General features: G+C 47.0%; 1 protein-coding gene across 3 annotated transcripts; it reads right to left on the bottom strand.

Moving 5' to 3' along the window:
- Positions 1-32,217: 32,217 nt before the first annotated feature.
- On the bottom strand, positions 32,218-38,705 carry mycn (MYCN proto-oncogene, bHLH transcription factor). 3 transcript variants are annotated; one of them, XM_072498810.1, is made up of 3 exons: positions 38,293-38,705; positions 36,651-37,464; positions 32,218-33,540 (listed from the first exon to the last, which is right to left on the bottom strand). In XM_072498810.1, the coding sequence occupies exons 2-3, from the start codon at positions 37,420-37,422 to the stop codon at positions 32,906-32,908; spliced, it is 1,407 nt and encodes a 468-aa protein (XP_072354911.1). In that variant the 5' UTR covers positions 37,423-37,464; positions 38,293-38,705; the 3' UTR covers positions 32,218-32,905. The 3 variants fall into 3 exon arrangements, with proteins under 3 accessions (XP_072354911.1, XP_072354910.1, XP_072354909.1); XM_072498809.1 differs by having other exon boundaries at positions 36,651-37,426; positions 38,293-38,703; XM_072498808.1 differs by lacking the exon at positions 38,293-38,705 and adding an exon at positions 37,688-38,263 and having other exon boundaries at positions 36,651-37,426.
- Positions 38,706-71,182: the final 32,477 nt, after the last annotated feature.

Raw genomic sequence — 71,182 nt, 5'->3', positions numbered from 1 at the left:
TACCTCATAGAGGTACTGGAACAGTTTGGGCTAGGGACGGGGTTCACCTCGTGTGTAAAACTCCTGTATAACGCACCCAAAGGCGAGCGTTCGGACCAACACCACCAGCTCTGTATTCCTCCAGTTCACAAAGGCACCTGGCAAGATTCCCGCTGTCCCCGCTCCTGTTCGCCCTGACAATTGGACCTCTGGCGATCGCTCTGCAAGACTAAAGAGGCAGAGACCACAGAGTCTCGCTCTATGGGGTTAACATAGACATAGAACATTACAGCGCAGTACAGGCCCTTCGGCCCTCGATGTTGCACCGACCTGTGAAACCACTCTAAAGCCCATCTACACTATTCCCTTATCGTCCATATGTCTATCCAATGATCATTTGAATGCCCTTAGTGTTGGCGAGTCCACTACTCTTGCAGGCAGGGCATTCCACGCCCTTACTACTCTCTGAGTAAAGAACCTACCTCTGAGATCTGTCTTATATCTATCTCTCCTCAATTTAAAGCTATGTCCCCTCGTGCTAGACATCACCATCCGAGGAAAAAGGCTCTCACTGTCCACCCTATCCAATCCTCTGATCATCTTGTATGCCTCAATTAAGTCACCTCTTAATCTTCTTCTCTCTAACGAAAACAGCCTCAAGTCCCTCAGCCTTTCCTCATAAGATCTTCCCTCCATACCAGGCAACATTCTGGTAAATCTCCTCTGCACCCTTTCCAATGCTTCCACATCCTTCCTATAATGTGGCGACCAGAATTGCACGCAATACTCCAAATGCGGCCGCACCAGAGTTTTGTACAGCTGCAACATGACCTCATGGCTCCGAAACTCAATCCCTCTACCAATAAAAGCTAACACACCGTAAGCCTTCTTAACAACCTTCTCATCCTGGGTGGCAACTTTCAGGGATCTATGTACATGGGCACCGAGATCTTTCTGCTCATCCACACTGCCAAGAATCTTACCATTAGCCCAGTACTCTGTCTTCCTGTTATTCCTTCCAAAATGAATCACCTCACACTTTTCTGCATTAAACTCCATTTGCCACCTCTCTGCCCAGCGCTGCAGCTTATCTATGTCCCTCTGTAACTTGTAACATCCTTCCGCACTGTCCACAACTCCACCGACTTTATGTCATCTGCAAATTTACTCACCCATCCTTCTACGCCCTCCTCCAGGTCATTTATAAAAATGACAAACAGCAGTGGCCCCAAAACAGATCCTTGTGGTACACCACTAGTAACTGGACTCCAGTCTGAACATTTCCCATCAACCACCATCCTTTGTCTTCTTCCAGCTAGCCAATTTCTGATCCAAACTGCTAAATCACCCTGAATCCCATGCCTCCGTATTTTCTGCAGTAGCCTATCGTGGGGAACCTTATCAAATACTTTGCTGAAATCCATATACACCACATCAACTGCTTTACCCTCATCCTGTTTGGTCACCTTCTCAAAGAACTCAATAAGGTTTGTGAGGCACGACCTACCCTTCACAAAACCGTGTTGACTATCTCTAATCAAATTATTCCTTTCCAGATGATTATACATCCTATCTCTTATAAACCTTTCCAAGATTTTTCCCACAACAGAAGTAAGGCTCACTGGTCTATAGTTACCGGGGTTGTTTCTACTCCTCTTCTTGAACAAGGGGACAACATTTGCTATCCTCCAGTCTTCTGGCACTATTCCTGTAGACAAAGATGACTTAAAGATCAAAGCCAATGGCTCAGCAATCTCCTCCATAGCTTCCCAGAGAATCCTAGGATCAATCCCATCCGGCCCAGGGGACTTATCTATTTTCACACTTTCCAGAATTGCTAACATAGAACATAGAACATACAGTGCAGAAGGAGGCCATTCGGCCCATCGAGCCTGCACCAGCCCTTGGAAAAAGCACCCTACCTAAGCCCACAACACCGCCCCATACCCGTAACCCAGGAACCCCACCCAACCCCTGTGGGCACGAAGGGTAATTTAGCATGGCCAATCCACCTAACCTGCACGTCTTTGGACTGTGGGAGGAAACCGGAGCACCCAGAGGAAACCCACGCACGCACGGGGAGAACGTGCAGACTCCACACAGGCAGTGACCCAAGCCGGGAATCGAACCTGGGACCCTGGAGCTGTGAAGCGATAATGCTAACCACTGTGCTACCGTGCCGCTAACACCTCCTCCTTATGAACCTCAAGCCCTTCTAGTCTAGTCGCCTGAATCTCAGTATTCTCCTCGACACCATAGTCTTTTTCCTGTGTGAATACTGACAAAAAATATTCATTTAGCACCTCGCCTATCTCCTCGGACTTCAAGCACAACTTCCCACTACTGTCCTTGACTGGCCCGACTCTTACCCTAGTCATTCTTTCATTCCTGACATATCTATAGAAAGCTTTAGGGTTATCCTTGATTCTACCTGCCAAAGACTTCTCATGTCCCCTCCTGGCTCTTCTTAGCTCTCTCTTTAGGTCCTGCCTAGCTAACTTGTAACTCTCGAGCGTCCTAAATGAACCTTCATGTCTCATCTTTACATAAGCCTCCTTCTTCCTCTTGACAAGTTTTTCGACAGCTTTAGAAACCACAGTTCCCTTGCTCGACCACTTCCTCCCTGCCTGACAGGTACATACATATCAAGGACATGCAGTAGCTGTTCCTTGAACAAGCTCCACATTTCCATTGTGCCCATCCCCTGCAGTTTTCCTCTCCACCCGAATAAATAAAAACATTTTCAAAAAATAAATTATTGAGTTTCCAGAAATGCTTCAAATGTCCACGTTTCTCACACTGGAATATTCCCCGCCCCCTGCTGGGCAGTCTTGGCGTCTCTGCTGGGTTTTCATGCCACAACACAAGCATCTCAAAATGGCTGCCGCCGTGAGTTTCCTGGCCTGTCACCTCGTTTGGCAGATTTTCCTGGGTGGGGCCACTGCCTCATGGGCCTGCCCAATCTACGGAGTCATGTGAAGCTTCGGAGTCACCCCAAGGCATAGCCCGATTAAACGCTCGGCCTGCCTCTCTGGACCACTTGATCCAAAGTAAGATCATCATTGATCTGCGGAAAGTCAAGAGTTTCTCATCCCAGACACCCACAACTAAGTCATCACAGTTGGCTCATTTTTCCCTATCTGCAAGAACTAGCAAGGCAATATTGGTTGATTAGAAATAATTCAATTGATTTCCCAAGTCATTATGACCATTGGTTAAAATATGCTTGCATAGGGCAGCACGGTGGCGCAGTGGTTAGCATTGCTGCCTCACGGCGCCGAGGTCCCAGGTTCGATCACTGCTCTGGGTCACTGTCCGTGTGGAGTTTGCACATTCTCCCCGCATTTGCGTGGGTGTCGCCCCCACAACCCAAAGATGTGCAGGGTAGGTGGATTGGCCACGGTAAATTGCCCCTTAATTGGAAAAAATGAATTGGGTACTCTAAATTTATATTTTTAAAAAATTACTTTTTAATTGCTATGTTTTGATTCAGGCTAAGATAGGTCTCTAAGGCTTTAAGACCAGACTCAAAATCCGCAGTGGAATGCTGCATATCCTGCTTTAAGAGAATGTCATCTGCTACTGGACCTACTGCATTAAGAAACCTTCCCGTACCAGCTTCCTCGAACAGGCGCCGGAATGTGGCGACTAGGGGCTTTTCACAGTAGCTTCATTTGAAGCCTACTTGTGACAATAAGCGATTTTCATTTTCATTTCATTTCAAGAAAAGAACTAACTTAAAACTTTGACTCCTTTTTCCCGTTGCTGGTCTCTCCGTGCGACCTCGAGGCAGTCAAATGGATAGGGACTGCTCACCAGGTATGGTCATTGTTACCTCTCTCCAGTGTGCCTTCACCTTCCACCAGCTGCTTTCAAAGGTTCCTTCGCTTTGTTGTTCTTTAGATAACATTGTTTTCTTTTCAGCTCAATGCCTCACCACTGCCACTATGTTCTGAGATGTGTCCTTCTACCTTGGACTCCAGGCATGAGACTTAGTTGTGGACAGACTGTAGACATATTCTGGTATCTGCTTAACACTTACTTATTCGTGCTACATGTAGTGTAGTGCTACAGTTCCATGGTAGGCACATTGTTCCCAGGCACGATTCAAACCCATCTCGACAGAGAGGCACAGATAGTCTATACGCGACTGACTGGTATCAGCAGTGCATCATCAGCTTCATTATGTATCAGCATGTTCCATCTATTAACCCTTCATACTACAACAATCTCTTGTCCTTGGAAGTTCTACTTAACCAAAAGAGTGTGAATACCTCCTGGAACACAGCATCCAGGTAGCTCTCCATCACTGATTCCCCCACAATGTCTGCAGCTCAATCCCCAGCTCAAAAACTCTGAGCTGAAGTTGCTCCGGCTGCAGACAATTGCCGCAGATTTGGTTGTCAAGCACAGCAGTATGCACGACAAAATCCCACACGCTGTACTTACACCACCTGCCCTGCAATGTCTGTCTCATCTTGTTTAGTTATTTGATTAATTAACTAAATTGGTAACTAGCATGCTAAAGTAATAGCAAGTTACAGTCTCCCAGCTTGATGACAAAAGAAAAACACCCTTCGGCAAATGGAGTTGAAATAAAAGAATAAAAAACAACAGCAGCAGCACCTCCTTTCCTCTCGACACCAAATTCCCCACTTAGCACTCTGTTCACACAACTCTCTGGGTAGCAGCAAACACTGCCTACTTGTATAAAAGTAAAATAAAATCATCATAGTCCCAGATGACCATAGGCTACTTTCCCCTTTGAGGGGGAGAGCTGATAGGTGGTGATTCAACCTGAGGATCACCACCCCTCAGACCCGCGCGGGGCAAGGTTCATGAAAAACTCCAGAGTTTATAGCTCATACTAAAGTTACATTTGTAAAGTAATTAAACACATAGTCAGTCAATCCCTTCCAGTTGATTGACAGTTAACTGCCACTAGCTTCCAGGCAGTGTTTGTGAACTCAGGATCTCAACTAGCTTGCAGTTTCTTTTGCAGTTTTAAAATTTTCAATCAGGTTCGAACTGTTAATCTAAATTACAGTTTGAGAAATACTCACCAGACAGATCCCATTTCCACCAAATTCCCGACTTGAGACTCAGTTCATGGGACATTCTGTTCACAAAGCACTCTCTTGGAACAAAGGTTAATTAGATTAGGATGCGATTTGATTTTAACTGTTACTCTGCACATTCACTTTCTCTCTGCAAATTAAAGCAGCTCAAATATGTTGATCGAATCATGTCTCACTGAAGTGTCAGTGATCCATTTCCTGAAGTATTAGAGAGGTGTCCGTATGTCAGAAACAATCCATTTCAGGATGCAAGTGGATAGTAAATAATGAGTTCCTACTCCCCAGGTTAAACTCACCAGTGATTTGATACTGGACAGTACAAGTGCATTCCTCAATGTAAGGCACCAAGCCACCAAAATCAAAAGCATATCTAAAGCAAATGGAGTTTTTGATGTTAATAACCAGAGAGGAGCCAGCAGGAATTCATTCTTCCAAGAAACATATAGGATTAGGTTATGACTTATTGTGGGACTGCAGGTTGTAAGCCTGAAGAGAATAGCACCTACATTATTTTCATCCATTTTCAGAGGACCTTGTGCCTCATGAGGAACTCATGTTGAAGTTGGAAGCAATGTGAGTACCTGGCCAAGTCTTGGGTTCACCTGGGGTGTGTACTTTTGTCTGAGATCTGTTAGGGTGGATAGGGCTCCTAATCATACCTCTGAAGATTGAGGTAACGCCGCTTACCAGCTGCTTTTATTGTAACCGATGTAGTGTATCATGCAGGATGGCCTTTTGCTTCAGGCATTTCTCAAAAATTACACCTCTACTTTTGCAGATAATGTATTACTGGAAGAATCACCAAGGAATTAAGTGTATCAAGAATCATAGAATTTACAGTGCAGGAGGCCATTCGACCCATCAAGTCTGCACCAGCCCTTGGAAAGAGCACCCTACTTAAGCCCAAGCCTCCACCCCATCCTCGTAATCCACCTAACCTTTGGACTAAGGGGCAATTTAGCATAGCCAATCCACCTAACCTGCACCTCTTTGGACTGTGGGAGAAAACTCCGGAGCACCCGGAAGAAACCCACGCAGACACGGGGAGAACATACAGACTCCACACAGTCACCTGAGGCCGGAATTGAACCTGGGACCCTGGAGCTGTAAGGCAGCCGTGCTAACCACAGTGCTACTGTGCCGCCCCATGTACATGTCGCACCATTTTGAACGAAGCAGTGGGATATAAAGTTTTGGACCCCGCCAAGCGCTGCAAAGCCATGAATGGATGAACATGATGTGGAGATGCCGGCGTTGGACTGGGGTGGGCACAGTACGAAGTCTTACAACACCAGGTTAAAGCCCAACAGGTTTGTTTCGATGTCACTAGCTTTCGGAGCGCTGTTCCTTCCTCAGGTGAATGAAGAGGTCTGTTCCAGAAACACATATATAGACAAATTCAAAGATGCCAAACAATACTAGGAATGCGACCATTAGCAGGTGATTAAATCCTTACAGATCCAGAGATGGGGTAACCCCAGGTTAAAGAGGTGTGAATTGTATCAAGCCAGGACAGTTGGTAGGATTTCGCAGGCCAGATGGTGGGGGATGATGAATGTAATGCGACATGAATCCCAGGTCCCGGTTGAGGCCGCACTCATGTGTGCGGAACTTGGCTATAAGTTTCTGCTCGGCGATTCTGCGTTGTCGCGGGTCCTGAAGGCCGCCTTGGAGAACGCTTACCCGGAGATCAGAGGCTGAATGCCCTTGACTGCTGAAGTGTTCCCCGACTGGAAGGGAACATTCCTGCCTGGTGATTGTTGCGCGATGTCCGTTCATTCGTTGTCGCAGCGTCTGCATGGTCTCGCCAATGTACCACACTTTGGGACATCCTTTCCTGCAGCGTATGAGGTAGACAACGTTGGCCGAGTCGCACGAGTATGTACCGCGTACCTGGTGGGTGGTGTTCTCACGTGTAATAGTGGTATCCATGTCGATGATCTGGCACGTCTTGCAGAGATTGCCATGACAGGGTTGTGTGGTGTCGTGGTCACTGTTCTGAAGATGGGTAGTTTGCTGCAAACAATGGTTCATTTGAGGTTGCGCGGTTGTTTGAAGGCAAGTAGTGGGGGTGTGGGGATGACCTTGGCAAGATGTTCATCATCATCAATGACGTGTTGAAGGCTGTGAAGAAGATGACGTAGTTTCTCCGCTCCGGGGAAGTACTGGACGACGAAGGGTATTCTGTCGGTTGTGTCCCATGTTTGTCTTCTGAGGAGGTCGGTGCGGTTTTTCGCTGTGGCGCGTTGGAACTGTCGCTCGATGAGTCGAGTGCCATATCCTGTTCGTACGAGGGCATCTTTCAACGTCCGTAGATGTCTGTTACGCTCCTCCTCGTCTGAGCAGATCGATGACATTTTTTTTCCTTTGGACCCACGGCGAAGAATCACTGAAACAACTACACGATGACATTAATAAGTTCCATCCAACCATCAGACCCACCATGGACTACTCTCCCAAATCGGTCGCATTCTTGGACACACTCGTCTCCATCAAGGACGGTCACCTCAGCACTTCGCTTTACCGCAAACCCACAGATAACCTCATGATGCTCCACTTCTCCAGCTTCCACCCTAAACACATTAAAGAAGCCATCCCCTATGGACAAGCGCTCCGTATACACAGGATCTGCTCAGACGAGGAGGAGCGTAACAGACATCTACAGACGTTGAAAGATGCCCTCGTACGAACAGGATATGGCACTCGACTCATCGAGCGACAGTTCCAACGCGCCACAGCGAAAAACCGCACCGACCTCCTCAGAAGACAAACATGGGACACAACCGACAGAATACCCTTCGTCGTCCAGCACTTCCCCGGAACGGAGAAACTACGTCATCTTATTCACAGCCTTCAACACGTCATTGATGATGATGAACATCTTGCCAAGGTCATCCCCACACCCCCACTACTTGCTTTCAAACAACCGCGCAACCTCAAACGAACCATTGTTTGCAGCAAACTACCCAGTCTTCAGAACAATGACCACGACACCACACAACCCTGTCATGGCAATCTCTGCAAGACGTGCCAGATCATCGACATGGATACCACTATTACACGTGAGAACACCACCCACCAGGTACGCGGTACATACTCGTGCGACTCGGCCAACGTTGTCTACCTCATACGCTGCAGGAAAGGATGTCCCGAAGCGTGGTACATTGGCGAGACCATGCAGACGCTGCGACAACGAATGAACGGACATCGCGCAACAATCACCAGGCAGGAATGTTCCCTTCCAGTCGGGGAACACTTCAGCAGTCAAGGGCATTCAGCCTCTGATCTCCGGGTAAGCATTCTCCAAGGCGGCCTTCAGGACCCGCGACAACGCAGAATCGCCGAGCAGAAACTTATAGCCAAGTTCCGCACACATGAGTGCGGCCTCAACCGGGACCTGGGATTCATGTCGCATTACATTCATCATCCCCCACCATCTGGCCTGCGAAATCCTACCAACTGTCCTGGCTTGATACAATTCACACCTCTTTAACCTGGGGTTACCCCATCTCTGGATCTGTAAGGATTTAATCACCTGCTAATGGTCGCATTCCTAGCATTGTTTGGCATCTTTAAATTTGTCTATATATGTGTTTCTGGAACAGACCTCTTCATTCACCTGAGGAAGGAGCAGCGCTCTGAAAGCTAGTGACATCGAAACAAACCTGTTGGACTTTAACCTGGTGTTGTAAGACTTCGTACAATGAATGGATAAAGATAACACCTTGAGGGGTTGAGTAGAAAATGCAAATGATATATTCCCTCTTCTTGGTCAATCTCAGTGTCTGAACATAGTCCTTCCAAATTTACTCAACACCCTGATGGGGAAACAACCGCACAATAGACACACTTCTCTACTAAAGCCTTTCACATGAAGATCTGGGTTGGTAGTTGCTCTTGAATAAGTTGAACCGGTGGTAGTGGACACAAAGCCTGGGATGTTAAGGTGACTGGCATATTGCAAGTTGTAGATCTTACCAAATCAGATGCCTTTCATAAGGTCAGTGACAAATGGGATGGCAGCTGCTGTATGGTATTGGGTGCATAAGCAAGTTTTCATAAATCTAGAGCTCAGTGCATATCATGGTTGGGTCACAGAAAGACAAGCACTCACTGCAGAAACTCCACCTCTGGTAGAACCCGATCAAAAAAGAAAGAGAATGGATCAATGCCACTATCAGGAGAATGGTGCAATGTACTCCGATATTTTATGCCGACTACACACAATTCAGGATTCCAAAGCTTAGGCTTACAATATGAGCCTAAGTGCTCTGGACCTGGGTAATTGGGATGTGTCAGTTCTGGTGAGAAAATGTAGAATCTACATTAAAAACCTGTAGCCCAATGAATTGGTATTTCTCAGCAAGTTGATTTGAAGATAACATATACACTACACTTTCTCAAATACCATCCATGCATATTTTTAACCTGTTACTACCATCATCCACACATTCGGAAAAAAATTCTCCAGATAAAAGTCAAGTTAAGAGGAGCAAATATATTTCCACTACTCTTTGTCACATGTACGTCAATTTAGTGTTTTTTTCCCCTTGATATTTCCCTTTCGTTTGTGATCCTTTCCACTGTTAACATGACTTGCTCCAAGTGACTGCTCTATGGAAGAAATAAATGTGGTGGCTGCATCATGGGTCCCAGTGCAAAATCCCTGGGACTGAAGTATCCCTGTACATCCTCGAGCTGTAGGCCCTGAAATGGCGCCACAACTTCTTCTATAGTGGTTGTGCTGACTAAATGACATTGTCTTGTATCTGTTCAGCAGCAGAAGCAGTTTGGGGGGGGGGGGTGAAATTCAAATTTGGGAAATAAAATCAAGTGGGGTGTGAAACAGGCTGCCAATTTACTCTCATCAACAACTTGCATTTATATATTGTTTCTAATTTAGGAAAACATCCCAAGGTGCTTCACGTGGGTGTGATAGACGAAAAACTGATGCTAAATGAACAAATGTAGGTGACTAGCTTTGTCTATGAACAAGGTTTTACGAAGTGTCTTGAAGAAGAAGGAAAGAAACAGCGAAGTGGAGAGATTTAGATGGGGATTTCAGAGCTTAGGGCCTTGGTGGCTGAAAGCGCAATTACCAATGACTGGGCAAGAAGGTGCGGGGTGCTCAGAGACCAATGTAACACAGGCTGAAATTTTCCGGCCCTTCCTGCCGACGGGATCATCCGGTCCAGCCAATGGCAATCCTCCGCAGTACATTCCCCGGCAGCGGAGGGTGGGGGCACGCAAATTCCCGTGGATGTCGGTGGACTGGAACTTTCCATAGCTGGACAATTGCCGACCGCTGGAAAATACTACAACGGGGGATTGTGGGGGCTGGAAAATCCCGCCCACGGTTTTAGGAATGCTTTGGTGCTGTCGAAGATTAGGGATAGGGAAGGACAAGGCTATGGAGGGATCTGACCTAAGGAAAGTAAGGAAAGTAAGGAGATAAGTGGCCAGATAATCTGGATTTTGAGTTGGATTGAGGGATGAGTGTTAGCACGGACTCTAGGAGAACTGGTGTTGCCATGGGATCTTTTACTCCAACTATCACAGTAAAACAAGGGCACAGATTCAAACTTAGAATGGGTGCTAAGAAGCTCTTCGAACAAAGAGCCATCAAAGGATGGAATTGACTTCTTGGAAGCATGGTGAAGGCAGAATCCCAACAATTATTTTTGCAACTACCGAATGCTGTAGCTGAATTTCTTTTTGCACGGAGCAAAGGTGGGATGACTGACCTTCTTAATCTGTTTCTATTTTATGATGTTGGGATTTAAATAACTGTTTAAGCCTCTCAATAGATTTAAAACAGATTGATTTCCAGCTTTTATTCTCCTTCATTTGTGGAGAACTTGCTATTTGCTGAATAAAAATGGAAAAGGATCCCAGTTCCTCTCCACTTCATTTATTGAAGACATTTTGTTCAGTTGTCTTTCTCTACTACGGATTTCTTTTAAGCTGTCCTAAGAATCATTTGCCACCTCATTAACAATTTAAAGCATCATTTAAACCAAAAAGATATGTTTTTCTCCAATTTTTAACCCTCTTGGAAGTGTACAAAGGCCATAACTAAGGTGGTGCTTAAATCTATAAGACATCTACCTTCCTGGGAGCAATTAGGAAAAGGAAATAAATGCTGGCTTTGCCAATAGTGTCCATATCCCATGAATAACAAAAAGAGCTATAAAGTTGCTTCTGTGAATGTTTATAAAATACAGCATTATGAAATTACTTAATAATGTAATTCCAGATAATTAGTAGCCTACATAGTAATGTGTGCATGTGGTGAATGTATTCACCAGAATATAAGTTGTCTGTATAGTACTGTGGCCTATGGCCAGGGAATGGTAATATGATCTCCTTCCATGTATTGTACTGGAACCCTGGTGGGCTCCACCTCTGGCTCTGCCCCCCAGGGCGGTATATATGTTAAATCCTCAGTTTCTTTACCCGTCAGTCTGGCCTCAATAAAAGTCGAGATGGATTTGCAGGTACAACATTAGTTATTTTATTCAGCTTGCAAGCTTTCTCAGTTTACAGCAGTACAGAATGCGTCTCGCTCTCTGTACTTCCAGAATCAAGTGCCTTTATCAAACAAAGAGCTCTGTACTGATACATTCAAATGGCATCAAGTTTCACATACTCGACGCCCATCCTATGTCCCTCCTGACCTGTTTGAGCTATTCTGATTGGCTCACTTTCAATCCCTTCCTCTGGCCCTTATTATTCAGCATCACTCTCGTAGACACATCTCTTCCTGCTTTTCCATGCGGTCTGAAATCCTTTGTCTGTGAACTAACCAGAATCAAAGATGCCTATTTCTACATTACATTAACTAATATCTCTAAAGTAACTATTTTATATCACATTCGTCATTCCCTCCTTTTATCATTCCATGATAACCGGACTATCCAATCCATAGCTACAGTTCCTCATCCAAAAGGATCCGTCGCTGCATTTCCAATTCCTGGCTTAGCCCCCCCTCATCTGCTTCACCCTCATGGATTTTAACAGTTAAGTTTTTAGGGACGTTGATCTGATCCAGTGCACCCCGCATTCTACCCATCACACATTTAAGGATGGCCAGGCCCACAAAGATGCAGCCGATAGCTACCACTAAATACATGGCCATATTTATCAACCAGTCCTTCCAACCTCCGAATCCCCAGTTACCCCAAGAGCCAGGATCCTGCATCCCGTCCAGGTGATCCCGTATGCGGTCCATAAATTTAGTGATGTTAGCGGTCAAGTCTTGAACTCCCATGATACACTTGCCCTGCACTATGGCGCATACCCCACCCTCACGGGCCAGAAGATAGTCAAGAGCATACCGGTTCTGCATTGCAAACAACCGTAGCTGAGACAATTCCTTGGTTATTGCCCCGAGGGCTCCCAAGGTTTCATTTCCCAAGATGGTAAGGCCACAAATAAAATAATTCCTATCACTGACAGCCAAGGAACCCCCCACACCTCCCAGTGTCAATACGCTCAGAATCCCCCACCCGGCTGAGTGACCCCGGTTGGGTGCAAGAACCTGAGGTTTTTTTCCAGTTCTCGCAAAATTCAGCAGAGACTGCCCGGCGTGCTAACTGATTATGCAGCTTCCACGCCGAAGGGCAGGGGACTGTGGTAGGGACTAGAGTCCCTATAGCAATTCGGCGGGGAAATGGGGGTGACAAAACGTTGGTCGCTGTACCATTAAATAAAAAGTAGTATCCTTGCTCCGTGTGCAGGCTAGCATCACAATCAGCATATCGGTTGCGTAAGGACCCCCCAGTAGCCCAGTTTATCCAACTTTGAAACGCCCATTCGGGCCGCCTAGCAATGCGGAAAGCCCTAGTCCCAACAGTGATATGAGAGACATTCGCCCAACCACAAAGGAGCTGGAGGCCGGCGTTCAATGGAACGCAAGTGGTGTTGTAACAAACGCATTGGCCAGACGCCTGGGTGATATGGCACCTCCTGTCCGTACAGGTGGGGAACAGACATGTTATATTCGTGTCCACCTCTACCAGCAAACAGCCGTATCCTTCGCTGCTGAAACAATTCTCGTACGACCGGGAATCTCTATTGGGAGTGAAGTGGCTAGGTATGTACGCCCTCCACCGTTGCAGCCTATCGTACTGTGAATGGGAATTATCCCGAGGAAGGGGAAGACAAATAGCCGGTGGTGCTGAACCCGGATCGTAAGGAAGAATGACTTGCTCGGGCAGTGGCTCGGAATGCTGACAATGAACCACCGTTTGGGGAGTGCCCCAAAGCGGTGAAACAGAAAATAACCTAGACACCGCTGCGGGGTTCGGGTAGCAGACAACCCGTCCCTGGCCATACAAACGGTGGTAAATCTGGTAGAAGAGATTCATACTACCCGGGTTTCCCTCAGTTTGGCCTTTAACTAACTTAAGTGTATCTCCCGGTAACCTACGTTCTAGCTGTACTTCCCTTCTCATACGCCCCGTCCTCTCTCTAGTCCCTTTCACTTTCTCATAGCCTCTTCCTACGCTCTTCTGACGGCCTGATGTTACCTTTATTGCACCACTCTTAACACATCCAAAATCGAATTTACATGTATTCCAAAAACAAGGCAATGTCCATATAATGTTCCCTTCCCATCGCCGGGACCGGTGCAATTGCTTCAGGAGTCCTGCATTCTCCTTAACTTTGACGACCTTCCATGAGTCGATACCATGTCCTCGTATATGGGGGCAGCGAAGAACATCACCTTTGCATAGGTGATGTATCCTTGTAGATTGGTTGGGGTTACAAAAATATATAATATTCCCCTTTTCCATGTCCATCGCCAATAACACTCCAAGCGAAGTGAGGCCAAATATCACACAGACGGTGCGTAGCCACCCCATCATGCTCCACACCTGTAAAATAGCACTGGAGAAGGGAGGCAGGTTAGTATCCGACCTTTTACAGTAGTGGAGATGGACTCAATTTACAGTGATGTAGGTGGACCCAAGCACTTCGCCCCTCCACTTTAACTGCTGTGGGGGTGGTAAGGAGAACTTGGAAGGGCCCGTCCCATCGCGGCTCCGACCCCTTCCTAGTCCAATTTTTGACCATGACATAACTGCCGGGCTGGACTGAAAGTGAGCTAGGTACTGGGGGCGATGGCTGGTGAGCCGCGCGGACTTGGCCATGGAGTTCCTTGAGCACTTGCGTGAGGGCTAGAACATAGGTGGTCATCTCTTCAGTCATCTGGTGAAACTGAACCAGTCTGGGAACCTGCAGGCTCCAGGGAGTAATAAGAGGCCTGCCATAAAGAATCTCGGCAGGAGAGAGCCGGGCCGGTCCCGCAGGTGTAACCCGCAGCTGGAAGAGGGCAACGGGGAGCAACTTAAGCCATGTCAGTCCCGTGTCTGCTCTTAATTTAGCCAATTTAGTTTTGAGGGTCTGATTGTGTCTCTCAACCAACCTGGCCACCTGCGGTCTATAAGCACAGTGTAACTGCTGGCGTATGCCCAACTGGGAGCAAAACTCCTTGTTAATTTGTCCAATAAAATGAGGCCCATTATCAGAACTTAACTGAGCTGGTATACCGTACCGGGGAATGATTTCTCGCATCAAGACTTTAACCACAGTAGCAGCTTTATTATCGATAGTCGGATATGCCTCGACCCATCTGCTGAACACATCCACAATGACCAAAACATATTTATAACATTGACACCTTTCCAACTCAATGTAATCCATTTGGAGCGTCTCAAAGGGACCACTGGGCAACGGGGTTTGCCCCATCCCACAAGGGATACCTTTTCCGGTGTTATATTGCTGACAAATCAAACACCGATTACTGATACTTTGGGCCAACCCCTGCATTTTAGGGTGCCACCAAGTGTCCAGCAACAAATCACTTAGTCCCTCGAGCCCCACAATGAGTTGCAAAGTGTACACATTCAATGACCCATGAAGCCAGTACATCAGACATACAAGTCTGGTGTGCTGGTGTGGTCCATAAAGAGGAAACAGAATCATATGTACAACCTAACCGTTTCCACATTTGTTTATCACTCTCAGGAGCGTCCTCCTGTAACCTTATGACGTCTTGGATGGTTGGCATTGACTTGTCAGAAGCAGACATATTTATAGTAGATCGTTTAGTCTGACTTAACATCTTAGGCACCATCACTTGCTGAATTTGCGCGGCTGTTCGCGCTGCACAATCTGCTCGTTCATTACCAACGTCAACTGGGGTCCTACCATTCGTGTGGGCAGCGCATTTAATAACGGAAATCTGCGCGGGCATAAGGAGGGCCTGCAGTAAGTCATTAACTAAACCCCGGTTGGATATTTCTGAGCCTGCCGAGGTAAGGAATCCCCTATTCTTCCAGAGTTGTCCGAAGTCATGAACTACCCCGAAAGCATATCGGGAGTCAGTGTAGATATTTACCCGACGATCTCCCCCAAGTATGCATGCATGGGTGAGGGCAAAAAGTTTGGCTTGTTGCGCTGAGTAAGGGGTCTGGAAAGCTGCCGCTTCTAGAATCAGACCATCCTGATCTATGATTGCATAACCGGACAGTCTCCGGCCAGTGGGGCTTACTAATGCACTGCCATCAACATACATAATCATGTCAGGTTGTTCTAACGGAATATCACTCAGATCGTCCCTTATTGTTGTAGTTTCCTGAATCAAGGCTAAACAGTCGTGACCAGGCGCGTCCTCATGGACAGGGGGACCGCTAAGAAAACAGGCTGGATTGATAGTGGTACAGTATTTAAATGTCAGACGTGGATTGTTCAAAAGGTATATCTCATACCTATTCTGACGAGCTGCGGTAAGATGCTGAGTCTGCAGATGCCCCAATAGTGCGATTACCGAGTGGGAGCTATACACCGTAATATCCTGTTGGAGAGTGATATTGGCAGCAGCCTGCAAACTATTGTATATCGCTGCCAAGATCTGGGTGCAAACAGGGTGGCCCAACGCCACTGGGTCGAGTTTGGAAGAGTAATATGCTACGGGCCGTTGCTTGTCCCCATGTTGCTGGGTGAGTACCGCTGTTGAACATCCTTCATGATGTAACCGTTACTCCCTCATCTCCGCACTCTAGCTGTAGCTGGAAGATACACAGTAAATCTCGGGCCAACAAGTTACAGTCCAATCCAGTAGTCACTACAAACTGATGATCTGCAGACTTATTCTCGTAAGTGACTGTCACAGGTTCAGAAATAGGATACTCACACACCTGTCCTTGGAACCCCGACAATTGCTGCGTGTGGTTGGATAATGGTAGTCGAAGTGCTGATTGCACAGAAGACATGGCTGCTCCAGTGTCGATTACAAATGGGTGATGTTGATCTCCTATCTGCAGAGAGATAATAGGTTCCCTGTCCGATTGGAGAGTCCTTATGGCTAAATTAGCTAGTCAATCCTGTGTTGGGAAAGGGTTTTCCTGGGAGAAGTCAGTGTATCTCGTCTGTCCTCCCCTCGGTGGGTACCCTCTCCTTTGGGTCGGATAATCTCCTTCTACTGCCTGTTTTTTAAAGGGGCATTCCTGTTGCCAGTGATCTGCACGGCCGCAATTAAAACATGCATTGCTCCCTCTATATCTGCCTCGTCCTCTTCTCCCAGTAGACCAATGGCCCCTCAGAGGGGGCTGCGGTTGTAAAGCTGTTGATGCATTCGGTGGGCCATAAAAAGGAGCTGAGGGTCCCTTTGGGTGGGTTTGGTATCCTCCTAATCGGCAACTGTCTCCAAATCTCACCAGGGGGCACTCTAGCTATTTCCCCTTTGTTCCAAGACTTCAACGTCTCTCCCTGTCACTAGGGGGAGTTCTTTCTCTTCAAAATCATCTATTGCAGGTTCCTTTGTTCCCGAACCTTGTGGTTTCTCCTTAGTTTGGAGAGACTTAGGTGGTATACTTAATTGTTTCTGGTGAGGGTCAAGCCCCTCTCTCGCTGACCGAGATCTTGTCCTAGAGCTAACTGGACTTGTGGAATAGAGCTCCTCTTCCTCTACTGATCGTGAAGATGGTAAATCAGGACCCACACTATCACCCAAAAGGGCTTGAGTTACTAGCATAATTGGAATCTGGGTGCAGTGACTGGATATCAATTATTATACTCTGGTGGTTCTGGAATTAGTGCAGACAATGCTACAGGTGCAGTCGGAACTTTTAGTGAACATTTTCTAAATTATTGAATTTATAATTTTCTGTCAATTCAAGGCCAGGCATTGAACTACGTAGCTCATCTTTTGTTTCACCCGTGCCTTTCCTGTCTCTACTTGGTTGAAAGGGTTCTAACAGTGTTTTTTTTTTTAAACTTAAAAATGTTTGAAAATTCAAATTGAATTACTGCAACTTACAAGCTTAGCTCTGATCTCAACTCAGAACTAAATTTACGATTTGCTTAACACAAACTTGTATAACATTTACAACTTAATTATTTCTTTATCGTAACAATTTTTCTTTTAACAAGTTTTCTTTTCTTTTACATTCACATAAATGTTGGCAAAATCAACTATCATCTCCAGATTTACACTTTTTAAAATGGTGTCCGTGACCTCCTTTAAGTTTCTATTAATCTCCTGATAAAATGAGATAAACATTATTTCAAGTAAGTAAAACTTAAGATTCTGGCAATTTCAATCAATTGCTTTCGAAAATAATAACTTTTATCAAGGAGGTGGAGAAACCCACTGGTTTCCTTTAATTAATTCAAAACGTAACTTTGCTGGTGTTCACTGACTCAAAGGAAAGGTATCCGATTACACTACAGGCTGCTACTGTTATCTCAAAGCCTGAGTGAGAAGCACTGTCTGTCTTTTAATTTTGCCTGCTGCTGTTAACCCTTTAAGAGACTTCTGCTTCAACCAATATACAGCATTCCCACAATCTCAACTAGTCCTCAGAACTGCGCCCTTCGCTACCACAGTCCAAGGGTACAATTTTAGCTTAATCAACTATATATTTAACACACTCACACATGGAGGTGAACCATTTTCAATTTCAAATGTCTCATCGACCTCCCATAACCTAACCCAAGCCGAATTAACTCACACATGAAGTTGAACCATTTATAATTTCAAATGTTGCATCAACCACATAACCTACCCCAAGCCGAATTAACTCACACATGAAGTTGAACCATTTACAATTTCAAATGTTGCATCAACCACATAACCTAACCCAAGCCGAATTAACTCACACATGAAGTTGAACCATTTACAATTTCAAACGTTGCATCAACCACATAACCTAACCCAAGCCGAATTAACTCACACATGAAGTTGAACCATTTACAATTTCAAATGTTGCATCAACCACATAACCTAACCCAAGCCGAATTAACTCACACATGAAGTTGAACCATTTACAATTTCAAATGTTGCATCAACCACATAACCTAACCCAAGCCGAATTAACTCACACATGAAGTTGAACCATTTACAATTTCAAATGTTGCATCAACCACATAACCTAACCCAAGCCGAATTAACTCACACATGAAGTTGAACCATTTACAATTTCAAATGTTGCATCAACCACATAACCTAACCCAAGCCGAATTAACTCACACATGAAGTTGAACCATTTACAATTTCAAATGTTGCATCAACCACATAACCTAACCCAAGCCGAATTAACAATATGAGATCCCATCAATTAAAATACTAATCCCCAGACTAACCTTTGATTTCGTCGAGACGATCTTTCTGGGCCAACCGCGAGTGACCAGACTAATCAGACGATAAGAAGAGGGGAAAAATCAATGCGTGGTCATTTTCCAGCTGTACATTGAGGGCCCTTTTTTCCCCATCCTCCTGTTCATAATCAGTCTAATTCTGATTTCGCAGTTGGCTCAGGATCGTCTTGAGAAATCCCGGGTTTACGGCACCAAATGTTAAATCCTCAGTTTCTTTACCCGTCAGTCTGGCCTCAATAAAAGTCGAGATGGATTTGCAGGTACATCATTAGTTATTTTATTCAGCTTGCAAGCTTTCTCAGTTCACAGCAGTACAGAATGCGTCTCACTCTCTGTACTTCCAGAATCAAGTGCCTTTATCAAACAAAGAGCTCTGTACTGATACATTTAAATGGCATCAAGTTTCACATACTCGACGCCCATAGGTCATCCTATGTCCCTCCTGACCTGTTTGATCTATTCTGATTGGCTCACTTCCAATCCCTTCCTCTGGCCCTTATTATTCAGCATCACTCTCGTAGACACACCTCTTCCTGCTTTTCCATGCGGTCTGAAATCCTTTGTCTGTGAACTAACCAGAATCAAAGATGCCTATTTCTACATTACATTAACTAATATCTCTAAAGTAACTATTTTATATCACATTCGTCATATAGACCTGCTGCCTGTGGGCGGCACTCATTGTTACAGCAGTCACAGGCAGGCAAGTTCTTGGAGAATAAAGCCTATGTTCACTCGTTCTCATCGTCTTGTAGTGAATTGATGGTACATCAATTTATTATCCAACGACATCACTATGGAAGCCGCTCTGAAGCCTGACAAACTGGAACTCGATGCACGAGCAGCAGAAGCCAAGGAAATCTTCTCCCACTGGCTCCGCTGTTTTGAGGCCTACCTCGACTCCTCTGAAACGCCACCCTCTGACACCCTCAAGCTGCGCCTCCTCCACGCCCGGGTGAGCCACCGAATTTCGGGTATGATTGAGAACGCAGTTACTTACGACGCGGAGGTCGCGATTATAAAGAGACAGTTTGTGAAGCCTGTGAACGAAGTATTCGCGCAGCACCTCCTCACTACCCACAGTCAACACGCCGGGGAATCGCTGGACGAGTATCTAGAGAACCTGACACTACTCGCCCGTAACTGCAACTACAGGGATGTGAAGGCCGATGAGCACATTAAGTTGATGGTCCGGGACACCTACGTGGCTGGGGTCCGGTCTGTTGCTCGTTTTAGCCTTAGTTTATTTGCTCTAATTCTGTCACCTTTGCTCTTGAGTCGCCAGGTATCTTTCTGATACCGCCACATGGTTCAAGTCCGAGTAATGATTAATAATCCAACACACCGCTTAGTAAGAGTTAAATCAATGCTCATTTATTATATACAGCAATTAATACTTCTATTAATAATACAATAATTCTACTTCTAAACTACTTCCTACCACTAACAGGCCAATACTTAACTTTGGAAATGGCCCACCAGGTCAGGGAAACGAATGGCCTTTCGAATGGGTTCTGAGCCTGCGTGATTCAAAAGCTGGTCCAGGTCGATAGTCAGGAGTGTCTATCTGGTAGCGATCGCTGGAGTAAAGCTTACGTTCTCTTGTAGAAGGGTCTCGAAGGGTGCGGAGAGGAGAAGAAGGGTCGATTTGAACTTGGCCCCTATTCTTATAGTCCCCAGAGGCTTCTCGCCTCTCGGGGCGGACCTTGTACCTGGTTCCAAGTGATTGGACTTGGTCCCAATCACTTGGTTCGATATTCTCCAATACTGGAGCGATTCCTTGATCGAGGGGTGGTCGTTTACCTTTCTGTGTCAGCTCCTGCTGGCGCCGAAAGGTCTGGGTCGGCTTTGTGTTACTAATTTGTAGCAATTGTTCCCGGGGATGGCTGATTAATATGCAGATGGCTGGGGTGTTGTTATGTTGATGGCTGCAGGTATCGGTTCGGTCTGGCTTCCCCAGAGGCGAATACACTGTTTTACCTGCAGCTGTCTGTTTGAGTCCTGTTGGCTGATTTTCCCATCAGCCTCTTCCGTTCGCCATTTTAAATCGGGGTTTGGCCATTCTAATCGGGAGTCAGCCATTTTACATGGCTACAGGTCTAACTACGTCCGGCAGCGACTGCTGGAAAATGGTCTACAGGACACGGTAAAACTAGCCACCTCGTTAGAGGAGGCCTACCAGAGCCTCAGCGAGTTCCCGGCAGACCCAGAGAACCACTTGTGGGCACCAAAGACGCGGCCTTCACCAGACCCGACTATGTCCCAGGCCTGTGCCGCGCGGCTGCCCGTTCAGCCCGGGGGACCGTCTTGCTACTTCTGTGGTCAGGGCTAACACCCCCAGCAGCGTTGCCCAGCCCGCACCGCGACATGCAATGACTGCGGCAAAAAGGGACATTTTGCCAGAGTCTGTCTGGCCCGATCCAAAGCCCCGAAGTCAAAGGCTTACCAGGCCCGATCCACGGACTCACAGGCTCACAGACCCCACAATGTGGCTGTTTGCCTGCCGGTACCGCCCCCTTCAGACGCGTCATCCGCCACGTGCAGCTCGGTGGGGGGCGCCATCTTTAACTCAGCCCGACACGTGCGACCCATGGGGGCGGTCTTATTGGCCGCCATCTTCAACACCAACCGACACATGCGACCGATGGGGGTGGCCATCTTGGTCGCCATCTTCAACTCAGCCCGACACATGCGACTCGTGGGGGCCGCCATCTTATGACCCCGATACCTCAGACCACGCAGACTACCCACAGCTCGGCGCAGTCACCCTCGACCAGTCGCGGCCAAAACATCTGAAGAATTTGATGATGGCCGTCCGGGTCAATGGGCTCGAGACCCCCTGTCTTTTCGATTCCAGGAGCACAGAGAGCTTTGTCCATCCCGATACGGTAAGACGCTGCTCCCTCCACATCTACCCCACGTCCCAGACAATCTCCCTTGCCTCCGGATCCCATTCGGTCAGATCCGGGGGTACTGTGTTGCGAACCTCGCGATACAGGGCGCTGAGTACGCCCATTTTAAACTGTATGTCCTCCTTCACCTCTGCGCCCCCCTACGGCTTGGACTTGACTTCCAATGCAGTCAACGAAGCCTGACCCTAAAGTTTGGTGGACCCCTACCCTCTCTCACTGTATGTAGCCTCGCGAGCCTTAAGGTCACCCCTCTTCGCTCTTTGCGAACCTCACCCCTGACTGTAAGCCCGTCACCACCAGGAGCAGGCGGTACAGTGCACAAGACCTGATTTTTATCAATACGGAGGTCCAGCGACTCTTGAGGGAGGGGGTCATCGAGGTCAGCAACAGCCCCTGGAGAGCACAAATGGTGGTTGTCAGGGCCGGGGAAAAGAATTGGATGGTTGTGGACTACAGCCAGATGATAAACCGGTTCACGCAACTTGATGTCTACCCCCTCCCCCGCATAGCGGAGATGGTCAACCACATCGCACAGTACCGGGTGTTCTCCACAGTACATCTGAAGTCTATCGACCACCAGCTCCCGATCCGCCCGGAAGATCGCCACTACACTGCTTTTGAAGCAGCCGGCCGACTCTTCCACTTCCTCAGGGTCCCTTTCGGCTTCACTACTGGGGTCTCGGTCTTCCAGAGAACGATGGACCGAATGGTGGACCAGTACGGGCTGCGGGCTACAAACCCGTACTTGGACAATGTTACCATCTGCGACCACGATCAGTAGGACCACGACACCACCCTTCAGAGGTTCCTCCAGACCGCCCAATCCCTCAACCTCACATATAACAAAGAGAAGTGTGTTTTCCGCACAACCCGGCTAGCCATCGCGGCTATGTCGTGGAAAGCGGGGTTCCAGGGCCCGAACCCGACCGCATGCGCCCCCTCATGGAACTTCCCCTTCCCCACAGCCTCAAGGCCCTCAAACGCTGCCAGGGGCTATTCTCCTATTACGCCCAGTGGGTCCCCAACTATGCGGACAAAGCTCGCCCACTTATCAAAGCCATTATATTCCCCCTGATGGCTGAGGCCCGCTCAGCCTTCAGCCGCATCAAGGCCGATATCACTAAGGCCGCGATGCACGCGGTGGATGGGTCCGTCCCCTTCCAGGTAGAGAGCGATGCATCAGACGTCACCCTGGTCGCCACCCTCAACCAGGCGGGCAGGCCAGTAGCCTTCTTTTCTAGAACCCTCCACACCTCCGAGATTCGACACTCCTCTGTCGAGAAGGAAGCGCAAGCCATTGTGGAAGCGGTGCGGCATTGGAGGCACTATCTAGCCGGTAGGAGGTTCACCCTCGTCACCAACCAACGGTCGGTAGCCTTTATGTTCGACAACGCACAATAGGGCAAAATTAAAAATGACAAGATCTTGAGGTGGAGGATCGAACTCTCCACCTATACTTACGATATCAAGTATCATCCTGGGGAGCCCTCAGATGCCCTGTCCCGCGGCACATGTGCCAGTGCGCAAGATGACCGACTTCGGGCTGTCCACAATGACCTCTGTCACCCGGGGGTCACTTGGCCTATCCACTTTATTAAGTCCCGCAATCTGCCCTACTCCGCCGAGGAGGTCAGGGCCATGACCAGGGATTGCCAAGTCTGCGCAGAGTGCAAACCGCACTTCTACCGGCCAGACAAGGCCCACCTGGTAAAGGCCTCCCGGCCCTTTGAGCGCCTCAGTATTGACTTCAAAGGGCCCCTCCCTTACACCAACCGCAATATATACTTCCTGACCGTCATTGACGAGTACTCCCGCTTCCCATTCGCTATCCCATCTCCCGACATGACCTCAGCCAATGTTATAAAGGCACTGAACAGCATTTTCAACCTGTTGGGTTTCCCTGCATACGTCCACTGAGGCACCTCTTTCATGAGCGATGAGCTGCGTCAGTACCTGCTCAGTAAGGGCATCGCCTCGAGCAGCACTAAGAGCTACAACCCGCAGGGAAACGGGCAGGTGGAAAGGGAGAATGCGACGGTATGGAAGGCCGTTCTTCTTGCCCTTCGGTCTAGAAGTCTCCAGATTCCCCGCTGGCAGGAGGTCCTCCCCGACGCGCTCCACTCCATTAGATCGCTCCTCTGCACAACCACGAACGAGACCCCTCACGACCGTTTGTTTGTCTTCCCTAGGAAGTCCATCTCCGGGGTCTCGCTTCCATCTTGGCTGACAACTCCGGGACCTGTCCTTCTCCGGAAGCATACGAGGAGCCATAAGACCGACCCTCTGGTCGAGAGGGTCCAGCTGCTGCACGCCAATCCCCAATATGCCTACGTCGCGCACCAAGACGGACGGCAAGATACGGTCTCCCTCCGGGACCTGGCGCCCACTGGTTCCCATGTCAACGCGCCCCCCTCCCCACCGCTTACCACCACCCCCCGAAACCCTAACGCCCCCTTGGGGCTCCTGTACTGTCCCGCGCCTACACTGCCACCATCCACCACCCCCCTGCCAACCCCCACCCCTCAACCGTCGCCGACACGCCGGAGAAACTCCAGACAACATGCTCTCGGAGTCAACAACTACAACGCCCGTACCCGCCGCACCGCCAGAGCTGAGGAGGTCCAAAAGAACAATCCAGCCTCAGACAGACTGAACGTATGATGACGCCACTTCCCCCCCGCTGGACTTCATTTTTAACAGGGGGTGAATGTGGTGAATGTATTCACCATAATATAAGTTGACTGTATAGTACTGTGGCCTATGGCCAGGGAATGGTAATATGATCTCCTTCCATGTATTGTACTGGAACCCTGGTGGGCTCTGCCTCTGGCTCCGCCCCCCCCAGTGCGGTATATAGACCTGCACCTGTGGGCGGCGCTCACTGTTACAGCAGTCACAGGCAGACAAGTTCTTGGATAATAAAGCCTATGTTCACTTGTTCTCATCGTCTTGTAGTGAATTGATGGTACATCAGTGCAGAAGGAACGATACACCAGGGGTATAGAAGGCAGGGATTAAAGCTCAAGACTATGGCACAAATGAAAAGTCATTCGAAATAATATCACAAGTGCACACTGTATTTTTCTTGGTGCAATTACATTAAAACTACAGTAAAATGCATTACCTTACAGATTAGTATTAACCCTTTAAGAACTAAAATTAATTGTGCAATAAGTTTTGATATCCATAATAAACAATAAATCTGCAACGTTACCTTAAGAAGAGGTATCAAATGTTTCTTTTTGCAGGTGTGCTATGAAAAATAAACTAAATTTGATTTGTGAAATAGGTTTAGTAAATGTTGCCAATACATGATCCTTGTGCTCAAAGAGTTAATCGGGAAAGTTTACATTTTGGCTTTCAGAAGCCTATTCCAAAAGGCTTCTGCATCAGTGTCAGTGATTATTACTATTTTGAAGATTTTTTCAATCCACCTTTCAAGTCAAAAAAGAGCAGAACAAATGCTTGTGTGATCTGTATTCTATGTATGCAATAATGTAACTACAAAAATTTTCACAAGATATGTGAAAAATAATACTTTGTTATCCATATTTCTGATTTAATTGTCAATTTTTCTCAGAATCCTCAGCAATGCCTGAGCAGTGACTGTTCTCTGAGGCTTCATTCAGAATGTGCCGATGACCCTCCAGCATGGGCCGGGGCAAGTTACAGAAGGAGCCATGTGGCCGATGTTGGTAAACACTATCCTCGTGCTCTTTTTATTAACATAGTCTGGCATGGCACCAGCGACAGCAGAGAGTGTGATTATCTTGCAGATCACGTGTATTGAACACAAACAGACAGGCGACTGAGGGAACTGAGCCAATTCCTGTCCTTCAACAACAGCTGCCATTACCAAGGTGACGGGGCCTAACAATATGCTAGCAAACTGCAGCGTGCAGCGAGAGCAGGCCATTTTTTTTCACAAACCCTTAGGTTACGTGTTTTTAACTTCCAAAATAATATATGTGCTCACTTCTTGTCATACTTCCAAGGCATTATTTCTTCAACTTTAAAAATAAATTACACACCACAATTCAGAATCCTTGTGACAAACAAGAAAAGGTGTTCTTTGGATAAACACCATTGTATTGTTCTGTTGGAAGATCTGATTAAGGCTGATAAATTTAACCCATCTGCAGTTACATTTCTAAATATAGAATGGAATTCCATCAGCAACATTTGCAATTTGGGAACTTAACAGCTAATTAGCTATACTGTTGATATTTCACTAATATCTGGCACAAAGTAAGGTGACCCAAGTAATTTTAAAAAGCAGAATAGATAATAGACCACCACTAATTATAATTTTTAAAAAATTAAAATTAAAAGAAATGCCATGTACCATGACAGTGTTATGTGGAAACAGTATATTGTGATGCACCGTCACGTCAAGTGTTTACAAACAAATAAAAGGTTTGTTCAACAGTTTTTCATTCAGTTGTTCCTCTTTAAAGATGCATTTACCCGCACTCATCGGATAATTAAACACCTGTCACACATAGGTAGGAGCGGAAAGTATTTACAGCAGGAAACAGCGCAGTGTTTAACAGTGTTGGTGCTAGCCTGATCTTGGCAGTTAATGTAAGTGAGACAGCCTCCAACAGGTCAGCTTACATGGTTCTGCTTTGTACTAGTGACAGGTGGGAAGCCTATCTTTTTCTACTTCTTTAAACTTTGGTAGAGCAGCAAGCTACTATTACTGTAATATCAAAAGAACGGGCTGCCCGATCGGCTCTTTTCACTGAATAGGAACTAGCAGTAGACTAATAGTAAATCACCTGGTCATGATTTCAGTGCGAAGGCAAGGTGGTGAGTGGGTAGCAGAGATGGCAATTGCTGTTAGTGTAGTTGCAAAGGATGAACTGGCACTGACAGTCAGAATGAGGAATGAGAGACAAGGTAGTGAAGGATAAACATTTTCACATAAATCACTTTCCTGGACTGCCTGTCCTAATTTCATGCTGGTAGACACATCCATAGAAAACATGTCTTTAACCTTGAAACTAAGACAGAAAATGTTAGCATTGAGCTACTATTCACACAGCATCACTTCAAAATCTTTTATGTTTTATTATTTTATGCCATGGACAGCAAAGACAACAGAACCCAAGGTAAACCCCCTTTTTTATACCCATTTCAGGGAATGGCTGTTTTTGGATAAAGACCACCAGACCCAACCCTTACCCTGCCTCCTGCAAAAGGAAGTATTTGCCTTATACCTGACTCCAGTATGGGTTACCCAGGTGCATCTCAAATCCCCTGATCTTCTAAGAAGCCTAGATGAAAGACTCACTTTATCTGAAGGCTTCTTCAGTTGGATTCACGTCCAGTGTTCCAAGAGGAAAATGAGGCTTGGGTTTGCATATATCCTTCCCTGCTCACTTGCATGGGATGTACCTACTTATCCCTGATGTGGGTGTAACCACTTCAATCCGCAGGAAATTACCAGGTAGGAAGAAAGTATGGATCCCCAAAGGAACAAGCTTTTACCCCTTTTTCATTCTGTTCTCTGCTGGAAACTGAGACATTTTCAGGAATGCTTCAACGAAACTTTAACCTTTGGTCAGTATTACAATGAAGCTGATTTTATACTGGAACTGTTTTTGTTCAGGCTCAAGGAGTCGGCGAGCAGGCTCTATGGACATAATGCTGCTAAATCCAGCTCTTCTGGCAGTATGCCATGGATCCAGTATTCCATTGGATAAGGAACCAGCCTCAACAGTGGAAATACCAGAAGCAGGGTAACAGATGTAGGAATCCTAGGCTCCAAACCAAAACAATACCAGCATAAAAGCAACTTAGGAGCAACAACTGTTTTGTGGGTTCTTGTTGTTTCTTGCCACAATATGAACAAAAGTTCTTCAAATTGTGGACAAGATCATTTGTGGCCTTCAGCAACTTTCTGTCTCCGAACCATCTGGTGTTAAAGTACTTTAAACTCGCCAACAGCATTCTTCCTTTATCACCATTTGTCTTGCCATCTGCTCTTATTGGGGCTTGTAAAAAGAATGAAGAAGTTGCCCCCAGGAGATGGTATCTCTCTGTTGCGTACATTTTGCTCAGACAGAAAAAACTCCTCAAATGTTTTGCTATCAGTGATTCCTTAAAGTCATTGGTGAGGCCGTGCTACAGAAGGATGCCTGGATATCAACACCTTGTAGTAAAATCCATCTGAAACTCTCGGATTGGTTATAAGTGCTGCAATCCTTTACAGATGAATGGGGAATAAACAAGAATCTGAGCCCATTTTTACTCCCTACACCAAGCAATACTGAGGCTAATTATAGCACCCCGACATGTCAAGAGATATCAGCAGACTATGGATGAACCTTCTTGATTGATACAATGTGCTTTTGTTTTTGTGTGCATATTAGATGCACAACTTCACATTAATGGCACCACCAAAACCTCATAAGTAGTTCATATAAGCGAAGGTGCTTTGAAAGCTTTGAGGATGATTTTAAAGAAATGTCCCTTACTGGCAGCAGGATATATTTAAGAAGCAGATATTTTGGGTGGCAGCTTCCCAAGTCTGGGAGAGGTGGTTTGGAAGGCAGTGTGGAAGACCGGGTGGGAGAGAAGGGGGAGAGGTGGTGAGGAAGACTACAGAAAATGTCATCGGACCGCTATTCTGACCTTTTGCTGTCTCCTTCCGTCTTTCCAGGGGCGCGTTGGTAGGGATGTCCGAATCCCTTGCAGTTGAGGCGTGAAGACAGCAAAGTTACTTGAGAAGCTAATTCGAATTAAATTTTGTGAATGGATTCCTTCCTTTCTAATTGCCCAGCAGTCTCACTCTGTGGTTTCAATCGGCAGCTCAGAGATGGCAGAGTGGAAACAACTTCTCAATCAATCCAACAGGCTAAGAAGGTTATGGTCAGTTACATAGCCAGGTGAGAGGCCTGCGGTTCAAAGCTTTCACTGATTGACAGGTGATGTCAGCTTCATCGAAGGTACTTTGCCTGTCCAGCATTTGTCTCACATTCAGTTGCACTTCCCTGCTGCCAGCCTTCAGCATGACATGAGGGCAACTTATGCAGCTCCAAATTCCATCTCTGTTTGGGTCATACTTAGGGGCTTCTCAACACCAACAGCTCCATCAGCAACAACAATAATTTGTATTTAGATAGCGCCTTAAACATGAGGCGTTCCAAGCTGATTCGCAGGAGCATTATAAAACAAAGCACGGCACTGAGCCAGATAATGAGATAATAGGTCAGATGACCAAAAACACGGTCAGAGGTAGCTTTCAAAGAAAGTCTTAAAGGAGAAAAGCGAAATAGAGAGGTGTAGGGAGATAATTCAAGAGCTTGAGGCCCAGGCAACTGAAGGCACAATGACCAACAGTGTTGCAGTTGAGGATGCACAACGTGGCTAGAATTAGGGGAGCACAGATACCTTGTAGGGTTGTGGGGTTGGAGAGAGGGAAGGGCAAGACAGTGGAAGAATTAGAAAACAAGGATGAGAATTTTTAAATCAAGATATTGCTGGACTTGGAACCAATGCACTGGGTAAAAGGGGGGTGGGAATTGCTGTGAGTTCAGACACGGACAGCGGAGTTTATGAACGATGTCAAGTTTATGAAGGGTAGAATGTTGGTGACCAGCAGCAGAATATTTGAATAATCAAGACTAGAGGCAACAAAGGCACAAATGTTCAGCCAACAGATAGATGAGCTGAGACGGGTGAAATCAGGCAACGCTATGGAGGTGGAAATAAGCAGTTTTAGAGATGGCACAAAGAGGTCGCAAGCTTATCTTGGGGTCAAATGTGACATCTAGGTTGCAAACAGGCTGGCTTAATCTCAGATTGTTGTCAGGTTGAGGGGTGCAATCAGTAGCTAGGTAACAGAGCAGGAACAAAAGCAGCAGTGGCACTTTCTGCCCTTTCCTCAGCCTGATCAAACTCCACTGGGCAGAGGGAATGGACCCGGAGATCCAGCTGAAAGGTGAGACCCTCAACAGTGTCTCCAAGCAGAAGATCAGCCCACCTGACCTACCTGAGTGCCACAGAATCAATAAATTATAATATGTTTAAGGTACACTTGGCCACTTGTGTCTACCAGCCACAAAATGGGCCACCCAGCCTAATCCCACTTTTCCAGTATTTGGAACGAAGCACTTCAGGTGATATCCAGATACCTTTTCAAGAATAGAGGGTTTCTGCCCGTTACCCTTTGGGCAGCGAGTTCCATATCCCTAAAATCCTCTGGGTGATTTTTTTTCCCCCATCTCCCATGTAACCCTTCTACAATCACTTTAAATCCATGCCACCTAGTCACTGACCTCACTGCTAAGGTAATTAACCTAACCCACCCACTCTATCCAGGCCAACAATTGTTTCATCTCGATCAAATCTTCCTTCAGTTTCCTCTGTTCTGGGAAGGACAACCCTAGCCTATCTAATCTTTCCTCATAACTGCAATTTTCCAATCATGGCCACACCCTTGTATATCTCCCCTGAACCCAATCTAGCACAATTACATCTTTAAGTGCCACAAATGCCTCAGGAAGTTCAGGCTCTCATGGAAGGTTCCTGTTGACATCTGCAGCCTCCTTCCCAGTGGATCAGGTAGGCACGTATTGCCAATTCAACTAGGCGGTAATCACTAGACCCATTTTCCAACCACCCATGCCTCTGCCTCTTGCCAGGTTGTGTGCTCTCTTCTGTTGCGGAGAGAAAACCAGGAAGGTGTGAGCACTAATGGTTTGTGTGCAGAGGAGGAACACTATTTGTAGAGGGTGATAGTGAAGCAAGGGTATGAGAGGGAGTGTTAGTCTTGGCTGTTCAAATAGGAATGTTAGGTGCCTGGAGAGAATAATGAGTGCAGCTGCTAGGTGGGTTTACCTGCGGAGTTCTATGTAGGAGGATGCTGTGCAAGTAGAAGTGTAGGCATTGATACCTGTTAAGTCTTCCTGATGTCTCAGATACTCTTTGAGCAGTCTCCAGGGTTGGAGGCGCACACTGCTACTTGTGCACTTCCCCACTCATTTCCATTCAGGCCTGCTTGGTTGGAAAGGTTGGTCTTCCTTGAAAATGGTCCTATCATGATTCTGCCCACAGGCTCAATGTCCAGATGACTGAGGTGAATGTTTTTGTTTCATGTGTTCATAACTTAGTAATTTCACAGGCAACTGTGACTTCCTGCAATATCTGGTCAATTAGGGAGACAATAGTCAATAATGCATATTTCTGTGGCCAATTATGTAATCTTAAAAGCAAACAGGAAGAAAAGCCATCAACATAATCGCTTCAGTATGACTCAGGCAGAGTTTTTGATGTAATGCCATTCTGTCATACATGTATGATTCTTTACATGTTAATAGAGGTGATAAACTGTGATGCTTGAGATCAAGCTTATAAAGGTTATGTTAAATAAAGGGCACATTATGGTAGTTGCGCACAATCCTTTTTAAAAATAAATTTAAGAGTACCCAATTCATTTTTTCCAATTAAGGGGCAATTTAGCGTGGCCAATCCACCTACCCAGCACATCTTTGGGTTGTGGGGCGAAACCCATGCAAACACGGGGAGTGTGCAAACTCCACACGGACAGTGTCCAGGGGCTGGGATCGAACCTGGGATCTCGGCTCCGTGAGGCAGCAATGCTAACCACTGCGCCATCGTGCTGCCCCTGTTGTGCACAATCCTAGCCTAAAAGCAGTCTGATGAATGCTGTTGTGTTTCTCCTCATGTCAGTTCTGACTTACTGTTGCGATGTGCATGTGTCTGCTTTTCAGGAAGTGCAAGTTCAAAGCTTGCGCAACATTGATATAAAGCAGGAAATGCAATTAATGCAACTTCCTTGTGGTCAAACAGAAAAACTTTCACTCCAGACATAAGCAATAGACTATAGAGATGTTTTAAGAGCAGCCATTTAGCACCCTTACTCCCCATCCATTTATACAAATGTACCATAATAAATGCCATGATCTATTGTTCACACGTGATCAGTAACAACTCCAATAATGACCTGAGCCCTGTTAACAAAGTTTTCACACAAACTGCCTGGCGTGTATGGTTCAGTGAGCACAAGTTTCTGCAGGTGTTCTTTTTCTCTTAAATGTAGGCTCAATTCTGAGTCTTTTAAACAGCTCTGGTCTGGCACCCTGGCCTAAACGAGATTGGGAAATAAAATTATGTTCATAAACACAATGCTGCAACATGCCTACCCAATGGATATTTAAAAAGCTTTGCTTGCTAAAGTACACTCTTACCTACAGACTCTCATTCTGCCAACAAGCAACAAGTTAACATTTTCAAGCACAGGCAGCAATTAGGTTGTGGCCGGCACTCTTCCTGGCTCTGGATTGCATTCTCACTCATTCCACCAAAGTGGAGTAGATGCCATTTCTCATTCTCAGAAACTGCACGTACCAGAGATTGGGATCATTCAACTGCAGTAATTAAATCTTTCACACAACTAAATAAAAGAGCACTGACACAAGACTTGCTTTGAATGATGAATAGAATTGTACAATTAGTTTGTCAAAACCACCAACTGTATTTTGGAGGTACTTCAGCTTCAAACAGCATAGCCAGACAGCCAGTCAGTCCCAAAGCTAGACACAATAACAAGGTAGTTAGTTTCATAGGATTTATTTTGATAAACTTGAGGTATTTCAAAAGTGCTATAAGTTGCAGCACTATATGTACATCATGAAAAACACGTAACTCAGCCAATTACCCAGTTCTATGAACCCAACAGCAACACAAACAGAGAGAGGCTAGGTAAAGGCATATATAGTAATTTCTGTACAAAAGAAATTTTAGTCAAAAAAGTGATAAAGTAATATCTACTCAAACCTTTCACAACTCATTTTCATACGAAAATATAGGTATCAAATTTAGTCATGTATCAGCATCACACTAAGGATACAGGCAGTGTAAGAATTAGTACAGTACATAACAAGGATTAACAAGAAGTCTTTATAGGAAAATTTCATGCTCCTCAAACGTTGAGGTATTATTCTGTATAAAATTCCAGTCCAAAAAACGGCAGCATAGGCTGTGGCTTTATTTTTCTTAACCCAGACCATCACATGAAAAAGGCGATTGCTAAACTGGTATTTACATAGGTTTTGAAATAGGCAATCACCAAAGCCCTCTCAAAAAGGATCTCCATTCACACGCACATGTACTTCTAAGGTTTTAGAAGTATGTTGTCCATGTTTAAATGCGGCTGGATTGAAAACCAGAAAAAACTTCCGAAACATTCTTGACGTCTAAAATGTGCAAAAGTGGCATTCAATCAATTGGGACAGCCTTAACCTAGCGAGTCCTTATTCCCTCCAGTCTCTTTACCAGCAGTTGTTGCTTGGCTTTCAATTTCTCTTTTTCTGACAACAGTTTCTGCTCTTCAGACTGGAGAGCCCGCACGTACTCAGTGGCCTTTTTCAGAATGATGACTTTTGCTGCCTTGTCATTTTTCACAAGTTCTGGTATTTGGTCCCGCAAGGTAAGGAAGCTGGAGCGTAGGTCATTCCGCCGCTGGCGCTCAAGAATGTTGTGAGTGCGCCGCCGCTCATTGTCTTCGGAGTCAGATCCACGGGGGCTCACGCTCTTGGATCTAGAAGGGGCCACTTGCTTGGCGAGACGCACGGGCTCGCTCTTCACTTTCTTCAGAGGCGGCATCTCATCACACTCTGTGTAGGGCGATGGCGCAGCATAGTTGTGCTGCTGGTGTATCGGAGCACACCTTTTCAGCAGAGAGGCATTGTGGTTCTTCGATGGCCCACAGCTCAAGTTGTGGGGGCGCACAGTCACAGTAAGGGTGGTCACGTGTTTGTTCGATGATGACCGCCGCTTTTCAACTGTCACCACATCAATTTCTTCCTCCTCCTCCTCTTCTTCTTCCTCCTCATCTTCTTCTTCCTCCTCCTCTTCATCGTCATCCTCATCTTCCTCTGTAAACATTTGAAACAAAAAAAGTCAGAAACAGAATGGTTCAGCGTTCCAACTACTATAGAAAAAACAAAGAGGTAATATGACAAAATGAATCCTTAGGAAAACATATACATATGGTCAATATAATAAACACGGCTCACAAAGAAATTCCTTTTAATCAAGTCCTGTCCATATAATGAGGAAAAAGCAATCAATGTGGGTGGTACGGTGGCACAGTGGCTAGCACTGCTGCCTCACAGCTCCATGGACCGGGTTCAATTCCGGCCTCAGGTGACTATTTTGTGGAGTTTTCATTCTCCCCTGTCTACATAGGTTTCCACAAAGTTCCAGTTTCCTCCCACAGTCCAAAGATGTGCAGGTTAGGTGGATTGGCCATGATAAATTGCCCCCAAGTGTCCAAAGGTTTGTTGGGGTTACAGGGATAGGGTGAGGGGAGTGGGCCTGGGTTGTGATGCTCTTTCAGAGGGTCAGTGCAGAATTGATGGACTGAATGGCCTCCTTTTGGACTGCAGGAATTCTGTGATTGGCAGATCACAAATGCCACAATCAAAACGTCTTTCCGATAACTGTTGGTGGTAAATACTTTTTTTCCTTTCAAATAATGAAGGATAGAAAAATGTGACTTTTGTGAAGTGAAGATTACATGCAGGAATTCAAGAAAAATAAAGAATATTTATTAATTACACCCATAACTCCACACTCCCCCAACTTCTTGGGTCAATGTATGTAACATTTTTAAAAATATGTTCAATTAGATGAAGGGACTGTTGTTTCAGTTGTATATTTTGTGGAAGAATTTCTGTTATTCCAGACAAATTGTCTGTTATTTAAAATAGAAGGCCATGACTGAACTGTCTGTAAAAACACAGTAACATGAAGGAGGAAAGTGGGGATCAACACAGATCAAAACCATTCTATTAACACATTAATCATAATTGCTGATTCACATTCACATCCTGTACAGCATTAAAGAGATCTGCCTCAGACAATTACTGCAGAAACCAGGGGCTAATTCACGGACTTGCTCGAGATGACAGGACAAAGCACTTTCATTTCCTAGAGCCAAGTTATTCAGTAGACAGCTGTTAGGAAGAAGCTGTCAGAAAGCTGTAAGCAGAAGCATGTGTAGTTTTACCCGGGAACATCAGCAATACTCACCACAATAATTTTAATGAGCTATTTGTTAAAACAAAATAAGCTACACTAACATGAGATCATGAAGTTCAAGGACATATAAAAGCAGACCCATTTATTTCCTTTATCATTCCATAATATGAGCCAATTTTGCCATCTGGCAAACCACTAATATAAACCACTATTACTAAACATAGAAAGCCTAGGATCATTCCTATCCTGCAACATAAATAGATTTGGGCTTTCTCTAATAAATAATTAATATAGATTAGGGATATCAAAACTGCATATACAGCCCTTGAGCCAGGACCATCTGGCCCTTGAAGTCCAAGCAGTTCAGCTCTATGTCTGCTTTTAATTCTTGATTGCTGGTTTATCCTATTTGAACTGTGTGGGCATTTAGGTTTGGAAATGTTAGTGATTTGTCTCATTGCTGGATGAATACTAAATCAGAACACTAAGATTAGTTAATATCAGCAACTTAAAATTAGTTAATATCAGCAACTTAAAATAGATGCAAATTAATTAAACTTCACACATTATATGTGAGGCTACATGATACACACTCATTCAAACACAGAGGCTTCAGGACCATTGATACAGCTCATTAATTAATGATTAGAAGGTGGCAAAGAAGAACATTCTCATTGTTCTTACATAGATTCAGCAATTTTCAGAGATAAGCTTCCAGGAAAAGCCTGTGGACTTGCTACAGGGTGGCCCCCTCCTATCTACTCTTCACTTTTCTTTAAATCTGCTACTACTTTCAAATGTTAAATCCCTAGGTTAAGTAAAACTCCCGGGGGTTACGTTTGCTGATTGCATGTTTATGGAACTTCAGAATTTCAAAGCCATGCCGTGGAATTCCAGGAACTCCATTCCCCATGGCCTTCTGAGATTACTCTTGATTAATGGGGCTATTTCAGTACAGAAGTGCCCAGGTTCTGCAACTATCACATCTGGCAGCTTTTCTCTGCAACAATCAATAGCCAAGGGCACATTATTCAACAGACAATCTCCAGGAAGGAAATACTATACACATTGGGGAAAAAAATCTTGCTGAAAACTCAAGAGTTAAAATGAAATTATTAATCATAAAATTAACCTACACAAAAAATCCTTGCTTCATTTATTCCTGGAAGAAACAAACCAAATTGTTTCATTTCTTTGAACAGCAGTGAAAAAAAAATGATGGCATTCAAATGTGTCTTGGACCAAAGATAACTGAGGCACACTGCCGCCTGCTGGGGAACTGCCAGGCCAATCTCTCAATTTTTAATTTCAGTCTGATCGTTCAAAACTGATTCATGTGAAGCCTCCACATCACTCTTGAGGAACACCCCCAATGCCAGACAACACCATTCAGGCAGGCTGATGAAATAAACGCAAGAAGGTGGCAGCTGAAACCAGGGCACCACGAAATGGATCTGTATTCATTAACGTTTCTGCCATTTAATTACACTGGTGGATTAAAGCCTTTGTGATCTGCAGTGCAGTGCTCTCCCCTCCAAGAGAGAGTTACCAGCTGATATGGGATGGGAGGGGGTGGATAGCAGCGGGTAATAAATAACAAGAGTTGCACCTTGTTTGAGAACTATCTTGGAGTTGGACGTTTATTTTTGGACACAAACACTGCAGAGTCTGCCAGCACTAGTTTCTCTCGCATGAGATATTAGGTCGGGAATAGAACCGAGTTTATTTTTAAAATTGCATTCGGGATTTTGCACGGAATTACCGCTGTCTACGATCCAAACACTGCATTTGATCCGCTTGTGTACAGGGCAGCCGAGCATTGCACCCAGCAGTTGGCACAGCGCCAAAAGTTGGTGTTTCACAAAGACACGGCAGAAGGGGATGGGATTAAGGGGGGGGGTGGGGGTCACAAGTGCAATGCAGGAAGATCACCCCCCCCCCCCCCCCCCCCCCTCTTAGCTTGGCGAGTGTGTTTTGCAGCAGTTGTTGTTCATACACTTACCGGAGTCACTGGGGGTCTCGTTGCCGGAGCTGCCCAGCGATGCGGCGCCGTCAGCGGCCGCTCCTCCCCGGGAAGAAGCCGCGTCCTGGTTCAGCGGGAAGGGGAAGACGACAGCCGGGTCCACGCACTGGCTGGCGGGGTGGCGGAGCTCGGCGTGGCCGGGGAGTCTGCCGGCGGAGGCCGAGCCTTCTGCTCCCAGGGCGATGCAGCCTCTGCTGCTGGCGGCGGCGCTGCTCTCCCCCCCGGCCGGGCCGCCAGCCGGAGCCCCGGGCGCCGCCGCCGCAGCAGCCTTGCCCTGCTGAGCCGCCTGGGCCGCGCTCAGTTTCTCGCTCACCACCTTCTCCAGCTTCTCCCGGGCCGAGAAGCCGCTCCACATGCAGTCCTGCAGGACGATAGCGCTCAGGTGGCTCCGGCCCCCCGCCCGGCAGCAGTGCAGCCCCCCGCCGCCGGGCTCCTCCGCCTCGCCGTCCCCGTCCAGCAGCAGCAGCTCGGACACCCAGTCCTCGCTGCCCCCCCGGCACCTGCCCGCCCGGCTGGGCGACAGCGGGGGGGTGGGCAGCAGCTCGAACTTCTTCCAGATGTCCTCGCTGGGTGGGTAGAAATCCGCCTCGGGGCCGTAGTCGTCCGGGTAGAAATAGGGCTGGTAGGAGTCATACTCCAGGTCGTAGTTCTTGCAGAGAGGAGGGCGGATGGAGGAGGTTGCAGAGGAGGTGGAGGGGGAAGAAGAGGAACTGGGCGAGGATGAGCTGCTGGATGACATGATCCCAGGCATCTTTCTTTAATTTGCAAAAAGAAAACAAAAACAAAAATAAGTCTGCAATTATGGAAAAAGAGGGAGGGAGAAAAAAAATAATTATTATAAAGTCAACAATGAGCAAGAAGGCAAAGAGCAATTATAACAAGCTTATAGCAGTCATTCAGCATTGAAATCAGCCCTACGTTAGTGCAGGGCGCCACACAACGTTTAAATCATATCGCTGGGGGGGGGGGGGAAAGAGAATCAAAATAAAAAGCAGTACTAGCAAAAAGACGCCCACCCTCGCATGGCTTCGAACCTTCACAATGACTTGTCAGCAAAATGCAACAGATTTTTGTTTTCTTCAGGCTTCGGAAATGAGAGGGTTTTGCATTTTGAAGGTGGGCTCCTGCATTTGCACACAGTGGTCCCAGTGCTCCGAACACGATCCTGCTTGTGCCTCTGACTGACTTCCAGCATTAACAAAAGGCGCTGCCAGTGCTGGGACTTTACAACCCACTTACAATGAAGCACCGTGCGGATTAACGCCTTTATCGAGGACACGGTGGTAACACACCTACCGACTCGACTGTCCCCAAATAAGACAAGCAGGGGCAGTCGGAAATTAAACCGTCATTTTTAACTAAAAAAGGCACTCCAAATCGAAAAGACAAGACTGGTTTTAGGATTTAAAGCCCAAATTGGTTAGGGGGGGTTGGGGGAAGGCTGCAGATTCCTCCAGGGCGGGCTGTGGATCACTGCTGCATGAAATGCTTTGACCTACATTCTGTGCATTTCTAATGAATGCATAGAGTGATCGGGCTCCCATTCAAATATATACATATCAACACACACGTTAAACATCTACACATGCCCTTTCATCATACTGCGAGAACGAAATCTCACCTTTCACTGGCGTTTCGAGAGAAATAGAAGCGCTCCACGACGATCTGAAATATTGGGGACGTTCTAGACAGATCCAGCTGTTAAGAGCCTCGCATTAGATGCTGATCATTCCCTCAGAGCAGACAGAGAAGTCTGTCAGTGTAACTTGGATGCAGTGCTGGATATTATTATCCGGAAAAAAAAACTGGAAGGACCCGAAAAGAAAAACCACCGTGCCCAACCCCTCTCATTTACATAGGGGAGGAGCCGCGATTTGGCGCGAAAATAATTGTTATTATTTCCCATATATGTATGGATAATGCACACTCTCAGGCTGTGCAGTGGGGTTTCATTTAACCCTGCAATATTCATACATTTGCATTAATACAGTTAGTCAGATCACCGAGACGTACACATCTCCCCCTCGTCTCTTATACCGTTTTGTTTTGTGGAAGGGCGGTATCATGTAGAGTGGTTCAGGAGGCTGACTGTCAATCACTCTGATTTACAACAGGAATAGCTCCAAGGGACTATCGCACCGAGCTCAAAGGGAAGTTATTAATCATGCAGACACAGAGATGGGGATGGTGGAGAGGAGGGGGGGGGGGGGTGATTAAATTACGGATGCAAAGTAGAAGGTTGCAACGTGAAATTGTTGCAAATAAGAAATGCGAATGGTAAAACAAGAATGTAAGATCAATCGGACACAGCCCTTTGCGGGAAAACTGAGCTGGACATAGCGCAGCGCCGCGACATCTAGTGGAAACGTGCATTGGATACATTCAGCATAAAAGAACAGCATGTTCCATCCATCCAGCTCTGTTCAATAGGCTTCGTAACAAACCCACCTTGAAAAAGGGGGGGAAACAGTTACATGTTACATTACCATCTTTTTAAAAAATGCAAAATTCTGCTCTTTATGAGGCAGATACAACCCACAAACGTTGTCATGATTTGCACGATCTCAACAGGAACGAGATCTGAGACAGTAAAATGAGATTGCTAATTTATTTTAACACCGAAAGAGAAAGAATGAGATACAGTTGTTACATTTTGGAGAGCTGTATATTTGAGTGACAGTTGCAAGGAGACGTTTCAATTGAAATGCCCGAAATTGGGCGGACGGGAAGCGGTAACAATCGTTTAAGATCATTTATTTTTAAAAGAAAGGCTTTGACTTTAAATGCAGCCTTTTCACGAGTTCAAAGCTTAACTGTCGTTCTTTGACCCTGCTGTAATACGCGCGAAATATGTCCAGTACGCTTATTTCTATTTTTTATGGGTATCTTCCACTATTTTGAGCAAATTAGGTTGCTATAGCCTTTGCATTTATGTTTGTAATTTCAGTTGGTGCAATGCAGTTCAGGAGTTAAACAGCCAGTCTGACCTTCGAATGCATTGTTGTCAAAGTGAGCTCAAACTGCAGTTTAACTTCAGCCAGCCGGTGTTGAGGTGCACAGCAGAACAGTAGAAGCCATTACAACTGGATACTATCAACAGCTCTGAAAATCAGTGGCCAAACTGATGTCTGCCTCAGGGTACTCACACGAGAACTCTGGACTGACACTGCTGCTGTAGTGGGAAGGGGATCTAATTCAATGTGAGGTCTAACCTGACACCAAGTAACCACACTGCTTCACTTTAGTCAGTTCAGATGTTGACACCTGATTTGCATTCCAACAGTTTGGTGTAATTATGAAGCTGAGATAATGTCGCATCAATGCCAAGCTTTTGGTGTAAATGCACCCCCCCCCCCTGATTTTAATCGCGCCATTACTGGTGGCCCCGCCTTCAGCAGTCTCGGTGCTAAATTCTAATATCCACCAGTCTCCCAAGTCCAGCCATCTCGCTACTCCTTAAAATAGCCTTTGGTCACCCGTGCCAATATCTCCTTACGTGACTTGGTGCCAAATGTTGTTCAGAAGTCCTATGAAACACTTTGACTACATTAAAGGCACAATATGAATGTAAGTTATTATGCACCACCTACTGCTGGGATATGGTTGTGTTTATCTCCACTTTAGCTGCAAAGCTGCATGGTAGGTCATGTAGTTAGGGTACATACATCAGGCATATACTAGTGGCAATTCACCAAGACCAGAATGGTTTATAATTTGCCAGAGGGACAGTAGAATGGTCAGTCCAGTGGTATGAATTCAAATGCATGTTCATCTTAGATGTGTTGTATAACAGCTGCCTTAATGAAACTAGTCCAGATGTCACCATGAAAAAAAGTTGGTGACATTTTGAATTTGTTCTGAATTTGGGAAACAATTAGGTGGGCTGAGGTAAAACACATCATCCTTAGGATATTATACTATTAAAATGACTCGTTCTCATTACTTTCTAATTTTTCCAAAAATGTTTGCTACCTTTCACAAAGATAAGGTGCTTTAAAATGGCTTGATTGCTCTCTACTTTGTTGTTGGATATATATTCTTAAAATAATGTTTATAATAATCTTTATTAGTGTCACGAGTAGGCTTACATTAACACTGCAATGAAGTTACTGTGAAAATCCCCTCCGCCATACTCCGTCGCCGTACACTGAGGGAGAATTCAGAATGTCCAATTCACCTAACAACGCGTCTTTCGGGACTTGTGGGAGGAAACCGGAGCCCCCGGAGGCACGGGGAGAACGTGCAGACTCTGCACAGGGAGTGACCCAAGCCGGGAATTGAACTTGGGACCCTAGCACTAACCACTGTGCTACCGTTAGGGTTAGCTTGAAAGAGCAGGGAGGTAGCACTAATTGGTTGCTCGTTCAAGGCACAGTGCACCAAATGGTCACATCAGTATTAAAATGATACAACATCCAACAATTTGACTGCACAGGTGACACAGTAAAATATGTAAACATTGATTTTAGACTTAAAATGTGAACATGAGTCGAAGAACAGCTTGTAGTTTGATTTTCCCAGATCTTCATTCTTTTCAGAACCTGACAAACAATTGCCTTTGATCAGACTTTGACACATTTCCTTTGGGCAAGATGAATGAAATGCCACTTTTTCTTATAGCAAATATTTCAATCAGTTATGTATATTGAGAATTGCATGTGCCGGAATGCCAGTCTGCTGAATGTACTGAAAAAACAGAAACATGTGGACATATACAATTGTTTCAACTAGGCTTTAATGATAATCCAGTTCTGATGAGAAACCTGCTTTCATAATCTAATCTATATCAGTCCGGGTTCAAATCAGTTTGGAATCCGTAAACGAAAGAAAGTTTCTACAAATTTGAAGCGGAATTTTCCCAGAAAGTGTCATTTCAGGTGCGGAAACTGATACGAATTGCACCATTCATGTTGCACTGAGTCATTCTTTTTGAGATGCGGTGATTTGCGCCATGAACGAGATATGCTGGCAAGCCCAGACCGTTTTTAAAGGGTGCCCCAATTTCAGAACAATTCTACAGACACGCACCCTCCCTTCTTGCCGGCAAAGAGCTCTCCTTCTCGCCAGCAAGGACCCCCATCACCAGCATCAGGCCGCCCACCCCCAATCGTCGGCATCTGCCCCCATCCCCAATCTCCAGTAACAACCCTCCCCCCCACCTCCCCAAGGTAAATGACATCCTGCTATGGGGTCACCAAAGACCCTATCTCCTTCAGATCCCCCCCCTTGGCAGTGCCCCATGGCAGTGCCCTAGAAAACTATCAGTGCCAGCCTGACAGTGCCAGATTGGCATTGCCAGGGTTCCATTGGGCTGTGCCAGGGCTCTTCCCTGTCATGTCCCCATGTAGGGGCTATAATGGTCTCTGAGCTCCCGAGCATGGTCATCCCATTTGGCTCAGTTTGTAGAGGACAGTCGCGATTTGTGCCGGCTTCACGTTGCACCAGCGGGTTGGAGATTGGAATAACTGGGAGTATTCGACTCAAAGCTAATTCTGCATATTTAAATTATATCTTTAATATGCTTATCTAGTTCACATCCAGCGAGAGTGTGAATCAGATTACACCTGCCGGGAGGGCACGGGAACATCACGCACTGGCGCCTGGTGCAAATCCCGTTGCAGGGCTCTCCCACAATTTTCCTGACATAGCGGGATTAAGGACCAGAAAACTTCTCCCCTCAGTGTCTGTATCTGTTATTTCTTAAATAAACAATGAAAGACTTGCATTTATACAGAGTCTTTCATGACCAATGGATGACATGGAGCATTCTACAGCCACTGAAGTACTTTTGAAGTGTTACTCAGTCATAATGTAGGAAATGCAGCAGCCAATTTGCGTACAGCAAGCTCCCACAAAGAGCGTTGTGATAATGAACAGATAATGTGTTTTTGTGTTTTGAATGAGAAATTTGTAAGGACACTGGGAATAATTCCCCTGCTCTTCTTTGAAATAATGCCATCGGAACTTTTAATATCAAAAGTATTTAAATGAATTTTCATTTTCAACGTTGTATTTACTTTTTAGTCATTTGTAGGTTTCCCTGTAGTCGACAATGTCTTACCTAGGAAGTCAAACAAGCTGCTCTTGATCTCTGCCAGTCCAGTTAAAAAGGTAGTGTGAGGAGAACGCATGCTGGTCCCTACTTTGATTATGTCCTTCTTTCCCTAGAGAAGCGGCAGGCCTTCATTCAGCAGCTCCTCCTGATGGCCCAAAATAGTACATGTGAGCCATTGTCCCACTGCTCATGGCTCACCAGTAGGCTGTTGTTTTTGTTTCTGTCTCACATGTGTATTGTCTGAGTTTTTCTCTGTACGCCAGAAACTATATTTACTGATATTCAGAGCAGGATGTTTTGCTAATGTTTCACAGTTGAAATGCTTTGCAACACTAGTCATTAATCAGTTTCATTGCTTTATGCACTAAACATTACCAAATGTCAAAGTTTGTCTTTAGCTATTTTATTCTTGCTTCCTGCTGTTTTCTGTTCAACAGTTCAGGCCGCAGTTTGTCTGTACCCATTATTAACACTGCTCCCTCACCAGGCACCAGAAGTCACAATTCAACTGGATAGAACTGCTCAATCTCCCTATCTCTATCTTCGTTCTGATGGTAAAGCTTTTGCTAACCACCTGAGGTGTTTTATTTGAATAACTTGTGCAATGTAAACATTTTAAACGTGCTGAATGTAGTATATCTGCAAACAATCAGATAAGAAAAATTTTCATTCTGGTATCTAGCCAGCAAAAGGTATATCTGATCTTTGGCTTTTCAAGTAAGAGATGATTAACCAGTAGGTTATGAGAGGTGTGCATTTGTTTAGGTAAGAGGTAGCTGCTTAGAACACTTGCCACCCTTGTTGCTGGACATTTTCTCCTGAGCTATATTATCTCCCTCCCCGCCATCTCATCTTAAATCTTGAAGTTGTACAGTTGCCAATTCAAGCCTAGCAACAAAACCACCAGTTGAAAATTAGAAAGAAAAACTATACTCAATGTTCCCCTACATAGGAATGTTAGATGCTCCTATCAACTCAATTTTTCACAGCAGGTGAAGTCACAGTGTATTATATTTCACAAACTATTCAGACCGGCATTAATAACATTTTTCGAAGTGCTTGCACTATTGTCTTTTGTAGCTGGAAGGGACATCTCCAGTGTAAGTGATACCTAACCACATGAACATAATCATACATCAATCTCTCACTTCCCAATCACATGTACAGAATCATCTACCTTCAGAAGGCAGTTAAGGTCACAATGCAAACAAAATAGAAGTGACAAAGCATATATTTAATTACTAATGCACCGGATACGCTATCAACATGAGCCAGGAGCCTATGATATCACACTTCCATATTTAACCGCTAAAAGTAATAGGCATGCTGTAAGTCATTGATTTTGTAAGACCATTTAGACTGAATATGTACATTTTCATATTTCTAATATCTAACATTGAAAAAATAAGGTATTCAATATGTGTCAGTGTTTTGTATGCAAATGTTCTTGTTAAAACATTTTTAAAATGTAGAGGTAAAGATTCTGGCAAAGCTAGGTTCATCAATCGAGGAGAGCATGATGATGTGTCAGTAATGAAAGTGCATCATCATACTCAAAAGACACATTGAAAATTGTGTGCAGCTGTTGTTACATTAAATGCTGCATCAGGAATGTGCTTTGATGGCTGACATTGTGGTGTAGCAGCAGAGGTTCTTAACTTGGTTCTTCTTGGTTATTCCATGAACAAAGCCTTGCTGAAAACTAGGCATTGGCAATGTGTGTAAAAGTTCTTTAATATCACAACATATTGAGAGAAAAAAACAATTTCCTCATTGAATCCCTGCGCTTAGAATTTCACTGGACACTTGTTCAGTGCAACTGAAGGTAAAATATGTGTTGGAACTAAACTTGTACACAAATGATCAACCACACCAGGATTCAGTAATGAGTGAAGTGGGATTTAATGAATCTTTGCTTATTTCAGAGTTCTGTCCATTTGACTTACATTTGGCTAAATCATCTCGATCTATTTTTTAAAAATAATTTTCCCAACCGGGTCAAATCTGATTGTTTGGGCAGGAATATTTAGAATGCAAACTGTTGAAAGTTCCTCTCTGTCAACTGTTCTTTGTGGTGAATATTTCTGACATCTGCCCATAGGGGAAGGTGGCTGTTTGCATGCTGTATTTGTCAGAACAATGTTCTCTTAAAACCTAGAGAATGATATGGACCATTCATATGATGGCAATGAGAGTCTGGTAACAGTGAAGCATTTTTCTTTAATTTATCGCAGTGACAAAGGGGTTAAAAACCCAGCTTCCTTCTCAGTTTAAACTGATTTAATTGTTAAAGATGTTCGTCAGTTTGACTGTGCTTGATGCCTGGGAGAGGGACCAAGCTATTCGATTCAAATCCAAACCTAATTTTTGATTTGTCAGATATGTCTTTGTTTGATAGTTACTTTATGAATCTAACAGACAGTTATTTAATCTGTAAGGTTCCAGTCACTTCCTTGAAGTTGTTATCTTCAAATCCAAGAGTCTGCCTGCAGGCTTTGAAGAAACATTTGCCAGGCAGCTTCACATAGATGGCAAGAAAAGAACGAAAAGGACGGGTGGGATGGTAGCACAGTGGTTAGCACTGTTGCTTCACAGCACCAGGTTCCCAGGTTCGATTCCCGGCTTGGGTGACTGTCTGTGCGGAGGCTAGCACGTTCTCCCCTTGTCTGCGTGGGTTTCCTCCGGGTGCTCTGGTTTCCTCCCACAAGTCCCGAAAGACGTGCTGTTAGGTGAATTGGATATTCTGAATTCTCCCTCAGTGTACCCGAACAGGTGCCATAGTGTGGCGGCTAGGGGATAATCAGGCAGGGTGCATAATGGGCTAACAACACAATATCACTTGATTCATGCCCCAGCAAAGTTGAAAGTTCTGGTTATCTATCGCCTTGTGAATATCTGTATGTTTGCTCTATATTCCATTGTGTATCTGTGTGCTCCTTGCTAACCTTTAATGTACATTTTTTCCATTTGTGATATGTATATCTGTGACTATCACTGTGCCTGAATATCCCATCAGCTCTTTTTTCCTCATTTTCTCCCCCTCTCTGTCTGTTTGTGATTTTCTATTGCTTCTTCTCTACACATTTTGAGATCTCCTTCTTCTTTCTCCTGGACCTTACTTGTCCCATTTCCATCTCCTTTTGCCGTGCATCAATGTACCTTTTGTTACTTGGTCTGTCTTCCAACTATCAGAAACCTTTGCTTTTGCTCGTCCTTCCCATTGCCTCCGTTCCCTGCCTCTGTACTTGCTTACAACCTGTTACATACCTCTCTAACTTTTACCAATTCAGATGAAAGGCCATCAACTTGAAATGTTAACTTTGCTTCTCTTTGCTATTGCTGTCTGTCCTATGGAACATTTCCAGCATTTGAGGGCCGAAGGGCCTGTACTGCGCTGTAATGTTCTATATGTTCTATTTGGCCCAAGATTTGGTAATATCACTTTGAGTGGATTTAAACATAGCAAATAGGGAAAGGGGGTATTTTCACACTGGTGTTGTAGGTTGAGAAATTGCAATGAAACTCACTGTTGGAGCATAATAGCCAATCCATGCTCTGCATTGCCTGAGATCCCAACAATTCTGATGCTGAAATGGTGATACAAGCATTCAAAGTGTTCCATGCTGACATTCCTCATTATGTTTAATACACTTTTATTCAACTTTTTATTGACTAGCTTGTATTGTGATAAAATACATGGTTCAAATAACATAAAATTTACAAAACCGAAACAGGTCATTCAACACAACAGGTATTTGCTGGTGCTTATACCCTACAAGAGCCTATTTCAACTGAAAAGAACCTCCGCTGGTTAACGGGAGGGACTCAATAAATGAAGATTCTCAGATAAAATGCACCCTGAGCGAATTTTACCTTGCAGCAACCCAGTGGCAGCTTAGGATCAGTTGGTGACCCGTGGTCAACAGCAATGAGTCCCCCCAACATCCCACTCCAACACCTTTCCCACAACCTCAGCCTTGATTGAAATCCCCATATTGGCAAATAATGGAGCTGGATCTGTATCTGGGGAAAAGAAACACTGATATCAGTTTTCTCATTTCCTCTCCAAAAAGGCACTGATTATTGAATATGGTGCCCTGGGAACCAGTTCCTGGGGTTTCCAGGAACAATTTAAGTGCTGTCATTCTAATCAAGGAATTCTGGTGGTCTGTATATAGGACAATAAATATCCAGGATATAGTTACATGTGGAGATTCAATTCAGAGGGTTTGTCCACAGATTTCTTGAGACTTTGACCCCAAACTGGGGTCAGAGAGGGCAAGGAAGTTGTGATGGAATCTGATTCTGGCTGACTTTATTTTTGTTTGGTTGGTCACCTTTAAATTCCCATTGGGGTGTGGTGGGAGTGTATGGCATTTCTTCTGCACCCAGCCCAACCTCACCCCTCCCATGTCAGTGGGCCTTATCTGGAGTAATGGATGTGCTTTCTGAGGAAATTACACCCTTCATGACCTTTGCAGATCTCACCAAAAATGAGAGCAGGTGTGAGTCCCGTTGGGGCAGGCAAAATCTTATGAGAGAAAGGTAATTGACTCTGGCGCCATAAGGTTCATTGGAAGAATTTTCTCTGGGACCTTGCCAGGTGCCCCCTTTGCCAATGGAGACAACATGATTCTGTTCCAATGCTCTGGCTGGTGGTTCTAGTTGTGTACTGCTCACAGGTTCAATGCACCTGGCCCGCTCCTGCAAATTGCCCACTCTTAAGAATTGAGGTGAGGTATCTGGTTTGGCCTGGGACAGTTAAGGTTCAGCTCTTGTGCCATGGGAACAAATGTCAGGAACACCAGAGCCATTTTATTTCACTTGTGTGTACTAGCACTCCTGTATCAATTCCCTCACAGTCAGGAGCTGTGTTCTGCTAGCTGTAGGAAATGTCCTTAAGAAGAGCCCAGTTAATAAACGACAGGGAGAAGTTTCACGATATCTGGGAATGCCACCAAATCTGATCTGGACCCCAAGTCCCTGATTTCTTCAGCTATTTTGTTATTATTCCCACTGCTAAATTCTAATACACATAGCTGACTTCTATTGCCTTAGATTCTTTGTGCTCCTATCTTGTTAACAAATGAAATTTAAAGGAAATATACTGGAAACGGTAAAACTCTTAGGAATATAGAAAGTCAGAGCGATCTGGGCATGCAGGTCCACAGATCTTTGAAGGTGGCAACACAAGTGGACAAGGTAGTCAAGAAAGCATATGGAATGCTTACTTTCATTGGACGGGGCATCGAGTATAAAAACTGGCAAGTCATGCTACAGTTGTATAGAAACTTGGTAAGGCCGCACTTGGAATATTGTACACAATTCTGGTCGCCACACTACCAGAAAGATGTGGAGGCTTTGGAAAGGGTGCAATCCAGGTTTACCAGGATTTTGCCTGGTCTGGAGGGTATTAGCTATGTGGAGAGACTGAATAGACTCCGACTGTTTTCATTAGAACGACGGAGGTTGAGGGATGACGTGATAGAGGTCTATAAGGTTATGAGGGGCATGGATAGAGTGGATGATCAGGCACTCTTTCCCAGGGGTCAGTCACCAGGGGGCATGATTTAAGGGCCATGAGGCAAAATTGAGAGGCAAGTGCGAGGCAGGTCTTTTACACAGAGGATGGTGAGTGCCTGGAAAGCGTTGCCAGGGGAGGTTGAGAAAGCAGATACATTAACAGCATTCAAAAGACATCTCAACAAATATGTGAATAGGATGGGTTTAGAGGGATACAGCTAAAGGAAGTGCTGAGGGTTTGGCCAAGGGTGATATCATGACCGGTACATGCTTGGAGGGCCAAAGGGCCTGTTCCTGTGCTGTTTGAATAAGAAATACAACATTATGTCTTTCATAAAGCTCTTCATTACAATGTTTGAGCTTTCTGGAGGTATAGGTAGCATGTCAGTAGTTGTGTTTATTGATGGAAGCTTTATATATATATTAACATCTTTGGTTAAAATTACGAATAGCTTAATTGCAGTTACTGTCACATTTACTTTGGGTGATAGTCGTCATGGAAGTCACGTTGCTGTCAATGGAATTCAGTGATTTTGTTTTTAAGGAAGTTTGTGAAGAGACAGGCGTGAGACTTAATTTTAATTGTGGCACATATGTAAGACATGGGTAAGTCTTCACAAACTTCTCAGGCTTGTAATAAAAACGGAAGTTTGCTTTGGGACTACTAGCAGGGAGGGTTCATGATCATGACTTTTGAATTTACGAATATTTTGAAATATTCCTGGAAGCTTCCACAGATTCTTCAACAAATGTATCACCTGAATTGAATAATTCATAAACTCGATAGAAATACTTGCATTTATACAGCACCTTTCACATCCACCAGACAGCTCAAAGAACTTGGGCGGGATTCTCCGACCACCCCGCCGGGCCAGAGAATCGCCAGGGGGCGGCGTGAATCCCGACCCGCTGCCCCGGTGCCGGCTGCCGAATTCTCCAGCGGCGTTTTTTTCGTGGGGGCGGGAATCGCGCTGCACCGGTCGGGGGCCGTTGGCAGCGGCATCCCCCGGCAATTCTCCGCTCCGCAATGGGCCGAGCGGCCGCCCGTTTTCGGCCAGTCTCGCCAGCATAAATTACACAAGGTTCTTACCGGCGGGATCTGGCTCTCCGTGCGGCTGCGGAGTCCTCGGGGAGGCGCGGGGGGATCTAGCTCCGGGGGGGGTCCCCACGGTGGCCTGGCCCGTGATCAGGGCTCACCAAACTGCAGGCGGGCCTGTGCCATCTGGGCACTCTTTCCCTCCGCGCCAGCCGCTGTAAAGCTCCGCCATGGCCGGCGCGGAGAAGAAACCCTCTGCGCATTCGGTGGGATCACACTGGATCCTCCTGGCGCTCACGCGCATGTGCCAACTCGCGACAGCCAGCGGAGGCCCTTCGGTGCCAGTTGACGCGGCGCCAATGACACCGCCGCCGGCCTAGCCCCCGAAGGTGTGGCGGATTCCGCACCTTCCGGGCAGCCCGACGCCGGAGTGGTTCACGCCACTCCTCTGCGCCGGTACGGCCCGCACCACCGGATACCGGAGACTCCCGGCCTATCTCCGATGAAGTTCTTTTTCTGAAGTGTAATCCCCATTATATTATGGGAAGCACAGCAGCCATTTTAAACAGCAAGCCCTTAGAAACAACAATGTTATGACGACCTATTTTTAATCTGTTTTCGCACTGGTAATTGAGGGATCAATGTTGGCCAGGACAACTCCCCCAATCTTCATTGAAATTGTGCCATGGGGCTGGATTTTTAAATGGGTCAGGGTAAGGATTTAGCGTGGCTGGATTCTATGCCGATGTGCTGACCTGATTCTCCCGATCCTGAGCCATTTTCAATGAGGGTAACTTGAGATTGGATTGGCCTCCCACTGGGAAGTAGCAGCAGTCAACTGAGATCAATGATGGTAAATTATTCCTGTGCCAGCTGGAGATTCCAGAATATGGGCAGCCCACGTTGGAATGTGGTGGGCCTACGTCGGGAGGAGGAGGAGTGTGAAATATCAAGTGCAGGCCCCATCTCCCCTCCCTGAGGATCCATAATGGTCATTCGGCCGCAGCTACAGCCAATGGCTGTTCTTGAGGGTGCCTTTCATGGCCATTCAGCTGGGGTTTTTTAAAAGTACAAGCAACGTACCTTCACTTGTCCCTCACTGTCTCCACACTCAGATTGGCAGCTCCCACCTCAGTTGGTGGGGCAGTCCAACACAGTATTGGAAGGCCTCCCATTAACCCACTGTAGCACAATCAATCACTCACGAGATGAGATGAGAAGGAGTCGAACGATGGCTTTATTACGCAGATTTGTTCCCCAGCAGCACAGTTACAGAATGCGGCTGCTGGGAGAACCCGGGCTCTTATACTCCGCCTTACTGGGTGGAGCCAGCAGGCGGCTGATCCAATCGGGATCCAGTGTCTATCCACCAATAGCTACTCGGCATCCCAGGGCACCTTAATACCCCTAATACATACCACCACATTCACCCCTTGTTAAAAAGGAACCCGGCGGGGAAGTGGGCCGTATGGTGGTAGGGGTTTCCAGAGTCGGTACCTAGGATGTCGCTAACACGGTGGCTATGCTCCGATATTAACTTCTTACAATGCCGCTTTTACTGGGCAACCCAAAAAAAATTATTTACAGAGGCATCTCTTGCTTCATTATACCGATTCGATGAGTCGAATGGGCGCCCTGGTCATCTTCGCCGATCGTCTTAGCCCCGGTGGTGATGCAGGTGCAGGTTCTGGCCTCATCATCTCTGGGAGCGTCGCGATGCCTCGCCCCGCTCCAATATCCCTATGCGGGGCCGGGGAAAGGACCGATCCACCATGGAAGGGGGCGGCTGTGGGATGCGCCGGCGGGAGGAAGGGGGTGATTGGTGTTGGGGGGATGTGCGTGGCTCCAGAGGGGGTCACTGGTGTTGGGGGGGGTGTGTGGGGCTCCGGCGGGTGCCAAGTCCCGCAGGGACACCGTGTCCTGTCGGCCTTCGGGGTACGCCACGTAGACGTATTGAGGGTTCGTGTGGAGGAGATGAACCCTCTCGACCAACGGGTCCGATTTGTGTGTCCGCACATGCTTTTGGAGCAGGATGGGTCCCGGGGCTGCCAGCCTGGTCGGAAGTGACGTTCCTGAGGAGGACTTCCTAGGGAAGACAAGGAGACATTCGTGAGGTGTTTGATTCGTTGTTGTACACAGCAGCAACTGGATGGAGTGGAGGGCGTCCGGGAGGACTTCCTGTCAGCGGGAAACAAGGAGACGTCTGGACCGCAGGGCCAGTAGGACGGACTTCCAAACCGTTCCATTCTCCCTCTCTACCTGACCGTGCCCCCGGGGATTGTAACTGGTCGTCCTGCTCGAGGCGATGCCCTTGCTGAGCAGGAATTGACGCAGTTCGTCGCTCATGAAGGAGGACCCCCTATCGCTATGTATGTAGGCGGGGAAACTGAACAGTGTAAAGATGGTGCCGAGGGCTCTAATGACCATGGCCGCGGTCATGTTGGGACAGGGGATGGCGAATGGGAACCGGGGGTATTCGGCAATCACGTTGAGGAAGTACGTGTTGCGATCGGAGGGGGTCTTTGAAGTCCAGGCTGAGGCGCTCAAAAGGACGGGAAGCCTTTATCAGGTGCGCTTTATCATGCCGGTAGAAATGCGGCTTGCACTTTGCGCAGATCTGGCAGTTCCTGGTGGCTGTCCTGACCTCCTCGATGGAGTAGGTCAGGTTGCGGGTCTTTACGAAGTGATAGAACCGAGTGACCCCCGGGTGGCAGAGGTCCTCGTGGAGGGTTCGGAGATGGTCCACTTGTGCGTTGCCACACGTGCCGCGGGATAGGGCATCGGAAGGCTCGTTCAGCTTTCCGGGACGATACAAGATCTCATAGTTATAGGTGGAGAGTTCGATCCTCCACCGCAAGATCTTGTCGTTCTTGATCTTGCCCCGCTGTGCATTATCGAACATGAAGGAAACCGACCATTGGTCAGTGAGGAGAGTGAATCTCCTACCGGCCAGGTAATGCCTCCAATGCTGCACAGCTTCCACTATGGCCTGGGCCTCCTTTTCCACTGAGGAGTGGCGGATTTCTGAAGCGTGGAGGGTGCGTGAAAAAAAGGCCATGGGTCTGTCCGCTTGGTTGAGGATGGCCGCCAGAGCTACGTCAGACGCGTCGCTCTCGACTTGGAAGGCGAGGGACTCATCGATTGTGTGCATCGTGGCCTTTGCGATATCCGCTTTGATGCGGCTGAAGGCCTGGCGGGCCTCTGTCGACAGGGGGAAAACCATGGACTGGATTAGCGGACGGGCCTTGGCCGCGTAGTTGGGGACCTTGGAGCAGTGGGGGAGGGGGAACTCCATGAGGGGACGCATGCGTTCGGGGTCGGGGCCTACCACTCCATTTCGCACTAAGTAGCCAAGGATGGCTAGACGGTCGGTGCTGAACATGCATTTTTCCTTGTTGTATGTGAGATTCAGGGCGTTTGCGGTCTGGAGGAATTTACGGAGGTTGGCGTCGTGGTCCTGCTGGTCGTGGTCGCAGATGGTGACGTTGTCGAGATACGGGAACGTGGCCCGCAAACCGTACCGAACAACCATTCGGTCCATTGGAAGACCGAGACCCTGTTAGTGACGCCGAATGGAACCCTTAAAAAATGATAGAGCCGCCCATCTGCTTCGAAAGCAGTGTATTTTCGGTCGCTCGGGCGGATGGGGAGCTGGTGGTAGGCGAACTTAAGGTCCACCGTGGAAAAGACCTTGTTCTGTGCAATCCGATTGACCATGTCGGATATGCGGGGGAGAGGGTACGCATCTAACTGCGTGTACCTATTGATGGTTTGACTATAGTCTACGACCATCCTCTGTTTCTCCTCGGTCTTTACAACTACCACCTGGGCTCTCCAGGGACTATTGCTGGCCTGAATTATGCCTTCCCTCAGCAGCCGCTGGACTTCTGACCGGATAAAAGATCGGTCCTGGGCGCTGTACCGTCTGCTCCTAGTGGAGACTGGTTTGCAATCCGGGGTGAAGTTCGCGAACAGGGAAGGCGGATCGACCTTGAGGGTCGCGAGGCTGCAGATAGTGAGTGGGGGTATAGGGCCGCCGAATTTAAACGTTAAGCTCTGGAGATTACACTGAAAATCCAATCCCAGGAGTGTGGCAGCGCAGGGGTGGGGAAGGACATAACGGCGGTAGTTTTTGAACTCCCTCCCCTGCACCGTGAGATTTGCGATGCTGATCCTTTTTATCTCTACCGAATGGGACCCCGCCGCCAGAAAATTTTTTGATTACTCGGGTGGATCGGAAGGGAACAGTGTCTTACCGTATCAGGATGTATAAAACTCTCCGTGCTCCCAGAGTCGATCAGGCAAGGCGTCTCGTACCCGGTTACAAATATAGTTGTTGATGCAGTTTGGAGCGTTCGGGGCCGCGACTGGTCCAGGGTCACAGAGGCCAGTCGTAGTTGCTGCATGGGGCTTTTTCTTCAGGCCCCGTGTAGCCATCCATCCCGGGGTCCTTAGACGTCAGCCATGATGGCGGCGTCCACGGGTCGCACAAGGTCGGGGGTGGACAAGATGGCACCGCCCATGGATCGCACGTTGACGGGGGGACACGAAATAGCAGCGCCCATCCCTCCCGCATGGAGTCCGGGACCCAAGGTGGCGGCGTCCGTTGGCCGCACATGGATCGCTGGGGGGGTTGAGTTTGGGGTTCTCCCCCGGAGATTGCGGCTACCCCCCGGGCCTGGCACACAGCTATGAAATGCCCCTTTTTCCCACACCCTTTACAGAGGGCCGAGCGGGCCGGGCAGCGCATCCGGGGGTGTTTCCCCTGCCCGCAAAAGTAGCAGTGGGCCCCCCCCCCCCGGTGATCCGCCGCTCTGGCAACGCAGGCCTGCGGGGGGCCCTGGGGTCCGGTCGCGGCGGGGGTCCACGGTGCCCAAGGGGCTGCCGCGCGGTCGGGGGCGTAGGCGCGGGCCTACTGTGACGCCACATCAAACGAGGCCGCGAGGGCCCATGCCTCTTTGAGGCCTAGTGTATCTCTTTCCAGCAATCGCTGGCGAATTTGGGATGAAAGCATACCTGCCACGAACGCATCTCGGACCAGCAGCTCTGTGTGTTCATTAGCTGCAACCGATGGGCAGTTGCAGTTTCTCCCCAGTATCAACAGCGCACTGTAGAATTCGTCCAGCGATTCCCCGGGGATCTGCTGTCTCGTCGCGAGCTGGTGGCGTGCGTAGACCTGGTTGACGGGTCCTATCAGCATCGCGATTGCCGTCGGGAAATCTTCCGCATTCTCTATGAGCGTGTAGATATCAGGGCTCACCCTGGCATGCAGGACCTGGATTTTCTGTTCCTCTGTAGGTATGCCGGGGGCCGTTCGGAGGTATCCCTGGAAACACGCTAACCAATGTTTAAAAGTGGCCGCTGCGTTTGCCGCGTGGGAGCTGATTCGCAGACACTCCAGCATGATTCGGAGCTCCATGTCCTTAAAAATTTGCGTAATGAATTGTAGCACAATCAATCATTCACGAGACGACATGAGTAGGAGTCGAACGATGGGTTTATTACGCAGACTTGTTCCCCAGCAGCACAGTTACAGAATGCGGCTGCTGGGAGAACCCGGGCTCTTATACTCCACCTTACTGGGTGGAACCAGCAGGCGGCTGATCCAATCGGAATCCAGTGTCTATCCACCAATAGCCTCTCGGCATCCCAGGGTACCTTAATACTCCTAATACATACCACCACACCCACTAGCATTGGGAACTAACTTGCCATCCCTGATTGGATGGCAAGCCGCTGCTTGACTTTAATTGGCTGGAGCATTAAAGAATGCATTGGGCATACATAAATCAAGGTACGGTGGTGGGGTGGGTGCGGGGAGAATGTGGGTGGCGGGGGAGGGGAGTGATCAGGACACAGAATGAGCCCCCATTTATGGTTCTTGATGGCTCATTGGAAATCCACGTGTGGGATATTTTATGTCCACTTGAGAGGACAGACAGGGCCTCAGTTTTATGTTCTATCCAAAACAGTGGTGTACTCCCAAAACGTCACACTGGAGTATCAGCCTTGATTTTTGCACTCAAATCCACGATTTAGTCTTGAATCCATAATCTTTTGATTCAGAGGCAACTCAAACTCGATAAGGGGAAACCCTGCTGTATATGAAAGAAAAGAAGACAGTATGCCAATTAAAAAGAAGATTTAAGATTGCACCATTATCACTGTTAAATATTTTACTGGCATTCGCTAATGGTGCAACGATAAGGCATTACATCAGAATTCCTCTTCAAGCCTCAAACCCATTATTATAAAATCATAAAGGATGCCAACCATTCAGCATATTTGTGGCTTGAGGTGACAGTCCCCTTTTGTTGATCCATTGTAAAACTATCAGCTGTAAGACATGCATTACCTTTTCTTTTTGTGTTGCCTTACATCTGTAAAACAGCGAGGAAATAAAGAGATTGGCAAATGCCTACTCCCCCTCCGTAAAGCAGCATTTTGCAAACTGATGACTACAGCTTACGCACAATAAATGTGATGATTGTTCATAACAATAAAATCTTTTCCATTTGATTAAATCGCTCCAGGGGGACCATATCTGAGGCTGATGTCTTTGTCACATGTTAAAGGGAAGGTAGTGAAAGGTCATCTGTAAGGAGTTGCATGATACAACTGTTTAATCATTTATTTTTTAGCTTACAGAAATTAATACATCTCTCCATCCACTCCAGTGAAAGTATAAATTCCCGCAAAATACTTGCTGACGGGTTAAATTATTCTTACAAGAAACCTGCCTTTGGATTAGTACTAATTGGTCCCTTATTTGTTGCACTCGAGGGCTGTGATGGTGTTGGAGGTGGGGGTAGCCATTCTTCCTGGAAAGACTGCCTTCCATCAGGATAACTAGAGTAACAGTACGGCACAGGATGTTTTCTTATGTTACTTTTTCATTGGAAATGTTTCAGGAAATTAGAATCCGTACAGATAAAATTATGAATGTACGAAATATGAACAAGAGTAGGCCATTCGGCCCCTCAAGCCGGCTCTGCATTCATGGCTGATTTATTGTGTTTGAAATTCTACATTACCATCCACCCCTGGTAAGCTTTGATTTTCTTAGCTAATAAGAACTTATCTACCTCTACCTTTAAAATATTCAATGATCCCACCTCCACCGCCTTCTGAGGCAGAGATTTCCAAAGCTGCACAAACCCCTGACAGAAAAAACAATTCTCCTCACCTCTGTCCTCATGATAAAACAGTACCCCCTCATTCTGGACTCATCCACAAGAGGAAATATCTTCTCCACATCCACCTTGTCAAAACAATTCAGGAGCTCGATTCCGGCTTGGGTCACTGTCTGTGTGGAGTCTGCACGTCCTCCCCGTGTGTGCGTGGGTTTCCTCCGGGTGCTCTGGTTTCCTCCCACAGTCCAAAGATGTGCAGGTTAGGTGGATTGGCCATGATAAATTGCCCTTAGTGTCCAAAATTGCCCTTAGTGTTGGGGGGGGGGGGGGTTCCTGGGTTATGGGGATAGGGTGGAGGTGTTGACTTTGGGTAGGGTGCTCTTTCCAAGAGCCGGTGCAGACTCGATGGGCCGAATGGCCTCCTTCAGCACTGTAAATTCTATGATCTATGATCTCATTGACCTCAATCAAGACACCCTCAATTTTCCAAACTTCACTAGAAGGAAGCCCAATCTGTCTAACCTTGTTTTATAAGATAGCCCGCTAATTCCAGCTATCAATCTAGTAAACTTCCTCTGAACTGCCTTCAATGCATTTCTATCCTTCCTTAAATAAGGAAACAAAAACTGCACCCACCACTTGAGATGTGGTCCAACCAATGCCCTGTATAATTGAAGAATGACATCTTTGATGCACTATCACTATCAATTACGACGAGACGAGAGTAGAGTGTAATCGAGGCTTTATTACACAGAGATATGTTAGCTCCCGCAGCTGCTGCTGAAATGGCTGCAGCTCGGAGAGCCCACATATTTATACTCCGCCTACTGGGCAGAGCCAGCAGGCAGGGATCTACCCCCGTACCTGTATTGCAGGGGCCTTACCGTAATATCCCTCGTATGCGGTATATACAGTACAACAGTGGTGACTACCACAATCTTACTTTTCTGTTCAATTCCTCTTGAAATAAAGTATATGATTCCATTAGCTTTCTTAATTACTTGCTGTACCTGCATACTAACATTTTGGAACTCCGAGAACACCTCGATCCTTTTGCACAACGGGTTTCTGCAATCATTCTCCATTTAAGTAATATGTTTATTCTTCCTGCCAAAGTGAACAACTTCACATTTTTATTCCAGGCATCACATCCCATGTGCTGAAGTAAAAATATACATCAGCTTCTGGTGCATAAATCCATCTCGTTAATACTCACTGGTTATTGAAGGTTAAATTAGGGATAATTGTTTCCATGATTCATCCTCAGGCTTAATATGTTTGGGTATGGACATACAAATTGCTTATAGTTCCTGGTGTCTCACAAATGTTTAGAGCTGCTGACGATTTTATTTGTTACAATGGCCAGACTGTAATGAGGTAACCAAGCACTTGGGAAAGCTGGGTAGTAATAGTGCTGGGAAAAACAATAATATCAGCCATCTTGTAAAGGACATGGGGTAACATGATGAAAAATTGTATTAAATTCTACAATTGTATCTGCTATTTTCTTGGGTTAATCATTTTGGTCCATGTTCCTGCCCACTATTGTTCCGAACCCCTTAGTTTTCCCGGTATTTATTGAAAGGCCTACTTTCTCACATGCTTTATAGAAGGAGCCAAGAATGATCTTGAGCTCAGTTTCTGAGTCACCCCAGTCTTCACTTAGATAGGGTCTGTGGTGATTTCTTTGCTGGTTCCTCACCTACTGGTGATCGGACCACATTGACAATAGCATCTAAAGAATACAGGAAGTCAGTTTCAGCCCACCTCCCCTCTCCCCACCACCATTTTTCCAGAGCAGGAAGAGGGCGATGGCAAGATGAAAATTGTGAATAAAACTTACCACTGTTTTTGCAGCGATATACTCAGTGCAATTTTTGAATGAGTCTCAATTCAGGTAGCCAGCAATTCCACTGGAAAGGTGTCAGAAAGGCATCAGTCAGATATTTAACTCATGATCTTACGATGTATTCCAGGAACCTAATGCAAGAAGGAGGACAAAGACCCACTGATTGGGACTATGCAACAGTTATCTGGAGACTGCCTTAAAAACACGGCAGTAATCTTTAAAAAATAATTTTTGTTGAGTGTGACTGCCTCTCTCGGCTGCACAAATATTGTCTCTCTTCCTGCTAGTTCATTTGCGACTCCCACCTCAAAAGTCCTAGCATCAACTTGGCTCCACAGAGGAGTTTTCGGATTTCCTGTACACCCGCCCCCCCCCCCCCCCCCCCCCACCACCACCATCACCACCCCTCATGATTAGCTAGCTTCTTGTCAACACCTGTTTAATTCTTGAAGCTCATCAATTTTATTTAATTGAGCGCTAATCACCAAAATTGATCGATCTTTCCACAAGTTGCATCAGTCAGATGCTGGGACCACTCAGCTCACTGCCAGCTTGATGTATGTTCAATATGAAAAGTGCTCCACATCTCTTAAAATAGCAAGCTCATCTCCTTTTGGTATTCAACTTGCTTCCACAGACCATGTGGTAAATACCAGTCCCGTTCGTAATGCTGGTGACAAATATGGAATGAAGTATTCCAAACTTAATTTGAATCCAGTGAGCCAATATTCTTCATTAAGCTGAAGCTAAGAACAACTGTGCTGTATTACAATCCAAACTCTTAAAATATCCACCTTCTGACAGTCCTCTTCCCTCCATTACAACAGGGCCATTTATCTGATTGCCAATAAATTATTGAAAACAGTAATTTATAGGCCTAAAGCTCATGTGGCGGAATAAGATCAAAACAAGAATCCTGTAGAATATGGTTCAATGCATTGGCCAAAATGCAATGTCAATGTTCAGTAATGCAATGTCCAGGGCACACTGTAGCCATTTCTTAAATTGCTTTGAATTGTTTCTTGAGCTAGTTTGTTCTGATTATCATTTATAATGGCAGGGGCAGGAAAGTGGATGTTTCACGCTGTGGAGATAGTTGCTGACCTAATTAATTATGCACCCAGGAGTTCAGCACCGTACTCCATGGTGGGATGGGCAGGGTGGCGCAGGTGGCGCCATTACATCTGGGTGCCACATTGAAAAGGTGTCCAACATGTGCGGCCCACCGATGAAGAAAAAAGCTGAACCTCCTGAAAAAGAAGATGGATCTCCAGTAACACTTTGAGGCTGGAAGATGGGCCTCCTCAATGACACTGAATAATAGAAGGTCCACCTCTAGATGCTCCCATCCACCCACTGCTGCGGTGTTCTAGGGTTGCTGACTGCCTCCATCGCAATCTATCATGGTGGGCACCAGTGGAAGATCCAGCAGGAAATTCACACTGACCTAACACCGATTTTTGGACACTTGTCGAATCCCCCCCTCTACCCCTGTTCCCTCCACCATTGACCCCAATGGCAGGGCCATTTGAAAACCCTGTCCAAAGTTAATTCATGGGAATTTTTATTTTGTGATAAGCCGTTGTTACTTTATTCTGAATCTCATTCATTGCACATAATTCTTTACGTTAATCTCCTTTCACCTTGATCTGAAAATTACTAATTTGAATCTTTTACACTTTATACTTAACCATAACGATTAGGTTTGACTCTTTAAATAATAATGTTGAGTGAAACTGAGATCGGTGCACAAAATTACCAATTTGAGATCAATTAATTTAGCAAGACATTAACCTCACTCTTGAACATATTAATCCTTAAAATATTTTATTGCCAAAACCAAACTCTTTTAAGGTCTTTTCAAAAAGCAGTGAATGAAAACTCAAATTAAGGCTCTGGAGGTCAATTTGAATGCTTTGGCCGGTGTTTATGCCTTTTAATTGACTGATCCACACTGAATCTCCCAGTATAGATGCCACTTTGTGTTGTTTAAATGCACAGTCTTTGTTCTTCAGTATGTAAGTTACACAGCTTATTTCATGCAAATTGTCTGTCGATTTATATTCTGTCTGTTAATTCCCTTGGTACTGCTACTGTGTGAGGTCTCCCAGAAAGTCTATTGTGTGGCAGTGCAGTAATCTGACTTCACTTTGCAATTCAGTGCTTGTCCTGTTATGATTTGAAAGCAAGATTGTATTTTGTTCTGGAATGCTTGAAGTACCAGCATATTTGTTGGCATATTCATCCTGGCGATATGGGTGCCAGTATATTGAAGACTGGATTATGCACAGAAAACCTTACCGTAACTTCTTGTCAGCATATCAAGGAAGTGTTTTGACATTGTGTTGACAAGAATCTAATTCTGTTTCTGTGACACACTTTAACCTTAAATTACTGCTGCCCCTATGGTATTGTGACTGCCTGATTGTGAATATGTCACAGTAGGTGGAGTAAGTACTAACTGGATAAGTCCATGTAGGATTCACAAATCACATCAAGCTGTACTATTGCTGCAGGAAACAGGCTGCCGTCTGGATGCCTGGGTGTAATTTTTGCTTGCCATGAATACATGCACAGCTTCATCAGTCATAATGGAGCATCATTGGACGTTTTCAAGATCAGCAGTGGGGTAAAGCAGGGCTATGTCCTGACACCAACTCCCTTTGGCACATTTTCCTCCATGCTATTGAATGCTGTCGACTACTCAAATGAGGATGTCTACCTGCATGTCGGAGCCGACAGCAAGCTGTTCAACTTGGCAAGATTGTGTGCCAAGACTAAAGTGTGTAATGCCGAGTCTGTGAGTTGCTGTTTGCTGATGAAGCTGCACTGGCATCCCATACAGAAGTTCACTTGCATCAGCTTGTAGATTGGTTTTCCCGGGCCTGCAAGGAGTTTGGACTAACAATCAATATCAGGAAGATCAAAATTACGGGCCAGGACAAAAGACTCCACTGTCCATCAACATTGACAATCTCACTCCAGACCAGAGGTCATGGACACCTTCTCATGCCTTGGAGAAACAATTACCAGGAATCTGCTCCTCGATGCCGAAATCAGCACCAGGGATGCCAAGGCTGCAACTGTCATGTCAAAGTTGAGAAGTCATGTGTGGACCAACCCCAAACTATGTGAAAACACAAAGCTTTGTGTGTACCAGGAATATTTTCTCAGCAAGGGCAGCACGGTGGCGCAGTGGGTCGCACTGCTGCCTCATGGCGCCGAGGTCCCAGGTTCGATCCTGGCTCTGGGTCACTGTCCGTGTGGAGTTTGCATATTCTCCCCGTGTTTGCGTGGGTTTCGCCCCCACAATCCAAAAGATGTGCAGGGTAGGTGGATTGGCCAAGCTAAATTGGCCAGCGCGGTAGCATAAGTGGCTAGCACTGTGGCTTCACAGCGCCAGGGTCCAGGTTTGATTCCCCGCTGGGTCGCTGTCTGTGCGGAGTTGGCACTTTCTCCCCGTGTCTGCGTGGGTTTCCTCCGGGTGCTCCGGTTTCCTCCCACAGTCCAAAGACATGCAGGTGAGATGGATTGGCCATGATAAATTGCCCATAGTGACCAAAAAGGTCAGGAGGGGTTATTGGGTTACGGGAATAGGGTGGAAGTGAGGGCTTAAGTGGGTTGGTGCAGACTCAATGGGCCGAATGGCCTCCTTCTGCACTGTATGTTCTATGTTCTATGTTCTTAATTGCCCCTTAATTGGAAAAAATAATTGGGTACTCTGAATTTTAAAAAAATACATATGTTCTCAGCACCCTCCTTTAGAGTAGTGAGACAGGGGAAATTTAGGTGAGCCAAAAGAAGGCGCTGAACAGTTTGTACCTCCGTGACCTCAGGCAAATATTGGGCATCTCCTGGCAAGACAGAGTGTTGAATATGGAAGAACACCAATGTGCAGGAATCCCCAGCATGCTGGATCTCTTGAGTCAGTGGTGACACCATCGGCTGGGTCATGTGAGCCAGATGGATGACAGTCACATTCCCAAAGATAGACTCTATGGCAGGTTTTCTGTTAGCACAAGAACAGCAGGTCACTCCCGTTTGCAATAAGAGGATGCCTGCAGGCGAGACTTTATGTTGACCAGATTGCCTGGAGACAAGCAGTCAGAGAAGATGTGGAAAAATCAAAGGACAAAATAATTGACCAATGGCAGCAAAGAGAGCTCAGCAGCGGGAAAATATCAATCGATCTTGGATCAATGCTTTTCATCCGTGCCAGCTGTGGAAGTGCCTGCCACTCATAAATGGGCCAGAATGGATAATGTTCACTCCAGAAGTGACATACACCCTGGGGCGCCGTCCATCATCTTCCAAGATAGGCGGATGCCAATATACAAAGAACGAAGAACATAGAAAAGTACAGCACAGGAACAGGCCTTTCGGCCCTCCAAGCCCGTGCTGACCATGCTGCCCGACTAAACTACAATCTTCTACACTTCCTGGGTCCATATCCCTCTATTCCCATCCAAATCACGTATTTGTCAAGATGCCCCTTAAATGTCACTATCATCCCTGCTTCCACCACCTCCTCCGGCAGCGAGTTCCAGGCACCCACTACACTCTGTGTAAAAAACTTGCCTCGTACATCTCCTCTAAACCTTGCCCCTCGCACCTTAAACCTATGTCCCCTAGTAATTGACCCCTCTACCCTGGGGAAAAGCCTCTGACTATCCACTCTGTCTATGCCCCTCATAATTCTGTAGACCTCTATCAGGTCGCCCCTCAACCTCCGTCGTTCCAGTGAAAACAAACCGAGGTTATTCAACCGCTCCTCATAGCTGATGCCCTCCATACCAGGCAACATCCTGGTAAATCTCTTCTGCACCCTCTCTAAAGCCTCCACATCGTTCTGATAGTGTGGCGACCAGAATTGAACACTATACTCCAAGTGTGGCCTAACTAAGGTTCTATACAGCTGCAACATGACTTGCCAATTTTTATACTCAATGCCCCGGCCAATGAAGGCACTTCTTGACTACCTTCTCCACCTGTGTTGCCCCTTTCAGTGACCTGTGGACCTGTACTCCTAGAACTCTCTGACTTTCAATACTTTTGAGGGTGCTACCATTCACTGTATATTCCCTACCTGCATTAGGCCTTCCAAAATGCATTACATCACATTTGTCTGGATTAAACTCCATCTGCCATCTCTCTGCCCAAGTCTCCAAACAATCTAAATTCTGCTGTATCCTCTGACAGTCCTCATCACTATCGCAATTTCACTAACCTTTGTGTCGTCTGCAAACTTACTAATCAGACCAGTTACATTTTCCTCCAAATCATTTATATATACTACGAACAGCAAAGGTCCCAGCACTGATCCCTGCGGAACACCACTGGTACCAGCCCTCCAATCAGAAAAGCACCCTTCCATTGCTACTCTCTGCCTTCTGTGACCTAGCCAGTTCTGTATCCACCTTGCCAGCTCACCCCTGATCCTGTGTGACTTCACATTTTGTACTAGCCTACCATGAGGGACCTTGCAAAAAGGCCTTACTGAAGTCCGTATAGACAACATCTACTGCCCTATCTGCATCAATCATCTTTGTGACCTCTTAGAAAAACTCTATCAAGTTAGTGAGACACGATCTCCCCTTCACAAAACCATGCTGCCTCTCACTAATACGTCCATTTGCTTCCAAATGGGAGTAGATCCTGTCTCGAGGAATTCTCTCCAGTAATTTCCCTACCACTGACGTAAGGCTCACCAGCCTGTAGTTCCCTGACACCGGCCTGTAGTTCCCTGAATTCTGAAAGCCAGAATTACCTAGGTGTTGAGAATGGGCATAGGGACCTCCAAGTCTCAGCCCACCTCGGAGTTTCCACACATATGCAGGCTGTGACTGGGCCGCACAGTTCTGCATTTGAAGTTCTTTGGGCCTCATGTGCTTGTGCAGAAAGGAAAATGGCTCAAAACCCCAGTTTATGTGACCGGAGAATAACGCATCATTGAAAACAAGAGCCCAGAGGTGGGACAGGGAGAAGAGACAGGGAGAGATGTGAAAGGGAGAGGAGAAGAGGAGGCAGGAAGAGATCTTAGTTAAGAGAGCAGAGGAGAAAAAGGTTCCAAATAGGAAAAGGGTTGCAGTTAGCAGACTTTAATTGAAGAGGGCTTAGGACAAGACCTGAAGATCCGAGAAAGCAATAGAACTTTGGTTACTCCATGCGACCGGCCATTAGGGCAAAATTTGGAGGATAGTGTTCTGCTCAGCATGGCTGAAGAGCCATGAAGTGATGTTTGTGAGTTGATGCTTGAGTTCAAATCCAAGAACGCAGTCAAACAGAACCTTGGGACACGAGATTGAAACCCTGCTGGCAGGGAAGCTGTCCAAGTTGGAGAGACTTATGGGATAAATTCCAAAATGGCGAAGATGGCAATCCTTCATGAGAGAGACAGAATTTCACTGAGATTGATTGACTCAAAGGATGCAATTTAGCAATTTGTTTGGCAAACTGTCACCCCCGGCAGGAAAAGCAGAAGCTAGCCTACAAGCGGCTTTACCGGCCTATCCGCCTTATTTTTAAACTATTCATCAACATGAAGAGCGCAATTTAATGACTGTGTTGCGCTTAAGCGAGGGCGCAACGAGGCCGTTAAGTAGCGGGAGAGGCCAAAAGCGAGAACTGTGCCGGGTTGCCGATTTGTTCACTATCTAACTGGCCCGCTCCCATTGGCAAAATCCGGATCTCACCTCAGCGTAATCACCACTAAAGCCCAATCACCGTACAATTAATAGGAGCCACCCCTTATCCAACGGCCTCCCGTGATCTAATTGCCTTCCCAGCAAGTGGTCATGCAGGTGCCAATTAGTAGGCGTTTTAAAAACATGAAACTGGTGGAGGGGCTGCTGCGGGACCCCGAGGAGGTGAGTAGCCATCTTCCCTCACAGGAAACGAGCCCAGGGGCACTGGGGCTGCTGCCCCGGTGCTCGGAGGGGTGGGGGAGCAACTGGGGGACCAGCCTTGGTCGGGTTGGGCTGCCATGGGGGTGGGGGCACGGAGCATGGGGGGGGTGGGGCATGGACGTCCATAGTCTTGGCCTTGTTAAGTGGACCAATTAACGTTTTATAGTAGTGACTGCCTCGCCGGATTGGGCGTGGAGGAGTTTGCGGCATTTCCCGCTCGCTACCTCACTTAGAAACATTTTGATTAAATCACGCCCGAGGTGTTTTAACAGCAGTGTGACCAGTTGGATGTTTCAAGCCTCTCTACCTTCCCCCATTTCTTGCTGCCTGTTCTGTTCACTCTATAATACATTACCAGTACATTCTTGTGCACACGCAGAAAAAATAAATAACTATTACAACTGTGGAGTGATGTGTTGGGTGCTCTGGATCCGTGGAACACATACAGGCCACCAACACTTAAAATAGTACAACACTATTTTATTAAGTTAGAAACTGTTGAACATACTTTCACTGTGGGTTAAAACGATGTTAGATTAAACTAAAGACCTATGCCTGTCCTAACCAGTCTATGCACTCAGCACATGGTGAAGATCTGTGCTGTAAGCTGTGAGCTCTGTCCTAAGAGGCTGCATCCCAAATGAGCGGGAACTCTGATGCCCCCTGTCTTTATAGTGAGTGTGCTCTAACTGGTGATTGGCTGCGGTGTTGTGTGTGTTGATGGGTCCCACTGTGTGTCCATCAGTGTGTGTGTTTCTGCACCATGATATACTGGTGTATATTATGACATGGAGTTGCTAGGTATATGTAGAAAATGGAGTTCTCCATTCAGTCGCCATAAGGATCAGTATACCTGCATTGGAAGCATAAATGAAGGTTCAATATCGAATTGTAAAAGAATGCATCAATAACTGAAAACTGGAATTATTCTTTGAGATTAGTAGTGTGGAGCCAAATTTATTTGGTGCTCAGGTCCAATTCAGGTGCTGATTGGGTATCTGGTACATGATGGTGTTCAAATAAATGGTATAGCACAATATTCTTTGAGCTTTTTATCAGAAATAATGACTGCAAATAATTGAGCAGAACAATAAATAAGTTACTTGATGCACGATCAATTGCACAAAGACAAGAATTGAATACAACTGAGGCTTTATTACACTAAGATGTGCGGCCTCCTACAGCAGCTGGCGAAATGGCTGCTGTATGGGGAGCACACAAATCTATACTCCGCCTACTGGGCGGAGCCAGCAGGCAGGGACTACCCCCGTACCTGTAGTACAGGGCCTTACCACACATCTCCTAATATATACAACAGTGGTGATTACCACATTCACCCCCTGTTAAAATTGAGTCTGGCGGGGGTGGCGGAGAACTATATACAGAACAAGTTTTAATATACAGAGGCAAAACATTTTTTGGAGTCCAGTACATGGTGCTTTAACAGCCCCGAATCAATTACAGGTTTAGCTGGTCCAGGGCCTTGATCTGATGTTAGGAGCGACGCAGTGGTGGCAGCGATTCCGGTGGCGGTCTGGTCCTCGGTGACTCCGGGAGCGTGCTGAAATCCTCCTCATCCTCGGGTGTGGGCAGGCGGAGGACTGATGGTCCCGAGGGGGTTGCTGCTGGGTGCGCTGGGGGAGGGGAGGGTAGCGCCGGGCCGGAGGGGTGTGTGTGTGGGGAACCTGCTGGTGCCAGGTCCCTGTGGGAGACAGTATCCTGGCGGCCGTTGGGGTACGCTACGTAGGCATACTGGGGGTTAGCGTGGAGTAACTGCACCCTTTCAACCAATGGGTCCGCCTTGTGGAGTCGTACGTGCTTACGGAGGAGTACGGGTCCTGGAGCTGCGAGCCAAGTCAGGACGACACCCCGGTTGTGGACTTCCTGGGGATGGCAAAGAGACGTTCATGGGGTGTCGTTAGTCGCAGTGCACAGGAGCGACCGATTGGAGTGCAGTGCATCGGGGAGGACCTCCTGCCAGCGGGAGGCCGGGAGATTTCTGGACCGTAGGGCCAGTTGGATGGCCCTCCAGGCTGTCCTGTTCTCCCTCTCCACCTGCCCGTTTCCCCGCTGGCACATGTACCTCGGGATAGGGCATTGGGGGGCTCATTGAGCTTACCGGGGCAATACAAAATCTCGAAGTTGTAGGTGGAGACTTCGATCCTCCATCGCAAGATTTTATCGTTTATAATCTTGCCCCGCTGTGTATAGGAAAACATGAAAGCTACCGACCGTTGGTCAGTGAGGAGAGTGAATCTCCTGCCTGCCAGGTAATGCCTCCAATGCCGCACAGCTTCAACGATAGTCTGGGCCTCTTTTTCAACGGAGGAATGTCGAATTTCGGAGGCATGAAGGGTTCGTGAAAAGAATGCCACTGGCCTGTCTGCCTGGTTGAGGGTGGCGGGTAGAATGGCATCTGATGCGTCGCTCTCCACTTGAAAGGGTAACATCTCGTCGACTGCGTGCATCGCGGCCTTGGCGATGTCGGCCCTAATACGGTTGAAGGCCTGTTGAGCCTTGGCCGTCAGGGGGAAAAGAGTGGACTGGATGAGTGAGCGGGCCTTGTCCGCATAGTTTGGGACCCAGTGGGCATAGTAAGAAAAGAACCCCAGGCAGCGTTTGAGGGCCTTGGGGCAGTGGGGAAGGGGCAGTTCCATGAGGGGGCGCATGCGGTCGGGGTCGAGCCCCAGAACTCTGTTCTGGACCACATAGCCGAGGATGGCTAAGCGGTTTATGCTGAATACGCACTTGCCTTGTTATAGGTGAGGTTTAGGAGAGTGGCGGTGTGGAGAAATTTGGCAAGGTTGGCATCATGGTCCTGCTGATCGTGGCCACAGATGGTGACATTGTCTAGGTACGGGAAAGTGGGCAGCCCGTACCGGTCGACCATTAGGCCCATCCCTCTTTGGAAGACCGAGACCCCGTTGGTAACGCTGAAGGTAACCCTAAGAAAACGGTAGAGGCGGCCATCTGTCTCGAAGGCAGTGTACAGGCCTTACGGATGGGGAGCTGGTGGTAGGCGGATTTTAGGTCTACAGTTGAGAAGACCCGGTACTGTGCAATCTGATTGACCATATCAGATACGCGTGGGAGGGGGTACGCGTCGAGCTGTGTGTACAGATTGATGGTCCACGACCATTCGGTGTTTCTCCCCAGTTTTCACCACTACCACTTGGACTCTCCAGGGGCTGTTGCTGGCCTCGATGATGCCTTCCCGAAGCAGCCGCTGGACCTCGGACCTGATGAAGGTCCTGTCCTGGGTGCTGTACTGTCTGCTCCTGGTGGCGACGGGTTTGCAATCCGAGGTTAGGTTTGTGAATAGGGAAGGTGGGTTGACCTTTAGGGTCGCGAGGCCGCACACAGTAGGGGGTGGTAGGGGCCCGCCGAATTTCAATGTTAGGCACTGGAGGTTACACTGGAAGTCCAGGCCGAGTAGCAGGGCAGCGCAGAGGTTGGGGAGGACGTAGAGGCGAAAGCCGCTGAATTCTACACCCTGGATCATTAGCGTGGCTATACAATACCCCTGGATCGCCACGGAGTGGGTCCCGGAGGCCAGGGAGATTCTCTGATTGGCGGGGTGTACCGCGAGGGAGCAGCGCCTTACTGTATCGGGGTGGATGAAGCTTTCGGTGCTCCCGGAGTCCAGCAGACAGGAGATCTCGTGTCCATCGATCTTCACGCTTTTCGAGGCGGTGGCTAGATTGTGCGGGCGAGACTGGTCAATAGTGACCAAGGCGAGTCGCGGCTGGTCATCGCTGGTGTCGGACGATGGGGTGCCCTGGGGGCACGGGTCCTGGTAGGATGGTAGCGCACATGTGCCGTGGGGGACACAAGATGGCGGCGCCTGAAGATCTTGAGGTGGACAAGATGGCGGCGCCCACGCGCCGCACGTGGCGGGGGTTGAAAAAGATGGCAGCACCCATGGGCCGCACGTGGTCCGAAGAGGGGAAGATGGCGGCACCTACTGTCCATACGCGGAGTGGGGGGGGGGGGTCGGGGCGATTGAGGCGACTGAGCGGGACTGGCTCACCGTGGCGAAGTGCCCCTTCTTGCCGCAGGCCTTGCAAAGGGCTCTGCGGGCCGGGCAGCATTGGCGGGGTGTTTTTGCTGCCCACAGAAGTAACATCTGGGGCCCCCGGGGTTGGCTGGCTGGCGTGTGGCACAGGCGTAGGATTGGCTGAGTGGGGTCCCCGGTGTGGCAGCCATCTGCGGAGTCCACGATGCGTAGGAGGAGTGGACCGCGTGGCCGGGGGTGTAGGCTAGGATATTGCGCGAGGCGATTGTCATCGATAGCGCCAGCTTTTTGATTTCCGCGATGTCGCTGGCGGATGTGGTCTGACCCTATCCCCGTGACGAAAGCGTCCCGCATGAGGCGGTTCGAATGTTCCGTGGCCGTGATGCCCTGACAGTCACAGTCTCTGACCAGGGGAATTAAAGCACGCCAGAAATCTTCTACGGACTTACCAGGGAGCTGACTACGAGTAGAGAGTACGTGTCTGGCAAAGAGCGTGTTCGTCCGCTGGGCCTAGTTCTCTTTCAGTAGCGCCATGGCTTCATCATAGGTCGGCGCGTCCTGGATAAGAGGAAAGACGTTGGAGCTCAGCCGCGAGTAGAGGATCTGGATCTTCTGAGCTTCAGGAATTGGGTCTGGTGCAGACCTGATGTAAGCTTCGAAACAGGCTAGCCAATGTTCAAAGTCCTATTTGGCGTTGCTTGATTGCGGATCCAGCTGCAGGCGATCCGGCTTGATGCGGAGGTCCATCTTCTGATAACTTTAGTGTAATAAATTGATTCACGATCAATTGCACAGCGACGAGAGTTGAATACAACTGAGGCTTTATTACACTGAGATGTGTGGCCTCCTACAGCAGCTGGCGAAATGGCTGCTGTATGGGGAGCACACATATTTATACTCCGCCTATTGGGTGGAGCCAGCAGGCAGGGACTACTCCGGTACCTGTAGTACAGGGTCTTACCACACATCTCCTAATATATACAACAGTGGTGATTACCACATTACTAAATTAATTCTTCACATCAGGCTTCAGAAATGAGAAACTATGGGCGGGGCGGAATTCTCCGACCCCCCACCGGGTCGGAGAATCGTTGCGGCGCGAATCGCGCCACACTGCCCCGACGCAATTCTCTGCAGTGCAGAGAATCGGTGTCATCGGCGCCGGCGTGGTCTCTCCGGCCCGGGCCGGCGCGCTGATTCTCCGGCCCAGATGGGCGGAGCGGCCGTCATCAAAAAGCCGAGTCCCGCCGGCGCCGTTCTAACATCCTGTGAGTCGGCGGAACCTCGGCGTTGAAGGGCCCGGGGGCGGCCTGTTGGGGGGGGGGGGTGGGGGGGGGGGGGGTGGGAGGCCTCTGTAGTGGCCTGGCTCGCGATCGGGGCCCACCAATCGGCGGGCCGGCCTCTCTGTCCCCCGGCCTCCTTTCCTCCGCGCCGGCTCCTGTAGCCCTCCGCCATTTGGGGGAAAGGGTCACTGCGCATGCGCTAGTTGGCGCCAGCCCAACTGCGCATGCGCGGACCCCGCGGTGCAGGGTTCAGGCTGGGATCGGCAGCTGGAGCAGCGTAGGCCGCTCCAGCACTGTCCTAGGGTGCAGGACTGTCCAGCACTGTCCTGTGGGCTGCAGAATGAGGTCCCGGAACGGGCGCCGACGCCAGAGTAAAACAGTCCCGTTTTTACTCTGGTGTCGGCACTTAGCCGCCCGATGGGAGAATCCTGCCCCAGGTTGGTAGACAAGAGCAATTTAGTGAATAGATCTACTTGATTTTTCAGAAGGGATTTGATAAAGTTACACAAATGAGCTTTGCAAAGAGAATTAAGGTTCATGCGATTAATGATGAATTATGACCAGCTGAACTGGAAACTGTCTTAGCCACAGAAAGCAGAGGTTGAAGTAACAGGGAGCTGCTTTATTGGGGTGGGGCGGGGTGCTCATAGACATCAGTGGAATTTCACAGGGCTTGGCCCCATTCTGAAATAACAATGAAGGCAAAGTCTCT

Source organism: Scyliorhinus torazame, chromosome 4, assembly GCF_047496885.1.
Source record: "Scyliorhinus torazame isolate Kashiwa2021f chromosome 4, sScyTor2.1, whole genome shotgun sequence".
In the NCBI taxonomy this organism is placed as follows: Eukaryota; Metazoa; Chordata; class Chondrichthyes; order Carcharhiniformes; family Scyliorhinidae; genus Scyliorhinus; species Scyliorhinus torazame.
This window is presented reverse-complemented; position numbering and strand designations above follow the sequence as displayed.

Coding starts and splice junctions, on each gene's coding strand:
- mycn (XM_072498808.1), bottom strand. Junction 33,541..36,650: donor CGAGACCCCCAGTGACTCCG/GTAAGTGTATGA, acceptor AAATGTTTACAG/AGGAAGATGAGGATGACGAT.